This window comes from Prorops nasuta, unplaced genomic scaffold (genome assembly GCF_024137725.1).
Source record: "Prorops nasuta isolate Cenicafe-Biocafe unplaced genomic scaffold, Cenicafe_Pnas_1.2 PNAS00012, whole genome shotgun sequence".
Lineage (NCBI taxonomy): Eukaryota > Metazoa > Arthropoda > Insecta > Hymenoptera > Bethylidae > Prorops > Prorops nasuta.
The window spans coordinates 6299221-6370943 of record NW_027116809.1 but is presented as its reverse complement, the minus strand read 5'-3'; the positions used below and the strand labels follow the sequence as shown (position 1 = coordinate 6370943).

The following is a 71723-nucleotide window of genomic DNA, read 5'->3' as shown; positions in this document are numbered from 1 at the left end:
ATTTGTGAACGCATGATTTTACTAGATTTCGCGCATTCACGACCCAAAACTTTTGTCGCAACGTGGACAAAGTTAGTTGGAGCCCCCCGTGAAGTGTATCTAGGTGCGTTTGCCTAATGAGTATGGCCGTTAAGTGGCAATCCGGAAGAATAATGGGGTGTTTCATTTGTTCAGAAATTTCGGTGTTCCGAAGCCGCCCCCCTATTCTTAGGATTCCTTGTGAATCAATGACCGGATGTAAGGAAAGAAGCTTTGACCGCGACGGTATACGTAACCCATGATTCAAGGCTGAGATTTCGCTCGCGAAGTGCGTTCGTTGAACAACCTTTACCAAGGCTTCAATCGAACTGCGAATTTCCGTTGCAGACAAGAGGGAGTCCTCCCATTGGCCGTTTTTTCTGGTCCGCTGGACAAATCGAAGAACATAGGCCATAACTCGGACCAGTTTAGACCAAGACGAAAACTTATCAAAAAACCAACACTCAGTTGTGTCGAATTGAGCGGTTAACGCTACCTTCCGACTTTCTTCCGCGGTTTCAAAGACCTGAACGGGATTTGCGGTGTGCTCACGGAGAAAAGCAGGCCCATGCCACCAAAGTGAGTCCTCTGATAACTGTTGAGCACTGGATCCTCTTGAGCACAAGTCTGCAGGATTCAACTTAGTGGGTACATGATGCCAGCTGGCTTCCGATAAATGTGTTTGGATATATGAAATGCGATTAGCCACAAACGTTTTCCAATGCACAGGTTGCTTTGCTATCCAGGCTAAAGCGACTTGCGAATCCGAATAGCACCGAATCGCATCACAACTCCCGACCAAGCTTCCCTTGACGTGAACCAATAACTTGACTAGAAGGGCAGCTGCGACCAACTCCAGACGAGGGATTGAAGTGGTCTTGATCGGAGCGACCTTTGTTTTGGACATTACTAAATGTACCGAGAGTTTAGCGTCCTCATCAGTGAGGCGTTCATAAACGACTGCGCCGTACGCAAGTTCTGAGGCGTCACAAAATCCAATTAATTCGCGTTTTCCAGTAGTAAGTGATAGTCCGGTCCACCGTGGAATCCGTAACGTCTGTAAGTCTCGGAGATGCTCATAGCACTTGAGCCATTTTGACTTAATAGGCTCAGGAATTTCTTCATCCCAAGAGAGTTTAAGCAACCAGGTGGATTGCATTAACTGCTTTAGAGTGATGATTATTGGAGAAATCCATCCCAATGGATCGAAGATCTTAGCATTCTCTGAGAAGAGGATGCGTTTGGTTAGTACACCAATGTGTGAAGGAGAAACACGGAAGCGGAAGCTATCATCCCCGTGATCCCAATATATGCCCAAGACTTTACTTGATCCAGCAGGATCCTCAAAGAAAGAATGCAGCTCGGTAGGTTCAAGCGGGGAAGACCCCGGTTGGTTGAATGCCCATTTGCTTAAGGAGAAGCCCCCTTTTGCCAGTAGAGCGATGAGTTGTTCCCTAACCGAACTAAGTTGCTGTAAGTCATGGGCCCCAAAAAGTATATCGTCTACATAAGTAGAATTTAACAACACATCCTGCGCGAGAGGGAAGTTAGCTCCGTCCGTGTAAGCTAATTCGCGCAAAACTCGCGAGGATAGGAAAGGTGCCGGTCCAGTACCGTAGGTCACCGTGTTGAGTTCGAAGGCCTGAAGCTCACCGGAATCAGACTTCCATAAAATGTTCTGATACTTGCGGTCCTCAAAACGCACAAGAATCTGTCTGAACATTTTAACAATGTCAGTGACGCCTACATATCGAAAGGAACGCCAATTCATTAGGATCCGCGTGATGTCCTGTTGGAGCTTGGGTCCAATGAATAACGTATCGTTAAGCGAGATGCCAGTAGAAGTTTTAGATGATGCGTTGAATACAACGCGAATCTTGGTCTTCTGATTCTCGGTCTTGAATACTGCATGATGAGGCAGGAAGACGCGAAAGTCAGAGTTCCTAGGAACAGGAGACATATGTCCCAACATAAGATACTCCTGTAAGAATTGAGAATAACTTTCAGCCTGTTCTGGAGAAGTATCCAATCGCCGAAGTATTCTTGATAAGGTTTTCTCTGCTACCCGAGAAGAAGAACCTAGATTATGCCTTTCGATGTCGGATCGAAAAGGTAAGGCAACGACAAAACGACCCGAAGGGGTGCGTGATACCGTATCCACAAAATGTCGTTCACAGAGGGAGTCCTCTGTGGACATGGGTTTGACCTCAGGAACTTCTTCCAGTTCCCAGAAGTCGCGAAGAGTGTTTTCGAAGTCAAAGCAATGATGAACCGTGTAACTATGGGAGCGACCAGCCTTGGATAAGACTCCGGCTACGATCCACCCGAAAATCGTCTGCTGAGCAAGTACTGAATGATCAGGACAACGAATGTACGGACCTTCTACCACCTCAGCAAGATAATCTGCACCAAGGAGCACATCAATTGGAACCTTGGTAGAAGCGAAAGTATCTGCGAGCTCAATTCCGTTTAGTGCTGGAATAGATGACGGAGAATAAGACGGAGGTAGATATGGAGTAATCTTTGATAAGATTATTGCGGTTACATCCAATGAAGCACCGTGTCGTTTGAGAGAATGAAGGGTAATCTGTGCCTCCGCTCGCACGGTTTGAGCCGAATTCACTCCATGGATGGTAGCGTTGATACGTTGTCGCGGTACTCGTAACTGCTGAGCTAACTTTTCTGAGATAAAGGAAGTTTCTGAGCCCGGGTCAACTAAACCGCGGACTATAACACGAGAACCATCATGAGCATCAATCCTGGCAGAGAACGTGGCCAATAGGACTGATCGTGTATCGGTAACGCTAAGATGCGTTGTCAAATGCGAGCTAGAAGGTTCAGGCTCGGAAGCGGAGTTTGTCGCAGGGGTAGTCCCCCGTGACTTGCTCCCCCCGGTGCCAGATTTGTCAAAATGCAACAACGTATGATGCATTTTACTACATTTCCTGCATCGTGACGAAGAAGAACAATTGGAGCAACTATGCCCTGGCCTCAGGCAGTTGATGCAGAGGTTCTGTGAAAATGCAAACTTTGATCGAGCCTGAGGGGTCAATGCAAGGTAGTCCTTGCACTGATACAAGAGATGGTTACTACCACAGTGAGCACAGCCGGTACTATTCACACTCGCAGCGTGTGACTTCAAGGATTTCCCCGATTCCTTTTTGGAAGTCTTAGGTTTGTTGCCTAATGATTGCAAAGAGTTAATGTGACGCGTTAGAAACTCCGAAAGTTGAAGAAAGGTGGGATAATCCTTGCTGCTTCCCAGATACATCTCCCAGGCCAAGCGGAGGGTGTCATCCAGTTTGTTCTTCAGTGAATGAACAATGATGGGATCCCAATGATCGACGCCGTAACCCATAGTTTTGAGGGCGTTGAGCGCAACCGTGACAGAGTCCCTAACTTCCTTGAGAACTTTAAAATTGTCACCCCGAAGCGTGGGTACTTGCGAGATCTGGTCCAAGAACGTATCCGTGATCATTCGTCTGTCAGTATACCTAGCTACTAGAGTGTCCCATGCTATCTCATAGTTCTCGGAGGTGATCGCTAAAGATTTAATAACCGTAGCCGCTTCACCTTGCAAGCAAGATTTTAGATAGTGGAACTTGTCTCGCCCGGAGACATATGCCTTTTCATGAACAATGGAACTGAATGTTTCATAAAAGTTGTTCCATTCTAAATAATCCCCGGAAAACTTCGGCAAATCGATAATTGGAAGCCTAATGTGGTTTATTTCGCCTGAAGGCGCCGTGGGACCTGATGCTGGCATCACCTGCCCTGGTACTCAGAGACGTGACTCGGGCTCGACTCGAGTCCGACTCGTAAAATTGGAGCCGACTCGACCCAGATTCGGCTCGAACTTGTCTCGAAAAGAGTTTTATGGATATAATTTGAAATTAACTCAATAGAGGGCAGTAGTAGTGAGATATTGGTGGAGCTGCTTTACTAGACATACATATTGCTTTGGGCATAGTCTTATTACTTGTATTGAAATTTGAAAAATAAGATAGACTATTTGTCACATTTCATATGGATTTCGTCAGGAGTCGAAAATTGTTCAAATAATGTGTTAAAGAAATATACATTCTTCCCCTATACGAGATATAAAACATACTATTTCTACTATTTTCCTGCAACTGATGATTATTACAATAAATTTTATGTATGTGAGTATTAAAAAGTGTTACATTATTTAATCTTATTTAAAAACTGATATCAAAAGAAAAATAATTCCGTTTACAGAAGATACACGTGAATAATAAGTTGCATGTAAACAGTGAGATGAGGAACCATCTCACGTAGATCAGAGAAATTAGAGTTTTATTGACTGATTTATTGTAGGTTTATCTAAATTAATCAAAATATTTGAATCAAATTACTCTGTTAACAATCTTTATAAAATTTATTAATTTCCTAATTATAAATATGATTTTGTTATAAATTTTAGGATTTGAAATTTTAAAATGGGTAGAACAATATTTTCAGACCATGAAAAGGAAATACTATGCAGTTTAGTAGAGCAACATAAATCTATATTGGAAAATAAAGCCACTAATGGAATCAATATAAAAAAAAAAGAAGAAGCCTGGAATAAGATCTGTAAAATCTATAATGCTCATGGTCTAGATGAGAAAACTCCCATACAACTAAAGAAATGCTGGAAAAATCTAATTCAAAGGTAAAGAATATAAGTTCGTCCTTTGTTAGGTGAGGACTCTAAAATATATAAATTAACCAAGAAATTGTGTTTGATTTTCACAAAAATTCTTAGAAGTAAAATTAATCTCACAGCACGATATCAAAAAAACTATATTTCTGATCATAATGATATAAAAATGACAAATTATACTACTGGGTACTACTTCAGTTATCCAGGGATGTACTGTATATGACGTAATTTATTTTATTTACTAAGAAACTTTCTTAATAGAACGAGAAGGCATCATAGTGATCAAAAGGCTCATCGACTTTTGACGGGGGGTGGTTCCCCTTTGTTATCTGTGGAAGACCCACTACTAGAAAAAGTAGATGCAATCTGTTCGTACAATGATGTAGAAATAAATACTTTTGACAGCACTTCTGTTTATGAAAGAACACGTGAGCTTTGATTGACTTTTATGAAGTAACGGGTATTACTGTTTAGATTCTGGAATTTTGCAATAAGTTTTTTCCAAAATTTTAGATAAGATTCCATCTGGAAGTAAAATAAAAGGTATTTATTACGTTAATGACAGTGATGAGAGCAACAATGAGTTTTCCAATCATGCAATACCAAAGTATAATAAAAGACACAAAACGATGGATCCTTTATACGATCTAGATAAAAACCCAACCATCAGCATTTACAGTGACAAGTCCAACACTCATGAGTTAATAAAGCAGACTCCTGTCCAATTTCTGCAATCTTTTAAGAGGCTAGTAAAAATGTAAAGTTTCTAATTTCCAGCAAATGATGTACATACCAATAAAAAATTTATTAATTATACAGGACAAAGAAACCTGATGGTGCTGAGAATGTTCATAGTTCCTGTTTATTAGCAACTAAAAGCCCCCTTTCGAAAAATTATGCTAATATTTCTGGGAATGATATGGAGTTGAGAAATTCATTTAAAAAACTTCCTACTGATGACATAAATCGTGAGTTCGGGAATTGTACACATATATATGTAGAGATTTTAGAAAGTTTCAACAAACTGATTTTCATTATTTCAGACCATTTTTCACCTAGTAGTATAATAGGAAAAAATTATTATAATGATGAGAACAGTAATAGCTTCCCTGATTATCCAATATTAAAGTATACTAAGAGGGACACAAAAATGGATAATTTATATGATCTAGATAAAAACCAAAATATTAACTTTAACGGTGATATCTCCTACAATCGTGATTTGAAGGAGGAATCTCCTATTCCATTTCTGAAATCTGTGAATGATTCAGTGGAAAGGTTAAATTATCTATTTTCAAGAAATAACGTACATAACAATAAAACATTTATAATTTGTAGGACAAAAATATTTGATGGTGCTGAGAGTGTTTATTCTTCCTCTTTATTAGCAACCGAAAGGTCCCTTTGGGAAAGTAATGCAAACACATCTGCAAATCAAATTAAGTCTTCACTTAATAAAACTTCCGTTGATCACCTATCACTTCGTGAGTTATACAATTTTAAAGAGTGACGCTTAGTTTTTGGTTTTTTATGCTGACAACTGTTTAATTGATTTTTACAGACAAAATTCATCCTGAAAGGGTAACAAAATTTACTGAATCTACAGATGATTATAAAAATGATAGCAGTATAAGGTAAAGGAAATAAATATATCATAAATCTCTTTAATTTTAATGAAAACAGAAACATTCATTTTAGTAGATCCAGAAATTCAGATTGCTTATTAGTAGAGGAAGAGTGCAGCAATAAAGAAAATAATTACGACTTAGCAATTACAGTCATTAAAGAATATTTACCAAATTTTAAGGTCGAAAAAATAAAAAATAGTGAGCTAATATTAAGAACGTTTAAAGCAGCGGAATATATTGTTTACCAAAGAGAAGTGCATAAAATGAAATTAAAGACAGCTGAAACTGAATCAAAACTTATGATTTTAAAATTGTTAAAACAAGAGGATGAACTTCAAAAGAAATGTGAAAAGTATGATGTTTAATGAAAAAAATACATAACAAAAACGTCATATTCCAAATATTATTAAAAATGAGAATATTATTGATTAAAAGCGATTATTATGTTATTTTAATTGTACTCACAAAATAGACTATATATTTAATAATGTTCTGAATTTATTAATAAGAATATATAATTTTTATTTTTATTTACAGTTTATACTTGTTCTTAAAATTGGATGTTATCTTATATAAAACAATGTTTATTTTTATAAATTCTCTGTAGAAGAATATACATTGAGGTTAATATCTTTGTTTTCTTAAGAGTTATAAAGTCTAATAAAATGAGTTGATATATGGAATCCGTTTATAATTATTAAATTTTATTGAACTATATAAATAAATTGGAGCAATAATTACATTTTTAACATTTACTTACAATTTTAAATAAAATGTTCAGCTATAAATTGACTACGAAAGACAATACCATTTTCTTCTGTTATTTCTCCTTCATCATCATCTTCGTATTCACTTTCACTTAGGAGATTTTCATCTTGTGATAAATCTTCAATAGTTTCATCATCATCAATTTCGTTTTCATTATACTTCACACTTATATTATATAAAACTGCAGTAGCCACAATAACTGCACATGAAGTTGTCAGTTTCGTTCTTAAACCACTTTTTAAACATGGAAATTTTCTTTTCATAACACCAAACAACCTCTCAACAACATTTCGTGTTTTTATGTGTGCCTGATTGTATTTTATTTCAGAATCACTGGTAGGATTTAGTACTGGTGTTAATAAGTACTTTTTAGCTGGGTAGGCACTATCCCCCAATAGTAATCCATTTAATTCATTATTTTGTTCGAAACGTGCACGAACAGAACTTCGGTGAAAAATTAGCGAATCATGTGCTGAACCAGGATGTCTTACAACAATATCCTGTATTTGTAGGTCTGGACCTCCAATTACCTACATGCAAATCAAAACCTAACATTTTTCAAAAACAATAAACTTACAATTATATAAAAATAAACCAAAATTTACTTGAACGTTTAGAGAAAACAATCCTTTGCGATTACGAAAGGTTTCACCATAATTTCCACCAGGATTATTTATTAATATGTGGGTGCAGTCTATGGCTCCAATAACATTAGGGAAGTCAGCTATTTGATGAAACTTCTGTTTAATGTGTGCACATTCTTCAGCTGTTTTTGGTAAAAATATAAAATTTGGGAGTTGTGCAGCAAAACACCTTGAAATCTCTTTAACAATCCTACTGACACTTTGCTGAGAAATACCTCTTAAATCTCCACTGATATTCTGTGAATTTTAGATATAATTTCGTGTTAATTTTTTAATTCTGATTATTAAAAAAATTATATGAAGCACATACTTGAAAACAATTGCTTCCATAAAATCGTAAAGCTATCAATAACTTTTCCAATGCAGAAACTGGAAGGCCTCTTCGATTCACATTTTCCATTAAATTATCAGTAATTATAGGAAGTAAAAAATCTTTTACAAATGTTTTACTGAATCTATACCGAAGCTTAAAACTTCTATCCGACAACTCTTCTAATGGATTATTGGTATCACGTAGATATATTTTTGTTGGTGCAACCCTTAGCTGTTCATCCTCATCAGAAGACGAAAAGCAGCTGCTATTACTTGTTATACCCTCACTTTCCGTTATACAAGCTTCTAACAACTATACGTCAGATCAAATCAGATAAAGAGTTGTATTAGTCAGTTAAAAATGGATCCTCTATTTCAAAGAAAAACGTTATTTTTGTTTAAATGTATGGAAACAAAATGACCACAAGCCATTGCTTCTATTTCAGAGGTATTTCACTATTTGTCTTTGACTGGAAACTTAGCAAATGTTATTTCAAAATTTGAAATAGAGAAACTATACCTCAAGCAAAATTATGCCAAAGTTATAATTTTTTTCCAAATCTTTTATATAGAAATAATGTTCCATAATTCTTTATTTTTAGCTAGGTAAATGAAATCCATCCATCTGCAAAATAAAAAGAGGTACCAGGAAGAATCATATCCTATTTTATTTAAATAATTTAAAAAAGTTATACTTATCTAAAATTCATTAATTTTCTTCTATTTATCCTACTATTTGACATATTTTAACATAACCTACATCTGTCAAAATATTTATGGTAAGAACAGCAAGACAGGTAAGATGGCTAAATTTTGCTACACTTGTCGATAAGTTAGGATACTATAGAGCCAATCGATGCTTGACTCGAGCTCAGCTCGAGAAACTTCCCTCACCCAAACTCGAGTTAACTCTATTCGAGTCGAGTTCGAGTCTAGCTGGAGTCACGTCTATGAGTACGGCCGTTAGACGTTACACGTATACTGCTATTATGTGCTATAGTTTGCGTTCGATACTTTGGGTCGGCGACAATTTTGCGAAAAAATTTTGTCAGTTTTATTCCTAGGGTTGGTAACGGTTAAACTCTAGGGTTTTACAAGTGCCATCTGTAAGAAGAAATCGCAATTACTGACGTGTTTTTTAAATGTGTGTGTTATGTTTACTTTCAATGTCAAAATGACAGGAGTAGAGGTTAAATCTTGAATTTTATAATTAAAGCGTCAAAATTTTTAAATTATAATATACATTTATAATCAACGTTATTCGTGTAAGTATTGTAAAGAAGCATAAATTTATTTTTTTTAAATTACGCTGATTAATGGTTCATTTAACTTTTAATTTAACATTTGCAAATTTCGTTAAGCTGTAACAGTCCTTTCAACTTAATTCATTCTTAATAATAATACGTTATCAATAGGCAAGTAAAATGAATCATCTTTACTATGTATTTTGTTAAATAGGTGGAGTTGTAGCTGATAAAAATGTCAAAGTGTCTCCCAGTTTACTATTTTAATTATTATGAACATGGACATAGCTATATTTCCTATTACGAAGTGGACATAAACAGTTATCAGATAAGTTTGAATTATAACAATTGATTTCTATTATTAATAACTTAAGTAATAAATGCTTTGTGAAATTTTCCTCTTGTTATAGGTAAAACGATACAATGTCGAATGGCTATAACTGAACTACCCAAGTATTCAACCTATATTAAAATATATGCACCCATTGAGAAGGATTATGTAATTCTATTAATTGTCGATTACATTATGGCAAGGCTAAGTTTAATAACAGATTGATCAACGCTACAACATAAATCAAGAAGCTTATAATTTAATATATATTAGATACTATTACCAGGATGCAGATACCATTTGCTGTAGGTAAACTTTCATATCTCATGTAAATTCACTGTATTTTTTTAAACAATTTATAACATAATTTTTTCTCACTTGGTTAATGGAAAAATCCTTGCTACATTTTTAAAAATTGAACTAAGATAATTTTCTATTACAACACAGTAGAATATACAATAATAACATTAATATAATTTTAAAAGTAAGTAAAGTACATAGACTTCAACTAGTGCTCTTCAATAATTTAAGCTATATTGTTTTCTAAAGTCAGTGTCAAATACCTGTCAGGCTATGCACATTTCAAAGTAGCTTAATATTTTAATTGGTCGAAACTGAATATCTATGCACTCTGCTTTAAAGACATTATCCGCTAACATTTAAATGTAATTAATGTATTAATTCATTTCTTTACAGGAGGTGAGCTTTTTGTGAAGAAGCTTATAATTTTGTCGTTTATGTAAATAGAAGAAACAAAATACAAATAGAATCCAGAGAAAGATTATGCCAATCAATGAAATAGGCTGTGCTGAGATGAACTGTTAATTTTTATTTTGAAGAAGCACATTACATATTATTATCAATTCTAAATGTGAAGCATTCATTATTTTTTAAATATTTCCTTTTCAAAGAAATTAATTTACTTATAATATCATTACCAAGCATTTTGACGTAAATTACTTAAATATTGGTAAATTCTTTATAAAGTTAAATGTTTTTGTGATATGTTTTTATTATTTTTGATTAATAAATATTCAATACATAATAATAATTTACATAACTTGTTGTTATTTTTTCAATTATATAAGAATTGCTACTTAAAATAAAGATGAAGTTTGTATTGTGTGATCTTCATTTCTTTTTTCATGATCCTTGTAAAGGGGATAATTAATAAAAAATTGAGAACTTATAAAATTGGTTATTGACGAATGCTGGATTCTGCTTATCCGTATTAGTGTACTATTCAAATTTTATAAAAATATATCAAAGATATTAAAATAAGTATTTTTAATTTTAAACGAATTTAATATAATATAGACATGAAAGAAATTGATGGATACTTTTATTATGTTAAAAAAGTATATAAAGACGTAATGTATGTTAAATATATTTTTCACAATAATATATTGCAAAATTATATTTTTGTAATTAAATTTATAATTTATATATTATGATTTTATAATATGTGTATCTTTTTATTCTCTATATAGGTATCTCGTTTGCAAAGAAAAAAATTGTGGGGGAAGAGGTATAATTAAAAATGAAATATTTTCCTTACGTAAATGTCATAGGCATTCTATCTCCAATCTAAATAAAAACATATTCTTCCAATATTTGAAAGAATTAAGTAAGATTTCCGAATTGGAACCAAAACAAATTTTTTCAGCGGCATTATCCAAGTATGTTTTCATGTTCATATTACTTCTTATCACATATATGTAACTTAAAAATTCAAAGAAAAAATTGTACCTGGTTGAAGGTACCCAAATATAGGAAAGAACATTAATTATGTGTCATGTAGAAGATATATACAGAGATTTAAAAGAAAAAATAATGCAATTAATATTAATATAAAAGGTAAAAGTTTTAACAAAGTAATAGAATATTTTGAGCAAGAAGAGAACAGATTCTTAAGAGTAACAGATGAACGAAAGATTTCAATAGAAATAATAAAAACAATGTATTCAAAAAATATTATAATATATGAACAACAATTTGTCGAATCGTTTTCAGAAATTAATAGTATATTTGTAGATGCTACTTATAATGCTGTTCCAAACATTAGGGAGAAAAATATTCAGTTGCTAACCATTTTAATAAAAATTGAAAATAGCAAATTATCTATGGTAAGCTAGGAAGTTTATTCACTTCTGAATACTTTTTTTTTATATGTGTGATTCTATTTAAATAATTAAAAATTTAGGCAATTCCTTGCTTCTGGATTTTAATGAATAATAGAACAGAAAGCAACTATCAACAAGTTTTCTTATTTATAAAAAATAAGTTTCCTAATTTTACTCCCATCGAAATTACTACAGACTATGAGGTAGCTATTTCGAATTCACTGAAAATAATATTTTCAAACATAAGATGTAATTTTTGCTATTTCCATTATTCCCAAGTAAGCTGGTATTAACATATTTTTATCTAAAGCATAATGTGCTAAATACGACTAATAAAATAATTAACGTTATAAATTTCTTTTAGGCAATTATAAAGAATGCCCAAAAGTTGAAAATAATTAGTAAAGAAAACAATAGATTGAATTGTCCTGAACGCTATATGGTATTAAAGCAGTTAATTTATTTAGCATTGTTACCCCATTATCACATAACACAAGTATATGAAATTATTAAAAAGAAAGCAATAGAAGAGTTCGGAGATTTCTTTCGTATATTTTTTATGTACTACGAAAGACAGTGGCTAAATAAAATAGGAGCAGAACAATTCTCTGTATTTCATCAAACTGACCGCACAAACAATTATATAGAAAGTTATCACCGAACTTTAAATAGAAGTTTAGGAAAACACCCAAATTTCAATTTATTTTTCCGTAAGTTTTCTTTTTTTATACAGGCATTCTAAGTCAACACTAAATTAACAATATGTATATATAGCACGAGCATTAAATATCTAATTCTATACATATATAAAATGTCATAGGATTGATTTAATGCAATAATAGTTTTGATTTTTCTCTTTATTTATCAATTATTATATTCATAATTTAAATGATATTGAAACATTTTTCAGGTAATTTAAAATATTTTTTATATGTTAATATAGGAACATAATTCTTGCAGATACACTTCGAAAGGTTGCAAACGAAGCAAAACATGTAAAAGAAAAAATGCAAACGATGATATACCAAACCAGAGAGAAAAAAAAATTATCAGTAGAACGATCAAAGGAAATCTCAAAATTTTACAAAGAATTACACCTTATTGAAGCAACTAATAATAACAACATAGAAAATGATATCCTTAATTTATTTCATAACTTTAGCGAAATGAAAGCGTTGGAAGAACAAGAAAAAGAAAATATGTGCAAGTATGTGAAAGAAATAAAAGTAATTCAAAGAAACCATTGTATACAAAATAATCTACCAACAATAACTATTAATGTTAATAATAATGATGATATAATAAGTAAATTAATTTCTTTGAAAAGGAAATATTTAAAAAATAATGAATGCTTCACATTTAGAATTGATAATAATATGTAATGTGCTTCTTCAAAATAAAAATTAACAGTTCATCTCAGCACAGCCTATTTCATTGATTGGCATAATCTTTCTCTGGATTCTATTTGTATTTTGTTTCTTCTATTTACATAAACGACAAAATTATAAGCTTCTTCACAAAAAGCTCACCTCCTGTAAAGAAATGAATTAATACATTAATTACATTTAAATGTTAGCGGATAATGTCTTTAAAGCAGAGTGCATAGATATTCAGTTTCGACCAATTAAAATATTAAGCTACTTTGAAATGTGCATAGCCTGACAGGTATTTGACACTGACTTTAGAAAACAATATAGCTTAAATTATTGAAGAGCACTAGTTGAAGTCTATGTACTTTACTTACTTTTAAAATTATATTAATGTTATTATTGTATATTCTACTGTGTTGTAATAGAAAATTATCTTAGTTCAATTTTTAAAAATGTAGCAAGGATTTTTCCATTAACCAAGTGAGAAAAAATTATGTTATAAATTGTTTTAAAAAATACAGTGAATTTACATGAGATATGAAAGTTTACCTACAGCAAATGGTATCTGCATCCTGGTAATAGTATCTAATATATATTAAATTATAAGCTTCTTGATTTATGTTGTAGCGTTGATCAATCTGTTATTAAACTTAGCCTTGCCATAATGTAATCGACAATTAATAGAATTACATAATCCTTCTCAATGGGTGCATATATTTTAATATAGGTTGAATACTTGGGTAGTTCAGTTATAGCCATTCGACATTGTATCGTTTTACCTATAACAAGAGGAAAATTTCACAAAGCATTTATTACTTAAGTTATTAATAATAGAAATCAATTGTTATAATTCAAACTTATCTGATAACTGTTTATGTCCACTTCGTAATAGGAAATATAGCTATGTCCATGTTCATAATAATTAAAATAGTAAACTGGGAGACACTTTGACATTTTTATCAGCTACAACTCCACCTATTTAACAAAATACATAGTAAAGATGATTCATTTTACTTGCCTATTGATAACGTATTATTATTAAGAATGAATTAAGTTGAAAGGACTGTTACAGCTTAACGAAATTTGCAAATGTTAAATTAAAAGTTAAATGAACCATTAATCAGCGTAATTTAAAAAAAATAAATTTATGCTTCTTTACAATACTTACACGAATAACGTTGATTATAAATGTATATTATAATTTAAAAATTTTGACGCTTTAATTATAAAATTCAAGATTTAACCTCTACTCCTGTCATTTTGACATTGAAAGTAAACATAACACACACATTTAAAAAACACGTCAGTAATTGCGATTTCTTCTTACAGATGGCACTTGTAAAACCCTAGAGTTTAACCGTTACCAACCCTAGGAATAAAACTGACAAAATTTTTTCGCAAAATTGTCGCCGACCCGATACTTTCGCCCGACATTTTCCCCAGGAGCAGAATCGATGAAGGCCAGAGCAATGAGGTGGGTGAATGCATTTTTGTGCTTGTGTTAATATGAATGTACATATATACATCCTACTACTTCTACTACTGGATCTGTGACAAGAGTGGCGACTGCTCCGCAGCTCAGCTGCTGCACTCAACAACCATCACAAATTCACAATCCTGTCTCAGTGTGGTTGTATTGTTGGGACATTTTGGTATGCAAGTTTCCATTAAAAGAAGAATTCAGGTTAACTTTGATTCCTGCAATTTGCACGTTTGCACTTCAGCCAAGTGGATATTGAAAAAAGTCGGCTTCTATCTATCCATCTCCAAATCGTTAGTATTAAAAGCCCCCTCCGCTCTTTTTCAAATGAAAAGACTTTTCCACGATTCCCCATTCTCTTCTTGCAATTTCCTCTTTTTATTAACGTATATTGAGAAACCCTAGAAAATTTTAGTGTTATTTTCACAAGAACTTGACATACCATACGGGTAAACTTGTTTCGTCATGTTGTTTTTGATTAATCTTATTATTCGTGTAAAAATAAACTAATTCATTTTGTGATGTGGTTTCTGAGAAGTACTATGTCAGGTTGAAATAAATTTTAATATAATTTAATATTACGTCCTAAATATATTTAATTTCATACTTTTGATTTTTATCTTTCCATTCTAAGTAGTTACGAAATTTGTGGGAGATTGAATTTATGCAATGGGGTTCTTTGTGTTTTCAGCTGGCTCAATATGATCAATTATATTCAAGATAGCAGCAGTGACACTGAAACTGATTACAAAGAGACAGAGGGACGTTCACGTTGTAGGCTTTATGCTAGGATTTACAAAAACAGATTAGGGTAATGTTTATTCGCCAGACTATTCATTACTTCAGGCAGAGTTTTTCTCTATTTTGATGTATACTTTTTATTTGAAATAAAAAAATAAAATATTTTCTTCAAATTTGATTAATAATGTGCCTAAATTTTAATATTAATAAGATTAATATTTTTACTTTAGATAGTAAATTAATGATTTAAAAGTTTTTTAATTTAATGTTTATTGTAGCATGCAATTAGATCCTTGATATGATGAAATTTATTATTCGCATGTTATTTATCTGAATTAATTAGCAAATTTTGCCGATTAATCGATAGCATACATTTTAATATACTAAGTAATTGAGTAAATTTTTAGTTATTTAAATCAACAAACATTATCATTGTAGATAATTCACAAAAAATTCACAATAAACATAGCATTAAATTTATGCCATAATTCAACACAAAGTACACTAATATCATGAAATGTTTTAGTTGATTTGTAATTACTATATCCAAGATTAGTTATCAGCAGGTAAAGCTTAAATAATGCCTGTTGTCGTTAGAAAGAATTAGTAAGGACATGTGGTTGTTTTGCATGTAGTTGTGGTGGCTCATCCAAACCAAAATCTTGTCTGGTACAGAGGGATGGAAGCAATGAGAGACACTGTCATTCCTTCAGTTCAGGCAGACAGAATTCAAATATGAATCGACAAAACAGGTAAATCATATTAGAATCGGAAACAACCTCAGGAGTGTGGTTATATATTTTTCCTAAAAATGTTTATATTATTTAAAATTGCTTATTGCAATTATATTTATGAAAAAGTAATTCAATATTTGGTTGATTCTCCCTTGATATTCAAAAACAAGATCAAAGGCTACAAATTTTATAAGGTAGGTTTCTTCAATCTACACAATCGCTCATATTTACATTAGGCACACTCATCATAAGTTTGTCCTTCTAAAATAATCCTTTTCCGAAAAGTGATATATTAGTATAATTTTGATATAGGCCCAGGCCAGAGTTTGGTGTAGGGAAAAATCAGCATACACCAAATAGGGATGCAACTCCTCAAAGACACGTGCCAGCTTCAGGATCCACCACTGGAATAAATAGCCAACAGGGAAGTGATGAACGCATCACTCTAATTGTTGATAATACCAGGTATGATTTTAAGAACAAAATAAATTAAACCAATTGCCAAAATTTACTTGAAAAGGTAATAATTGATATATTTTCATCAGGTTTATAGTCGATCCAGCTTTATTCACTGCACATCCTAATACAATGCTGGGGAGAATGTTCTGTTCAGGAATGGAATATGCTCAGCCTAATGAACGTGGCGAATACGAAGTGGCAGAGGGTTTGTCAGCAATGGTATTTAGGGCAATTCTAGAATATTACAAGGGTGGAGTGATTAGGTGTCCCCCAACAGTCACAGTTCAGGAGTTACGAGAGGCTTGCGACTACCTTCTCGTTCCATTCGACGCCAATACCGTGAAATGTCAAAATCTGAGTAAGCATTCCCACTTCTTGCACATGTTATGAAGTTTATTTCTTCCTGTAAGGTCATTGGATTAAAATAATATGAAATCAATACCTTCACTTTAAACCATCTTTTTACTAAAATAAAAATAGGACGCGTGAAGAATAAATAAAGATCACTTTGAATTATTAATAGAACTCGTCAATAAATTGCAGGAGGATTATTACATGAATTGTCCAATGAAGGGGCTCGTTGCCAGTTCGAGGTCTTCCTGGAGGATTTAATTTTGCCACTGATGGTGAATAGCGCCAGGAGAGGAGATCGCGAATGTCACATTGTAGTTTTGCTGGAGGACGACGTGGTCGACTGGGATGAAGAGTATCCACCCCAAATGGGAGAAGAGTATTCTCAAAGTAAGTAAAATATATGAAGAACCTTCAAGAAAATCTATTTCCGGCATGAAATATTATTGAGTAAACAATTAATAATTATTCTCAATCAACCTTTGAAGCACTTTTAGCTCGTTAGTCTCACTTTCTTTTCTGAGCAACGCGTGTTGCAGAATTTACATTATAATTAACCAGAGTCATTCATAATTTAATTAAAAAAGAAAAATAATTTTAGCTCTTTGAAATCAATAAGCAATTTAAACAAGATCGAATTCGATATTTTTTGTTTTACCATTAATTACAATAATAAATTCTAAATTATATTATAAAATGTAATTAAGTGAATAACGAGATTTTCTATGTTTGACAGCTGTGAATAGTACGGCAATGTACCGATTCTTCAAGTATATAGAGAACCGAGATGTGGCTAAGCAGGTAATGAAGGAAAGGGGATTGAAGAAGATAAGATTAGGAATAGAGGGCTACCCAACGTATAAGGAAAAGGTGAAGAAGCGTGCTGGAGGTCGCGCCGAGGTCATTTACAACTACGTGCAGAGACCGTTCATTCACATGTCGTGGGAGAAAGAAGAAGCGAAGAGCCGTCACGTCGATTTCCAGTGTGTCAAGTCGAAGTCCGTGACGAACTTGGCTGAAGCTACGGCTGATCCTGTCCTCGATGCTGGAGGAAACCCAATAAACTCTATTGCATTCCTGCAGAACGCTGAGCCAGTTTCACAACCGGAAGCTGTATTACCGGGTGGCCCAGACGCAGATCAGGAAGGTGCAATCGGACTTCTCGCTGAATCAGATCTAGTCGCATTACCCCTTCTAACTGCTGACGACCCATGAGCCATGCCTGACTCTCTGCTGGTCTCGTTCACTCTAGGACCGACGAATTTCTCAATAAAACCGGAAACTTCCTTAGGAATACCGATAAAACACAAGTGTATGTCTCCCAGAGTGACAACAACCATGACGAATCCTAAAACGGAGAATTCTCTTGGTTCTTCACCGGTAACTACTTCCGGAAACGAACACTACTCGATGGAAGTGGCTGAAATAGCGAAGGAAGGGCTTCTGGAATTAACTGAACTGGCACAGCAGCTAGAGGCAGTTTTATCAAAAGATTCGAGAACTTTGCGGGCAGAATCGAAAAGTTCTAAAGATTATGAATGTAAAAACGAGTAGAGCAACTGTAATAATTCAAGTATTTACATGAATGAATTAAAGCTTCGGGGTTGATATTGAAGGTACCTAAACTTATCTGACGATTCCTCCGCGACACTGGAATAGGTCCAAACGTTGAACCGTTCTTTCAGTTCAATTTCTACACATTTACAAACTCTCTATATGTCAGTTTTACAAATCATTGTTGAACTAATATTATTTCCTTAGCACATTGTGATACCTCCCTCTCTTCCATCTCTTTTAATATTTTAAACATCTCACCTTAGTTTTCTATATCTTTTGTCCCCAACCCTCGTTCCCCTTTCCTACTATTTTTTATTTTGACAACTTTTTCAAATGTTCCTTCAACCAAGATTTTCTATGATTATTCCCCTCCAATTTTATACTATTAATAAAAATTACAATACTTTTTTCTTAAAGAGCTGTATTTATTTCTCAACCCCACTCTCCCTCCTCATCGGCACTGTTTATATGCTACATTTAGTCGCAACTAAACTAGATAAAATAATGTCAAGGAAACTAAAACCAAGCAAAAATAAATTATCAACTCGAATAATTTATTAACAACCAAATTTTTTATCGCATCTATAACGATCATCTATTGGTCGAAGTAAATTATATTATGCTATAAGGAGGGAAAGTACTGGAATCTAACTAGGTTGCAAGCGAATCTCTCCCATGAACTATGAAGTGCTACTTTCAGTCTCAGATCTGATAACGCCAGCAAAATATCAATATATACATATGCTATATTGAAAGGATATCACGAATGTGGAGGATGAGAGAGAATGTTAATTTTATTTAATTCTGTGGATTTCTGATGTATACGAATGTGAGGATGAAAAATCTAATGGTCAAGGCAAGGAGAGGGGGGGGGGGGGTGGGATGGTTAGTTAAGGGGGTAGAAAGGAAGGGTAGTAAGTGGAGCATTGACCAAGTGAGGTAGGTTTGTCGTCGGGTGCTATGACTGAAGAAGGGTGAGAGGGTTGGTCGAAGGGGTGGGCGACGGGCGTGTGTGGGTGGTTGGGGATTTTCGAACGTTATCCGCGCGCTGAAGGAACGCAGGCGCTGATGCGATCAATAAATAGCGTCCCTAGCCGAAAGCAGCGGATCAGTAGCGTTTGGGTTCGCGAGCGGCGAGGGTGGGCGTTCACCAGCTCTGCCGACGCATCAAACCATCCACCGGCACTCCAGACAGCTTCCTGCGGGCTGCCAGGTGACGGGCATTCGTCACTATGCAACCTCCGCCGAGAAAAGTAAGATCATCTTCCTCCTCTCGTCATCGTCATCCCCTCACCCCCCCCCCCCTTTCCCTTATGACCTTTCTTCCTCCAACTTTTACCCCTCAAATTTTACGACACGTGTCTTTCCCACACCCCCTCCGCTACCCCCCTCCCGCACCACTCGCTAGTTTCACTTTCGATGATCTTTCGCTTCCTAGATCAATCAACCATCGATGATCTTTTTATTTCTCTTTAAAAATATTTCTACCCCAAGAGCCCTCAGCCTCTACAGCAACGTGCAGTTTTCTTCCATCATGAATCTCTCTTTGGAAAATTTCGTCATTTTAATGACTTCTAGGAAACGTGTTGATTTTGTGCTCTAATTTTATCCATTACTCGCGTGCACTCAGTATTTGTGCACACCAATGATGATTTTTGTGATGTTTTTACAGTTTTCTGTCTTACGCTTCAATGACGCATCGATGATTTTTCTCTTTTTTCATGACGATTTGTACGTTTGTGCAGTGTAAGTTGGTGATTCTTGTACTTTTCCATTTTGGAGTCTCGAGGATTTGGATGAAAATCGTCATAACAGAAGTCATTAGCGAGGCCTTGGATTTTCTTGCTTAATGATGATTTCCCTTGATGTTCGTCGAGTTCTCTCTTCTTAATTTCTTCAAGGAGTCTCGCGTTTTCCATAAAAGACGTTTTTCAGGCCAGTCCATTCCTAAAATAATGTAATCCGAGCCCTCCGAACTTGTCGGAAGCGAAATCATAAAAGTTTTTGTGGAAATCGATTACAGGAGGGTTTTTTCGTGTGATTCTTGAATGATTTGGGAGATTTGCGAGATTTTCGTGGAGAAGGCAGGTCTCTCCTGCTTGGGCTACTATCGATTTCTGATGTCTCGCGCGAAAATCGAGCGAAAGCGCCCCGACAACTTCACTGAATGAGAAAATCAATGCACGCTTGAACGTCCGCCACTGCACGAGAATTTCTCACGCTTAAAAGAGCCCAGTTTTCATCCACGTTTCAACCATTCACAGGTCAAATTGCTTTTCCTGATTTTCATCAATGAAAATCTCACCATGATTTTCCACAACTTGGATGAAAAAGAAGTTTCAGAAACTTTTATAGTTGAAGCAAGATTTTTCTTTCAAACCCTTTATTGCAATTAATTAAATTCTGTAATTTTTCCGAATGAAAGTTTTCGTTGAAAATGACAATAATTTGGATGATTAAAATGTTATCTCTTTTGTTTTGATGAGATAACGCTAGTGTTTCGTTCATTCTTCTATTTTTGTTTGTGTTTGCGTAGATCACGTGTCGCCCGAAACTCCTGCGTGACTTCCGGTTGGTCAATCCGTACAACGATCGCCTCTCCTGACCTAATTCAAGCGCCCTAGCTTTCCCTTCACTTTTCACCACGCGAAATTATAGTTTTTGCCTTCGTTCCTCAAGATTCGTCCAATCGTCTAAAAATCTCTAATTACTCGTTTACCTTTCATCATTAAATAAATTATCGCCCTCGATTTTATATTGATCTGTTTATCTTTTTCACTTTCCCCCATGTTGTTTTTTCGTCAAAAACTTGTCCCTTCATCTTCCCCTAATGATAAAACAACTCTTGGGACTTTCGTATGACGACTTTTTCACGATTGCCACTTTGAAGATTTTCTGGACAATCGAATACATGTTGATAAAAGTTTATGAGAGTGAATTATATAGTGCTCTAAGTTGAAAAATTCCTGCAATTTTATAAGAATTCTAGTAATATCTATTAAACAGTTCTGAGACTTTATGGAAATTAATTAAGCGAACTACGACAGATCTCGATATTACTAAGTTAATGGCGATTGTGGTAAAAATAAATCAATGTTGACACGCCATATATGAAAGTTCTTCAAATTTTGTATCAACTTTTCGAATATTTTTGAAGACGAATGAGTTACGACAACTTGTGCGTATCCTCAGGAGTATTTTTGTTTCGATAGAAATTAAAAATTAACAAAGCTGAATCAGTGTTTAAACCTGTAAGAATCTTTTCGAAGAGTTTTAGATATGACTGAGATACGGTAGATTTTTGTGTATCCTCGATTGTGCTTTCAATGAAAAAAGCTGATAATTGGTGGAAATAGGTCAGTGTCTCAATAATATGAGTAGGTCTTCTCCGAAAATTGAAAATTAAATGGTAGTTACTGGAGGTTAGTCCAGGCTCGTGTTCCTTTTTGTGTACACGAGCCTCCTAACCCTCCTAACCCACTTTGGCCTATCAAATGTTTCTGGCGATAAAGGTGTTGGCCCAGAACTCGGCCCATATTGCTGCTTCAATTCGTTACGATTCAGTTTGCCTCGTATTTTTTTACTAGTCTAATGCGCTCGTTCAGTTATGTAAGATCCTAGACCCTATGCGATTCAACAACCACCCCAAAATCCATCACCACTCCAACGCACTCAGCATCCATCCCGCACGTTATTAAAATCCCCCGATCAAAGACTCCTCCGATTCATCATCGACATCGATTCTTAAAACATAATAAGCCACTTGGCCCAATTCTCTTCTTGATGACAAACTATTTATTCTCGTGTGCATCATAAAATTATTCGAGCTATCATTTTTATTAAAATTTTGCCCTCTATTATATATTTGTTTAATAACATCAAATTTAAGTTTAAATTTCATTCGATTTTCAGAAGCTCTAATTAAAATCAAGTTTATTATAAAACAAAAAAAAATAAGAACATAATATACAGTTTTTATTCACTAACAAACTTTCTACCATCATGTTTAATGAAACTTTAAAGCAATTTTCCATACTTTACTTTAATAATCATAGCTGCTCATTATGTAAATATTATTTTCTCCTAGTTAATTTCAAGTATTTAACTTGTTATTAAATTAAACGAAATATAAAATACCTGAGTGCTCTTATCAAATAGTATGTGAACTCAGCTGCTATATACACCCCCCCCCCCATCCATTAAAAATCTTTAATATAAACACATACATCATTTTTATTAAAAACTCCGTGACTGTTAAGAAAATCAATGATTTTCTTTTTTCAGGGAAATTTTGCAAAATTTCTTAAAAATGTACACGCGGAACAAGCAGCCAAGCTACAAGCTAAAAATCAACATGAATGCGACCTTCTCGAAGACATACGGTGAGTATCCATCTTACGTAAAGTGGATTATCTAAAAGCTCTTGGCAACCTTTGTCAAGAACTTTAAGGTTAAACTTTTCACCATGAATATTTACCTCGATTTACCTGCAATTTTATTATCATTCGATAAAATTTATTCAATGCATCCTTAGATGATTCCATTTTTCAAAAATACTCTATGAGAAATAAAATCTCTTGGATAAGTAAAGATTTAAATAGAAGCAACGTTTATGTATACTCGCAGAGTTTTTTGGCGTATGAATTATTAAACCATTTTATTTTTATAGTAATTTTACAATTAAAAAATCGGCGATCGAGAAATCTTATTCCGAGGCACTACTCAAGATATCGTCCGCCTACTTGAACAAGAAAATTCCAAATATCCCGGATATAAAGATAGAGGGTGCCGGAGAGAAATGGTATAAAACTTTTATATAATAAAAATTTTTTATATTGTACAAACGTAAGATTTATTCCTCCAGGAACATGTGGAATGTGTGGAGGACAGTATTGGAGGAGAATGAAAAATTGGCGAGGGCACGTTTGGCAGCAGTCGAGGTTTTCCAACAACAGATTGCCGACGATGCGAAAGTTTTGAAGATGCACAAAGTGCAAATATCTAAAAAGGTATTCCAACACTTGATTACCAATTTAAAAATATACGAAAGGTCAGCTTCAAATTATTCTTTAGTTCTGGAAATTTTTTCTAATTTTAATTCTCTTTTTTTAATTATTATTATTAAATAAATAATTATTTTCAAGTTACTCCTGATATGACAATAAATTGTCCATCGAGATAATATAAGATTATTTTCAAACTTTTTTCAGGCCATCGACCAATTACTCATAGTACAAAAGGAGCTGCAGACCTGCGTTCAAGATGTCGATAAAACTAAAAAATTGTACTTTGATGAGGAGCACAGTGCCCATGATGTCCGTGATAAAGCGAAGGACATAGAAGAGAAGTTAGCATCAATTTAACATATTACATAAAAACAACAATTATTCTTATTATTCATAATAAATCATATCTGAATTTTGCTTTTAGATTGAAGAAAAAGAAAGGATCTTTCTTCCAGTCAATAACGTCTTTACAGAAAAACAGTGCTAAGGTACAAATTTTTAATTAATTTGACAATATAACAACTGATATAAGATCACTGATTCTTTATAATTAATTTCAATAAAAAAGTTATACTAAAATATAATATTGTATATCCCTAATGAGATTAATGACTAACAGGAAATAATTAATTAATGCAAATTATATTGTTTGCTCTATATTAATCAATTGATAAAATTCTTAGGTGAGCTCAAAACGAGACGCTCTGGAAGAAAAATCAACGGGAGCCCGCAACGATTATTTACTTAGCCTCGCAGCTGCCAATGCCCATCAAAATAGATATTTCGTAGTTGATTTACAACATACTATGCAGGTGAGTATAGCGAGAATAAACTTAAGAGAAAAACTCTAAAATCTCCAAAGAGTATAACTATTTTTACACCTTCGTATTCTCTTTGATGAAAACAGTACTTGGAGCAAGGAGTATACGATAAAGTAGCTGAGTATTTAACGCTCATGGGTCGTACAGAACTTTTAACTTGCCTCGCCACCCAAAACAGTTTTGGAAAAATCCGAGATCAAGCTCAACAGGTAATCCGCTAAGACCAGTGCTCGATGACATTCGACTATACAGATTTTTTGTTAAACAAAAAATTACAGATATTTTTCATAAAATTACTGCTACTTTAAAATTATAATGTAATAAAGTGCATTTTTTCAGCTTACTAGAGAATATAATATACAGTGCTGCTGTCTGTATTATCCAGTACTCAAGCAACATATACAATATGATTTTGAACCCTGTGACCTTGACCCTATGGACAGGTGAATATTTAAACAATAAATAGCAATTTAATAACATTTGTTCAACTAGGTGGTTAAATGACATTAACACTATTTTAGGGTAACTGCGGATCACTCGGCAGCCACGACATTAGGTAAGGAAGCCCGTCGCTGGTCGACAAGAATCGCCAGGGAAGTGAGCAGTATAAGAGAAGGGAACCGGAAGTTGCAGGCCCTGCTGGCCCTCAAGGAGTCTGGTCAAAAGGCGAGCGAATCTTCATCGTGCCTTTTCAATATAATTCTTAAAGCTTCTGTAAAACTTTCACTATTCTATTTCGCAGACCGATCCAAACGACCCTACTGGACCTGACCTTGACACAAAAATCGATGAGTTGAAACACACGATACGACGGGCAGAGGTTCGTTCTCCATTTTTCATTACAGCTATTATTCAATTATTGGTCCACTGAGCGATGATTATGAGACGAGTGTGGTTTTGTCGTTAATAGACCGCAAAACTGAAGGCCGAAGCAAGAATAGAGTGTCTTCGACAAGGAGGAGTCAGTGTTGACGAGTTCCTTCAGGAAGCTGAGAGTCTCAGTGTACAGGATATGCCCAGGTCTGCTAGCTCCCTCTCCGTTAGGACTGATGTTTCTGGAACAGCGGTAATTGTCCATTAAATAATTTCTTGACTATTTTCCTCAATGGAAAATAATGATTGCATTATTGTTTTCTTACCACAGGAACACCCCTCGTCCGATTCCTTCTACGACAGCGATGGTGATGGCGGAAGTGACTTGACTACAGTTGAAAGACCAGAAAGTGCTCGAGCCACTCATCAGGATGATGATTCCACCGAAGAACGTCAGAGGCATGACAGTGCTGAAGTTGATGGTAATTAATAATCTTTCAATGTTTGCATTAATTTTAGAAATTTCACTCTCGTTTAAAGCTACACACCTCAATCTCCCAAATACCATCCATCTTCCTTTCAGATAATAATTTATCATTTAAAAAATTCTTCCAGTCACAAATTACATGATCTTGTTTGCTCACAGCCCTGCTTGAACAAGAGAAACAGCGAATAGAGCAATTGACGGCAGGTTGGGACGACCCAACCGCAGTTGATTGGGAAAACGAAGAAAAGGACGAACGATCCGAATTGAATCAAACGCCAGACACGACGCAACCTGCCCCTCAAATCTACAAATGCACAGCCCTTTATTCTTACACCGTAGGATATCAACTAACTTTCCTAGTCAATTTTATCAGCTCTGTTTATTAACAATTCTACAAAATCCATAATATTAATTTGTCAGTCTTACTAATTAATAATTAAAAGCTGTGTTTAATTCGTATTAAACAAAGATGATAGAATGAGCTATATATATTGTTCAATCAAGGCTTTGGTATTAATTCGACAAGTCGTTACTGTCTCCAGGCACAAAATCCAGACGAATTGTCAATTGTTGAGAGCGAACAGCTGGAGGTGGTCGGTGAAGGTGACGGTGATGGTTGGTTGAGGGCCAGAAATTATCGTGGAGAGGAAGGATTCGTCCCACAGAATTATCTGGATGTCGAGAGGGAACCGGAACAAACTTCGGGTCTCTCCTCTCAGGCACCAGGACTCATCCAACAAATCTCCTTCTCATCGGTAGATTACACCATCGACGACCACGACGCCGTTGATCCTGATGCTAGTTTTCTAGCCGCCCAGGCACAGCAAGCCATTGTACAGAATCATGTAGGACTCGATGGAGGTTTGCTAAAGTCTTTCTCCACTTCTTCAAATTTCAAAGCCTGGTTTACATCTACAATTTGGGTCTTAAGCTGGAAGCTTTGTAAGGTATACGTTAATTTTGATAAACTTCTTAAGATATGTATTATTTGGAACCTTTATATACAAAAGAACAAAGCTGTGTATGTAGACCAGACATGAAACCTGAGGATATATATGATAATTTTTTTTAGTATTAAAAAGTAACACACAGAAGTTTTATTTTTTAAACTCTTGTATCTATTCACTTTGTAGAAGTTGAACAGTTTTGCGTTGCCCTTTATGACTATGATGCAACTTGCGATGAGGAATTGAGTTTCCTGGAAGGCGACGTGGTGAAAATTCTGAAGAAGGAACCTCATGATGTTGACGATGGATGGTGGGAGGGAGAGCTTCGTGGTCAAAAAGGCTTATTCCCATCCTTGGTTGTAGAACCTTGTGGACCAGATGGAGCTACCATGACACCAATGGTAAATCACTTAAGAATTTTTTCGTAGCAAATGCCTTTCTATAATTGTGTAATATTCGATTGCAGGATAACACAACACCCCCTAGCTCGGCTCCTCCAGTTTTCACACCACCGGAAGTACCAGATTTTTTCCTGGAAGAAGAGATGGCGCAAAGGCTCATGAATGGTATTCAACTTTTGTTTCAACACTACTGATTTATTTAATTTTATAATAATGTATCTTTTTTTAATTTCTCTTACCATAGAAATCCAAGATAGAAAAGATGCTGATGGAGAACAGGATGATTTTATGATCAACCTTTCCAAGGATCAGAAATGTCAATATGGCTCACAATTTGACGAAGATGAGGAAGCTCCAGGTATAGTTGGTGAGTAAAGACAAATGGCTGCAAAATTGTGTAAAAATGAAAGATTATCAAATAAGATAGAGTTATGTAAAAATATTAAGATTAAGATTAATGTGAGCATAACTTTAATTGCTCACTGCTTAGTGGAGGTAATAAGCGAGGATGATAAGGTAAACATATACATTATCTCTTATCTGTGATTCTCACGTTATTTGCAAATAATTTAAATTGGATTTTTTCTTAACAGAAAGATGAATCAAAACCAAAGGTGAAAAAAGGAGGATCCGATGGAGAGTACGGTCTTGGAGTAGCACAGATAATAATAACAGCAGCCACACCGATGGAAGATGTAGAACATCCATTTCCAGGAGTGGAGGAAAAGGTCGAGGAACCGGTGAATTCCGAAGAAGATACTGCTGCAAGTGTTGCAGAGAACGACTCGAAGGATATGCCAATCTTGGTGGAGGAAACAGAGGAACCGGAAGTGACAGTTGAAGTTCCAGAGGTACCGGAAGTTACAGAGGAACAAGAAGAGAAAGCCACCGTGGACGATTTGCCAGCAGACTCTGCACCGTTTCCGATCAGCAGTAGTTCCGGAAGTGAAGGCGACTCCACTTCCGGTCCCAGTACAGCTGATAATTCGCAGTCAATTCCGTCACGTGGTACCGTGATTGAGGTTCGTCCAGGACAACCAGAAGAGCCTCGGGAGGCCGAAAAATCCGAGGAGCCGTCGGGAGTTGAGGATCCCGAAGACCTGGAGGATCGCCCGTTGGACATCGAGCCTGGAAAGGTGGTCGTTGGTGGTCGTGCTAGTATCCCTGATGAGCTCCAACCCGACCAACTGGAGATATTGCAGAACTTGAAGGAGTCAAACGCCTAGGAATGACTAGACCTCGGAGATGATTATCCTGCCTTAAACAAACTGGCTCTTCCAAAGAATCATCCGAACAAATTCCAGCATCTGCTAGAATTTTGGCAATCTCCTGAGGTTATTGGGAAAAAAGGCTAACCGTTGATTGGACCTGCTGTTGGTTTTTATTAAATTGATGTGTACACATTTTGCTGGGCTAAAGAGAAGCTTGGGGAGCCCCGACTAAACTGCGGTTGCGACTTTTGCAACCGATTTACAAAGGCGTCAATGTACAGTCGTTGAGGTAATAAAGAATTGTCGATATCTATAATAGAAAAAACAAAGTTTGCAGTCTCTCTTTCTCTTTCGCTATCTCTCTCTCTCTCTCTCTCTCTCTCTCTTTCATTCTTATTTTCACTCTCACTCTCATTGTATAAATTACAAGAAAATACCAAGGCGATATTGCATGTAAAAATGAAAACTCTTTTATTCTACATTTTCATATAAATTCTTGTATAAGAGATTATCAAGAAAAAACAGAGAAAAACTTGTAGGCTCTTTATAGGCTTCTCCTCCATTTCCAAAACTTTTCAAGGTTGCATTCTAAGAGCACCATCCAATCTGATAGTTTCCCCATTCAACATAGGGTTTTCAATGATACTTTGGGCAAGCTGAGCGAATTCGTCGGGAAGTCCTAGTCTTTGTGGGAAAGGCACTTGCTTAGCAAGGAAATTTCGCACCTTGTCTGGAAGACTTTGTAAGAGAGGTGTATCGAAAAGACCTGGTGCAATCGTGACTACTCGAATCCCAGCTGAGGATAAGTCCCGAGCTATTGGCAAGGTCATTCCTACAATGGCCCCTTTGCTTGCCGAATAAGCTGCTTGGCCCATTTGTCCATCATAAGCTGCCACACTGGCAGTGTTGATGATCACTCCTTTTTGCCCATCCTGATTAGGCTCGTTCTTTCCCATCAATCCTACAGCCAGTCTTATCACATTAAAGGATCCAATTGTATTGACTTTAATTACAGTTTCAAAAGATTCCAAAGTATGTGGCAAATCTTTGTTGAAATTGTAAGTCTTAAAGGCCACTGCTACACCTGCTGCATTTACCACAGCATTTAATTTCCCAAACTTTGATTGAGTCAAACTCAAAGCTTTAGAAATATCTTCCTCTGATGTCACCTACAAAGAAAATACATTTTGTATGTACATTATGTACTTAAAAGGCCTCAGATATATATATCTTAATTTTATATAACACGTTATCTAAAAGCTTGTTCTTCAATAATAGTTAAGCTAATGTTTTAAATCTGTGTCCTGGAACTGTTAGTTTATTATTGTAGTAAAAGTTTATTAATGTTACAAACGTTTTACAATAATGATCATAAGCTCAATTGCAATCATCGCAGAAATAGAAATTACATATAGACTTTAATGTATTCATAATTTCATATTTGATTTCAAATAAATTTGCCATCATTCAGGGAGATTCATTCATTATTTAGGATGGCCCATTTTAATTGCATCTTATTCACAATATTTAGTTGATTACTATTTTTCCCTTCCTTTTAATAAAAAAGCTTTTGAATGGTTGCTTACATTCACAGGGGCAAATATAACATTTTCTCCAAGTTGCTCTGCTACATCTTTTCCCTTCGAAGTAGGTAAATCTGCAATGACTACCTTGGCCCCTTGCTGTACAAACCGTTCAACAGTTCCACGACCAAGTCCTGAAGCTCCACCAGTTACAAGGGCAACCACATTCTATAACATTTTTAAAATATACTTATACAAGAAAATATAAAAATATGGTTTGTTTTTAATTATTATATAAATATAGCTCATTTACGGCATTTTAATGATAACCAACTGGAAAAGTAGGATTTTTTTTTATAAAAAAATTAGATAAGGAATATTTAATATAACATTTAACGATTACATGCAGAAATTTCCTATGGGTAACTACTTGTCGGGTAAATAATGTTATTTTGCCGGTATAGAATGGAATGTGATTAGGCAATAATTACCTTCATTACAGCGCTCATTTTTTAAAATAATGTCAAAAATCACGGGAAGAATTAAAAAAACTAACTAATCGAGCAGGGACACCAAACGATACTAAAATTAAATGGCAGTTTATCTTTAATTTTAATGAACTGGATATCTCTTTCCAATTGGACTTTAACCACCAAGGTCATGTAACTGATCAAGTTATCAACAGTCATCACCTCTTGTGTGTATGTAGCTCTGGGCTGCGTTCGTTTATGTACTGCCAGTACTGAAAACCTATATTTTACGTGACATAGTTTTGGCCATTAATCTTGCGTCGTGGCGAGGGGAAGTTAGAATCAGAGGGGCGAGGGGATTTCTAGGGAGTTTGTCCGTAGCTGTCAAATGGCGCGATTAACCCTCAATTTTGTATCATCAACAAAAATAATATTTTCGAAAAACGATTGTGGAAAAGAAGGAAGGATTTTAATAAATAACAGAGAAGACAAAATATATCAGATGAGTATAAATTAATAAGAAAAATGCAAATTATTGTGAATTTTTAAGAAAATAAACTTTGTGATTATTTTATTTCTGTTACAGGCTAAATCCTATTCTTCATGAGTTTAAATCACAGGAAAGAAATACTTAAAGACCAATGAATGAAAAAGGACTGATTTATAAAGCATTTCTGTGTGGCCCAGTCATTTGTATAATTGTGACATAATGTTGTAATAGTGAATGTGTCAGCGATTACTGTGTATACAAAGAAATCTTATTACAAAATAATAATAATGTATGATAATGTTTTTATTCCTATTATTATAAATTAAAGCTAGTTCAATTAAAATTTATTATTTTAATTTTTTCCTTAACCACACACAAATTCTATACGTACATAGTAATTACATATTCTTGTAGAACCTATCTTTAAGCTACTCTAACTAAATTGCAACTATTTAAAATCTGCAGGTGACAACTATATTTACTTCAATGATTTTTATTATTGAATGTGAGACAAATTGCATAGAGGTTCTGCTAATTTCTTATTGATCAGTCACATGCTTCCACATCTCGTATGACATTTATTTGCCTTGATTGTTCCTTCTAGTTGTCAACACATATACCAATAATTCTCTAGATATTTTCAAATATGCTCAGATATGCTTATTATACTGTCTAATTGTTTCTATAATAATTAGGATGATTGGTAAACTATTACTGTATTAAATTTGAAGATTGGACACTGGACTTATTGTACCTAAATATGTTTGGCACCTCATCCACATGATATCTTTCCCTTCCATTTGAGAGGATATTGTCGACCAATACGTTTATATGTACTGCTGAGTTCATCTTGTTTTCATCTTCAAATTATATTTTCCAGCTACATAATTGGATATCCATTCCCAATATGCAATACTTATTTTATTATTTCTATTTGTTCATGAAACTTATCTGTTATAAAACCTTAATTTATCCAGTCGCCATGTGTATATCCTATCATTTTCAGATGATTGATATATCTCTCTATCATTCCTGACAACATTATAATAAGAGTAAGGAAATAAGAGTATTCTATATTCAAAATGTATATTCAAACACATAGCTGGAAAACTACTTGAAGCTAAAAAATAAGATGAACTCAGTATTATACCCATAACTCTTAAGGAACTTTATCTATCTAAGGATTATGAGAGCATATCTCACAGAAGAGAGGCCTAATTTAAATAGCATCATTCAAATGCCCAATTTTCAAATTTAATAAGACAATGGTTTAACAATCATTCCAATATTTATAAAATTAATTACATATCAGCATAATCATCTTATCTGCGTGTATTTAAAAATGATAATAAAATTATTGTTATATGTTATAGACTAGAAGAAAATAGTGCAAAGGAGGCATAAAAATATCATACAAGGTAATATGTCGAAGGCTGTGATGGACTCATAAGAAATTTGCAGAACCTCTACGCATTTTGTCTGACATTGAATAATAAAAATCATTGAAGCAAATAGTTATGACATGTAGATTTAAAATAGTTACAATTTTGTTAGGATAGCTTAAAGATAGATTCTACAAGAATATGTAATTACAATGTACGTATAGAATTTGTGTGTGGTTAAGGAAAAAATTAAAATAATAAATTTTAATTGAACTAGCTTTAATTTATAATAATAGGAATAAAAACATTATCATACATTATTATTATTTTGTAATAAAATTTCTTTGTATACACAGTAATCGCTGACACATTCACTATTACAACATTATGTCACAATTATACAAATGACTGGGCCACACAGAAATGCTTTATAAATCAGTCCTTTTTCATTCATTAGTCTTTAAGTATTTCTTTCCTGTGATTTAAACTCATGAAGAATAGGATTTAGCCTGTAACAGAAATAAAATAACCACAAAGTATATTTCCTTATAAATTCACAATAATTTTCATTTTTTGTTATTAATTTATACTCATCTGATATATTTTGTCTTCTCTGTTATTTATTAAAATCCTTCCTTCTTTTCCACAATCGTTTTCCGAAAATATTATTTTTGTTGATGATACAAAATTAAGGGTTAATCGCGCCATTTGACAGCTACGGACAAACTCCCTAGAAATCCCCTCGCCCCTCTGTTTCTAGCTTCCCCTTGCCCCGACGCAAGATTAATGGCCAAAACTGTACATTGTAGAATTTTAGTACTCGCAGTTAATAAACGAACGCAGCCTCTAATTATCAGTTTAATAAACTTGAGAGCAGAGTTGCCAAGTGTTGTACGTTCTGTTCAATAATTTTGCAACAGGCGAGGGGAAGCAGAAATCAGGGGGGCGAGGGGATATCAGTGCTGTGCTGGGATTCTGTAACTTCCCAGCGATCAGCGTTGCCAAGTGTAGTATAAGGGTGCGTTCCAAGTCCTGCTTACAGCGCTGAAAGCGATTAAGAAATCGTTTCGATTCAACTGAAGCGCGCTTTGAAAGCGCTTTAACAGCGCTTAGATTTCCCTAGATTATATTAACATTTTAATTTCCTTGGCTCTCTTTGATCGCTTCAATAGCTAAAACTGGATTTAAGTATAGTTGCGTCAGAAAAAGACATGTCTTCTGCAATTGAAAAGCAACTCAAGCATTTTGTTTTCTTCAGAATTCTATTAACCTTTTCTCTACTTCTGCTGTCATTCAACGCAGCAATTACTTTAACTTCGATCTCAGGTAGTTAATGCGGAATGCGTTCTGTTATTGCTGATACATTTTTTCACTTTTTTTGATAGCGGTTAATAATAGAACACGGCCATTTACTAAATTGATTATTTATTACGTTTAATTGTTTAAAAATTGTGATATTATTGTACTTATTATATCCTATATTACAAATGGAAATGTATAATATGCATGACGAAGAGGAGGACATATACGATGATGCACCTATTTTAGATTATTTAATTAATAAAGAGAATGTAGATAATGATATCAACAAGAACAATGTTGGTAAGTTACAATAAATAATTTTTGACATATACATATATATAAAAATTTTAAACATGGAACTTTAAAATTATATTTTATAAGATTTGAATTTGGATTTTTAACATTTTTTTCAGATAAAATAAAAGCCTTTATATGGCCAGATAAAGCGGTATTATTATTATTAGAGCTGTATAGAGAGAGAGAAGAAGAATTTGAACATGGTTTCAAGCGAAATAACAAAATTTGGGCCGAAATAGCAGGTCAAATAAGAGAAATAGATAAAAAATATTGCGTAACTGGTTCACAATGTTCATCAAAACTAGCTGGCCTGAAGCGTACATACAAAAATATTGTAGATTCTAACAAGAAAAGTGGTAATGGAAATACATCATGGACATTTTATCCTGTAAGTATTTTTCTTGTATATGTATATAAGTATATTAGGTTATGTCTTTTTCATACTGTACATAAAAGAAAATAATTTTAAGAAGTAATTATAACAATTTCTATCAGGTCATGGATTCCATATTTGGGACAAAGGCAGCCACTAAACCTGTTGCAGTCGCTTCAAGCGAGGGACCTATCAACTTAGTTGAACCTACTAATGATAAAGATGAATTTGGAAGTTTGGCATCATCTTCAAAAAGTAAGTTCTTGCATATAAATTTTAAACAGTTAATTATCTATTACATTTATCTATTTAAGTATATTGACATTATTGGTTCCAGCTATAAAGAAAAAGAAAAAACCTCTATCAAATACATTGGAACATTTGGTTCAAATAATGGAAGAAGAAAAAAAAGAAAAAGAAAGAGAAAAATTACTAAAAGAAAAAAGACATGAAGAAAGAAGACAAGATCGAGAAAAGAAGCATAAAGAGCAACTACAGATGCAAAACTCTTTAATATCTATATTACAGCAATTTTTAAATAAGCAGTAAGCATTTGTGATACTTATACTTATATCTGTGATTATAATTTTGTTTTTTACAATTTATGCCTAGGAATGTAGTTTATTAGTGAGATGTATTATGCAATGGGTGAAAATAAGTTTTGAGTTTATTTAAGTTATAAGTGAAACTTGTTTAAAATTACAAACGTTTTATTTAATAATTAATGTAAAAATGGCGTTAAAATATTACCAAAGATAATTGTTTTATTTTCATTGAGATAAAGAAACATGTGAAATAAATTATAGACTAGTTTAACTATTAAAAATAAAATTTATTATAAATAAACTAGTAATATAATTTGAGCAAGTATAAGGTAATCTAAATTATGTAACTCTCATTGGCAACAAATCCATAATTCTGAATCTTTTCGCAATTCCTAAGTTGCTATTATTATTACTATTGTTATTTTGTATGTACGGTTCAGGTTCATCATCATTACTTTCGTCATTAAAGAACACTTCATCATTTTGTAATACACAAATATTGTGTAAAACACAACAGGCTACTATAAATTCTGGAACCTTTTCAAGCGATGTTAAAGGTAAGCAATCCAAAAGAATTCGGAAACGTATTTTCAATTGTCCTATGGCACGTTCTATTGTCATTCTTGTGGAGGAAAGGCAATAATTAAAATTGACTTGCCGGTTGGACAAATGACCATTATCTCGAAATGGAACTATTAGATGAGGGTGGATTGGATATGCTGCGTCTCCAATAAGATGACAGTCATTAGGGAAGTAATCAGGCATATTAAGAAAATTTTGAACAGGGGAGTTCCTTAGAACTCTAGCGTCATGTACGGATCCCACTTGGCCTGCGTAACAATGCGTGAACATGCCCTTCGAATCACATACCACCTGTAAAATAATAGACGCAAATCCTTTTCTATTTATATAGGAAGCTGTATCCTGTTGCGGCGCTCGTATGCGTATATGGGACCCATCGATGGCGCCAATAACGTTGGGGAAATTGGATATATTGTAAAAGCCATTTACAACATCTATCGCATTTTCTTTAGGCCATTTAATAAATCTAGGAGCTAGGCAATGAAGAGCATATGACACGCGTCGTATGGCTCTAAAAGCTGTTGCTCTACCAACTCCAAATTTTACACTTACTGATCTGTAATGATTAGAAACTATTAATATAATTTTTTTTATAAAATCTTTTTAACTTTTTTATCTTTTATGGTAAAAGAGATAAAGTTAGTTGACTGTAGGATACTTATATCTCAGTTTAAACAGAAAAAGTTATAATTTAATTTTTACATACCTATAGGAATCAGGAGAAGCCATAAACCAGAGAGCAATAAGTAATTGCTTTTTAGCATCAATGGGCTTTTTACCACCTATTGTTGAAGTTTTAGTTAAAGATGGTCCAATAATTGATAATAACATTTCAAAGGTGGATGGATAGATTCTACAATTTTAAAATATATCATTATGAAAGAAAGGTGCAAAGAAAACCAGATATATTAACTATATACATTAAATTAAAAGGTATAATATATATAAATTTTTATATATATTAAAAATTTAAATATCTTCATTAGCTTGATATTTGCAAATATCAATTGAAAACATTCCTAACAAATAAAGAAATTAATATAACTTTTAATGTAAAAATGTTACATAAATGGAAAATGAAAATATGAAGTCCAAACCCTTTCTTACTACCATTTTTACCTAAAATGTTGCTTAAATGTTTCAGCATTATAACGAGGAATAACGCGTTCCACATAGTCCGTTATTTTCTCGACTTTTTGGAGTCCATCGCGAGACTTATGCAATGATAAAAGAGTCAAGAATATTCTTCGGTTTGCATGCGAATTATCCCTTTCATCATCTTCACTACAATCACTACAGGAGGATTCGAGTTCACTTTCACTGGAATTATTTAAAATTATTAAGGAGGATAAAATAGTTGAGGCTACAATTTTTGTAGACTGCAATTGATCAACAGCCTCCATATTTTTTCGATAAAATTTATTTATACAGGGTTTTTCTCTAACAGCGGAACATAGGATATTTCGTGTTATTTGACTATAGTAAATTTTACTGTAGTCAAATTACTGTTTTCCATTTAATTTAAATATTAAACGTAGTAACCAAGATTAATTGAGTAAAATGACATTTATAATGGATAATAAAAGCAATTAAACTAAAATAACCATTAAATTGTAACTATCTACGCTTTTTTATTAATTATAATAATGTATAGTAAGTGCTTCATTGCTATAGTTAAATAACACAATCCTATGTTCCGCTGTTAGAGAAAAACCCTGTATATACAGGGTGTTTTTCTAAGTAGCTCAAACTATATTAAAATATCATTCCGAATCAATTATGCGCTCAAAGCTTTATCAGCGCGCATTAGTCATACGGAACGATTTCGAAGCGGAATGCTTCAGTAAAGCACTTTTAACGCTTTAAGCACGTCTCGGAACGCGGCCTAATTATACTACCGTAGTATAATTTTCCTATAGCGTAGTATCCTTAGGATACTACGCTACAGTTTCTGTTCCCTGCGGGATCCTACGCTATAGTTTCTGTTCACTGCGGGATCCTACGCTATAGTTTCTGTTCACTGCGGGATCCTACGCTACAGTTTCTGTCCTTGCGGGATACTACACTGTTCAAAATTGAATCATGTACAGGTATAGTTTCTGCTTCCCTATACTATCTTGTAGCAAAAATGCTTCTCGCAAAATTGATTCATGTCCATCTCAACTACTCTATACTATCTTATAGCAAAAATTTAATGACAACAGCAGACGAAACGCGACATCGACAAATATGAAGATGACGTTTTGGACGTAGTAAAAGTATTATCCAGAAAGCATATTATTTATGTTGGAAATGTAGGGATGTCGAAAAATGGAATGGAAAATAATGCAAATATGGTGCATATATATAATATTATTTATCAAGTATAAAAGGGAAGAGATCGGATGCAATTTTCAGCCTATAAAGAGGAAAAAGCATCAGATAAGTATCGGGAGCAGCAAGTCAGAAGAAAGATTAATTTAACAAAGCAAAATATTCTTTAATCTTTCTTTTGATTTACTGCTCCCGATGCTTATCTGATGCTTTTTCCTCTTTATAGGCTGAAAATTACATCCGATCTCTTCCTTTTTATACTTGATAAATAATATTATATATATGCACCATATTTGCATTATTTTCCATTCCATTTTTCGACATCCCTACGTTTCCAACATAAATAATATGCTTTCTGGATAATACTTTTACTATACGTCTAAAACGTCATCTTCATATTTGTCGATGTCGCGTTTCGTCTGCTGTTGACGCTGTTGTCTTTAAATTTTTGCTATAAGATAGTATAGAGGAGTTGAGATGGACATGAATCAATTTTGCGAGAAGCATTTTTGCTACAAGATAGTATAGGGAAGCAGAAACTATACCTGTACATGATTCAGTTTTGAACAGTGTACGTTTTGGCCATTAATCTTGAGTCTAGACGAGGGGAAGTTAGAATCAGAGGGTCGAGGGGATTTTTAGGGAGTTTGTCCGTAGCTGTCAAATGGCGCGATTAACCCTCAATTTTATATCATCAACAAAAATAATATTTTCGGAAAACGATTGTGGAAAAGAAGGAAGGATTTTAATAATTAACAGAGAAGACAAAATATATCAGATGAGTATAAATTAATAAAAAAAATGAAAATTATTGTGAATTTTTAAGAAAATATACTTTGTGGTTATTTTATTTTTGTTACAGTTGAAATCCGGTTATGATGACTTTCAATTAAGGAAAAAAGTAATTATAGACTAATAAATGAAAAAGTATTAAAACATGAAGCACTTCTCTGTATGGCCTAGTCATTTCAATAATTGTGACTTAATGTTATAATAGTGAATGTGTAAGCGATTAGTGCATATACAATAAACTCTTATTGCAAATTTAATAATCTTGTATGACAATGTTTTAATTGCTATTATTTTAAATTAAAGCTAGTTTAATTAACATATTTTTATTTCATCCCTTTCTCAAAATTCTAAACACATGATAATTACCTATTCTTGTAGTAGTCATATATTCGTTAAATTACATACAAAATTACAACTGTTTTATATTTGTAAAGCATAGCTGTTTGCTGCAATGATTTTTATTATTCAATGTGAGACAAATCGCATTTTGTTTAGGTAAATGTCTTATTTATCCGCCACATCCTTCCATATCTTATGCGACATTTATTTGGCTCCGTTGCAATATTTTCTTCCAGTCTATATCATATAACATTAATTTTCTAATCATTTATACATACACACAGATCTAATAATACTGCTGATCTGCAATTATTTTTGTAATTGTTGAAATGATTGTTAAACCATTATCTTGTTTAATTTGTAAAATGGACATTTGAATGATGCTATTAAAATTTGGCAACTTTTCTGCGAGATATGTTCTGATAATATTTGTGAAGATAAAGTTCTTTAAAAGGTATATGTATACTGCTGAGTTCATCTTGTTTTCAGCTTTAAATAGTTTTCCAACTACACGCATGGATATCTATTTTGAATATAGAATACATATTTCATTACATCTATTATGATATTGTTAAGATTGATAGAAAGATATCAATTCTTTGAAAATGATATATTATATATCTAGTAACTGGATTAATTAAGGTTTTAGAACAGATAAATTTCACAAACAAATAGGACTAACAAAATATGTATTATATATTGAGGAAGGATATCCAAATGTGAATTATTTGAAGCTAAAAGCAAGATAAATTCAGCAGTATCCTTAAATGTATTGGAGAACAACATCCTCTCAAATTTAAAGAGAAGATATCCTATGGAAGAGATGCCAAACATTATAAGTAAAATAATTCAAGTGTCCATTCTTCAACTTTAATAGAACAATGGTTTACCAATCATCTTGACATTTATAAGATTAATTAATCAATAGAATAGCTATATCTGAATGTATATAAAAATAGCAAAAAATTAATCGTATATTTTGAAAACTAAAAGAAAGAACTAACAAGGCAAATAAATGTTACATAAGATATGGAAGGATGTGGCGGATAAATAAGACATTTACCTAAACAAAATGCGATTTGTCTCACATTGAATAATAAACATCATTGCAACAAACAGCTATGCTTTACAAATATAAAACAGTTGTAATTTTGTATGTAATTTAACGAATATATGACTACTACAAGAATAGGTAATTATCATGTGTTTAGAATTTTGAGAAAGGGATGAAATAAAAATATGTTAATTAAACTAGCTTTAATTTAAAATAATAGCAATTAAAACATTGTCATACAAGATTATTAAATTTGCAATAAGAGTTTGTTGTATATGCACTAATCGCTTACACATTCACTATTATAACATTAAGTCACAATTATTGAAATGACTGGGCCGTACAGAAATGCTTAATGTATTAATACTTTTTCATTTATTGGTCTGTAATTACTTTTTTCCTTAATTGAAAGTCATCATAACCGGATTTCAACTGTAACAAAAATAAAATAACCACAAAGTATATTTTCTTAAAAATTCACAATAATTTTCATTTTTTTTATTAATTTATACTCATCTGATATATTTTGTCTTCTCTGTTATTTATTAAAATCCTTCCTTCTTTTCCACAATCGTTTTCCGAAAATATTATTTTTGTTGATGATATAAAATTGAGGGTTAATCGCGCCATTTAACAGCTACGTACAAACTCCCTAGAAATCCCCTCGCCCCTCTGATTCTAACTACACAACGCCGCGACGCAAGATTAATGGCCAAAACACGTCCGAAAGCACTGAGAGCTTATTATACCTAAAACACTATACTTCGTTTCTTCTCTGTGAATCACACTTACTATACATTTTGCGTGGTATTGTAACGACTCGATTCGGTAGTATCCCATATGGCCGAACAGTATTAGGGCCTCCGCACACAGTTTCCGTAGCTACATTACGTTACGTTAAGGCAACTACAATAATAGTTGCAAAAATTCTTTATAAATATAAAAATATCACCTCAGACCTGTTTATTACAAGCATCCTGCCTCAAAAAACTTAACTTTAGCAATCTTTTGTGTGCGCTAAGCTAAGATTAAGTTTAATCCTGCCTTAACGTAACGTAATGTAGCTACGGAAACTGTGTGCGGAGGCCCTTATGGCCGAAAAGTATTATGGCCGAAAAAGTGCTATAGTTAGATCAGATAATCTGTCGTAAGATTGTTACCGACAGAACAACATTTCTGTAGGTAACTTGACAGTTAGCCGGAGAATAAGTATATGATACAGGCTGTTCAAAAAGTATGAGTGATTCTCTAACGGCGGGACATAGGCTATGTCCCGCCGTTAGAGAATCACTCATACTTTTTGAACAGCCTGTATCATATACTTATTCTCCGGCTAACTGTCAAGTTACCTACAGAAATGTTGTTCTGTCGGTAACAATCTTACGACAGATTGTCTGATCTAACTATAGCACTTTTTCGGCCATAATACCTTTCGGCCATAATACTGTTCGGCCATATGGGATACTACCCTCGATTCGTGGGTCGGAATTTACTGTACAAACGGGTATTGTTCGCAAACTTACCGTTTCGGGCACTATACTTTGGACTAGTTTACCCGGGACCGGTCGCGATTCGATATGCAGGATGAAAGAAATAACAGAGATATTTACCCCTTTTTTGTGTTGAGAAAGACACCCTTGACGGTGATGAGGATGGAAAATAAGAAAAACGCGGACACAAGTTTCACTTTGGAAATAATTGAATAGTATAATTGAGATAAAGATAAAGATTACAATAAAGTAAAGTTAAGAGATAAATGTAGATAAGAATATTGGATACAAGTAGTTGTAACGGAATTGATACAAATCGACTTAAGTAACCGTGTGACTTAGTTTAAGGAATTAATTAGAATGAATGCCAAGTTCGAACTTAACTTCTACGTTAGCTTAACCTAGGACTGGACTCTCTGACCCTCGGAGTGGGGGTGCGCATAGGGTTAGTGCGCATGAGGTTGCCCCCCCCCCTTTTCCACTATCTTAGGAACGTTATTGCTATAATATATGCTCCCAGGAGGAAAAGGATGTTACAGTATATTCAATTCTCGCCAACAAACTATACAGCGTAGTATCTTCCAACATGGCGGACTTGGCAACGCTGCCAGCGATGATTGTCGGTATCGCTAACTACCGATAGTTGTCGATTGCAGTAACGAAAAGAGCGATTCTGTAACTTCCGTCTATATGGATTCAGTAACTAGTTATCGACAACTTTCGGTAATTGAATCGAGTTACCGAGAGATATCGCTAAGAGCGATTCTGTAACACAAAGTTTTCGATAATTGTCGTTAAAAAGGGCGGTCGCTACTGAATTCTATCGTTAACTTAACGACGACCGTGATAGGCGTCGGTAGAAGTTTACCGAGAAAGTAAATATAATAAATGTCACAAATATTTCTTAAATTAATATTCAGAAATCACAAAAAAGTACTTACAATAAATTTTCTTTATAAATTAAGGCTTACAGTAAAAATCGTAGGAAATAAAATGTAATATTTTTCCAATTTTTATATTTAAAAATAACTATATATATATATATATATATGCAGAGGTTTTCTCTAAAATATAGAATAATTGTATTATTTAACTATAGCACACAGGCACTAACTGTACATTGTCTAACTCAAAAAAATGTTAAAACATTAATTTTTAATACTTATTTTAATTAAAATATACTTACGTTTTAATACTTCTTTTAAGGGCCATTCTTACCGTAGAAGGTCCGAGTTAAGTAGGGGTACCAATTTCGAAATATTTTTTGTTTGATAGTTTTAGGCCTGAAATGTTAATAGTCTGAAGTCATACCCATGGTAATAGATAAAAAGAAGTAGAGGAAGTAAATACAGAAAAACTTAGGTACATACTCAGCCACATATATCAATGGTAGACGGTACAAAGAAGAATTAGAAATTCGTACATTCATATAATTTAGGATTTATTTTAAAGCTGAAACAAAGGTTATTATAATATAACAAAAAACGACGAAAAGAGCTGCAACATGGACATTAGCCAAAAGAACAGAAATGAAAATTATTCATTTGAAGAAAAATTAGCATTGGTTGATATCATTCAACAATATTCAAAGATTATTGAAAATAAACAAACTGATGCTGTAGGATTGTATGAAAAAAATAGAACATGGAATATAATGTGTTAAATTTAATAAAGAAATGCAAAAAGATGCCAGTGAAGGATCTTTAAAAACTTTATGGTCTAATATTAAAAAATGTACCAGAAAATATTTTGCAAAACTAAAGGAAGAAACATATAAAACAGGTAATTGTGATAATATTGAAAATTATTGGTTTCCAATTAACAAATCCTGTATTATCTTTTTTTTTAGGAGGTGGATCAAATAATGTTACATCAAATATTCTTTACAATAAGGCATATGAGATTATAAAAACTTCTGTTGATGGACTAGAAAATGTAAATGATAGTGATGGTAAATTTGCTGCGAAGGAAACGATTAATGTGATAGAAGAAATTATTGCATATGAAGAAGAAAACGAGGATCCAAATACTGATGAAGTGTTTAAGGTTTATAATATTAAAATTATGATTTTAAAATGTAATATAAAAATTGATCCTAAGACTTATTTTTTTATTATTTTATAGTATTTAACTGGCAAAGGAGAAATTAATAGGTGGGAGAAATGGAACTCAAAACAGTTATCAAAATCTTTAAGCAAACCTCTACATAATGTTATTAAAGGACCATCAATTTCAACAAGCTCTATTTCAAGGTCCTCGAATGATACAAAATACATGCAGGAAAATTTATTGCAAAGCAAAATTGAGCTTAGCAACTTAATGAAAAAGGATTTAAATGAGAAAAGTAATTTAGAAATACAAGTTTTAGGCGAACAACTGAAAAAAGAAAGGCTAAAAGTTAAATTATTAGAATATAAATTACAAAAAGAATGTGAAAATAACAATAACGTTATACAGGTTATTAATAGTTCTGACTCATCAGACTAGTTAAAAAATTAATATTATTCAGTATATTATAGTTTTTGAAATTACCAAATTTTATTTTTTTATTTAAAATGATATTTTTGATTTATTTTAATATTACTGTCTATTTTTTTGTTAATATAAGCCAAGAAGAATTTATTATTCCTGAATATTTTTTTTTGTACGAAAATAGAAGAATACATTTTTAATTTATTACATTTTATTAAAGAGTTACTCAATGAAATTTTTTGTAGCAAACTTGATACCCAGGTAAAAAATCCATACATTTTGAACATTCCATTATTTCAAACTACTAATTTACATATTTCAGTTGTCACGAATAATAATCCTACAATATTTCTTTATCAAACGATATCTGCAGTGGAATCATTTTACGACGCTCTCAAGAACAACAAAAAGTCTATTTAGGAAAATGGAATCAAGAGAGGTTAATACTTTTCACAATCCTTACAGACAGCTAAAACAAACAATAGTTATTAATCTTATTTTTTTTACTGAAATATTTTTAACACCTACCTTTGAAAATAAGATTCTATCAAATATCTTCTCTCGTCTGCATGTAAATTTTCATTATAATTTCTTACTATATTGTTGTATTGATCAATGGTTATATTTTCTTCTACGTTTGATCTAATGATGTTGTATAAAACGGCACAAGATATAATAACATTCATGGTCCTCTCTGGCGTTCTGAATCGAGAGCCGATAGTTAATACGGGAAAAATTCTTCCCCAAATGCCAAAGCACCTTTCGACCATTGATCTAGTTCTTATCTGAGCCTCATTATAAAGTATTTCAGCTGGTGACTTTGGATTAATCAATGGGGTCAATAAATACGGTAGATTAAGATAACCAGAATCACCCAAAAGCAAACTATTTCCGAATTCGCCAACTTCAAAACGGTGTTTTATACGCGAATTGTTAAAAATTGTTGAATCATGCGAGGATCCTGGCCATCGCGCAACAATATCCATTATCTGCAGTTTGGAATTTACAATAACCTGGACATTTAACGAGAAAAACCCCTTCCTATTTCTGAATAGCTCTGCATATTCTCCACCTACAGCAAAGATAATCCTCTTGGTGAAACAGTTAATAGTCTGTATTATTAAAAATGTATGATCTTTTACCATAGGATTGAATAGTAATATGTATGCAGTCGATTGCGCCCAGAACTCTTATGAATCCTGACTTCTCAAAATTTCCTGCTTGGGTTCGCAAAATATCTTCAGGCTCTAATGGAAATTTAATATATTCTTTACTTAAAGCAGCAATCGCAGAAGACACCCGATGTACAATTTTAGTAGCGGAAGCATTTGAAACCCCAACAAATTCAGATATAATTATAACAAAGGAGCCAGTGGAATAAAACCTTAATGCTATTAGCAACTGAATCATTGGTGATATTGCATGATTCCTGAAAGTGATGAAATACAATTGATGACAATATATTAATGTTTATTTATCTTTTAATATGAAATATCAATTACCAATCAGTTTTAAAAGTCTACGTATGGCTAATTTTCTGCAATAATATTAAAGCGTCTTCCTTACGAAGTCTAAATCGTTTTCTGAAATCATCAGCATTATATATATTGAACCAATTCATCCGCGGTCTTATTATTCTCGTCTTTCTTTTAAACATGCACTGCGTATTTTCATCCAACTCTTCTTCTTCTTCGTCTAAGAAATCCAACATAATTAGATAATTCATTGGAAATAATTTATTCATATTCATGTGTTATTATATGACTAAACTCTGTGAATATACCCGATTTATCTTCAATAGCGGTACATGAGACCTTTTATGTTATTTTACTATAGTACTTTTGACTATCGCAAAATTATTATATTTCGTTTGAATTAATCAAGCCTTATCTACTTCCCTCGCTTTTTCCTAAAATAACTTCAGACTATTAATATTTCAGGTTGAAAACTTTAAAGCAAAAAATTTTCCGAAAGTATAGGAATATTTTAAGAAATTGGTACCTCTACTTAACCTGGACCCTCAACGGTAAGGCTGCTTTCACATGCGGTGTAAGGTGCGTAAACGTAACTTACGCTAAAACGTATTAACCAATCAAATCATTTTCGCGATAATACGCAAGCATACTGCTGGGTGCTGGCGTATTACATTCGCCGTAACATATCTTACACCGCATGTGAAGGCAGCCTAAGAATGGCCCTAAATAAAATATGATAATTTTGCTATAGTAAGAATTGCTATAGTCAAAAATGATATAGTCAAGTAACACAAAAATTCCTATTTCGGTTGGTATTAATACACCAATATTACCAGCTTCCCTAGAACCTTAACGAATTTTATCGTTATCGTACAAATATGAGTTGCACCGACTATTGTCGTAAAGCTAAAGTTACAGAATCGCTCATTCGTTAGCGCAAGCGATAACTGTCGGTAGTTAGCGATACCGACAGCTGTCGTTAAGGGGTTTGACCCACTTGAGGCCAAAAACACTCACAATATAATAGTTGATGTGGTATATATTATTTATTACGAGCATTGTGAGTTTTTGGTGGAATGCGTGCAAGGAAAAGCAAAGGTTTATTAAAGTTATTCGTCGGATAAATTTTATATTAGTACCGCTCAAGGTTGCCAAGTCCGCCATCTTGAATAGTACTACGCTCTATAGTAAGTGAATTTTGATATAAGGAATGCAGACTGCACAAAGTATACTGCCAGCGGAAATACGTCAGTAGCCATCTTAAATGCAGAACGTAATATATCAAAAATTATATATATTATATTCACAGCCTGTCACCGTGAACGGCGTGAACGAAGACAAATGTTTTTTATACGGAAAAATAAAGTGTAATAATGAAATAAGGAGTAGTGACAGCTTTGATCTATCTGACAGCTGATGTACTTATGGTATAAGTGAATAAATAAAATAAAAATGCTTTTCCTAAATTGATTTTTAATTTTGATAAAATGGTCAAATGTAGCCATTAATTAATTAGATTTGGTAATAAATACAACAAATGCGTTTTATTATAACAAATGAGTTGAGGTAAAATAAACTCAATGTTTTTATATTAATCTGTTAATAAATGCATTTTTTTATTTATTATTGAGTCCAATAAATTAATGGTTATTCAAAAAAAAAATTCCTTGTAATGAAAAAAAAATGAAAAAATTTTAAACTTCACCAAGTCTCGAACATGAGCCCACCGCATGACAAACGGCAACCTTACCGCCTGCGCTACAGCGCTCACTTGATGTACCAAGAGCAAAACAGCCTTTTAAAGACTGACTACAATTCTTTCACTAACTCGTCATAAACGATCAAGAATTAGCTGTAATAATAAATACATTTATCTACATAGCATTATTGTACTAAATTTATTGTTTTTAATTTGAAGCATACATTTTGCATGAAGATATGATAATTTAAAACCATTCAGTACTCTATATACAAAACTATTCATATGCTCAACTATCATAAATTAATTAAGTAATATTATAATATTTGTTATATGTAGTCGAATAACTATGATAAACCAGCATACGAATAGTTTTGTATTTAAAGTATTGCAGGAACATCCTTAAAGTATCGTATCTTCATGTAAAATGTATGCTTCAAATTAAAAACATAATAAATTTAGTGCAATAATGCTGTGGAGATAAATGTATTTATTATTGCAGCTAATTCTTGATCGTTTATGACGAGTTAGTGAAAGAATTGTAGTTAGTGTTTAAAAGGCTGTTTTGCTCTTGGTACATCAAGTGAGCGCTGTAGCGCAGGTGGTAAGGTTGTCGTTTGTCATGCGGTGGGCTCGTGTTCGAGTCTTGATGAAGTTTAAAATTTTTTCATTTTTTTTTTCATTACAAGGAATTTTTTTTTTAATAACCATTAATTTATTAGACTCAATAATAAATAAAAAAATGCATTTGTTAACAGATTAATATAAAAACATTGAGTTTATTTTACCTCAACTCATTTGTTATAATAAAACGCATTTTCTGTATTTATTACCAAATCTAATTAATTAATGGCTACATTTGACCATTTTATCAATATTACAAATCAATTTAGGAAAAGCATTTTTATTTGCTTTGAGTTTTTAGGTAAACGCAGCACCACTTCACACGGATAACACGTAAAAATGTCACGGTTAGCGGTAGTCGCTCTTCTTCTAAAGCCAATGTTGCCTGAAGTCCAAATCACACCTATGCTCTCCAGGCATAGTTGTGTTTGTACCGCTTCCCTTTAAATTTTCTATACTCCTGCTGGCTAGCGCTTATCTTCATTTTTGTTGCTAAAAGCTTGATTCTGGCATCACTGCCGTGTGGAACTATTAGTTTGCTAATAAAAGCAGAGGCTTAATTTTAAGAGATTGCAACATATAGTAATTAATATAGATACAATTGTAAAAAGAAAACAAAAATTTTATTTTACATATATTAACTTTAAATAAAATCCCACAAAGTACTGTAAAATATCTAACATGTTATATTATATATCTAATCTGTCAGCTTCTTTATTTTAATATTCATCTCAATTATCACAGTTTGATCCTCAGCGATGACACAGTAACCACATTATGGTGAATCTATTCTTTTTTTTTAATGTTCGATCCACATAGCTTCATCCTCAGCAGTGATACAGTAAACACACGTACATTACTATAATTTAATCTGAAACAAAATCCCACAAAGTACTATAAAACATCTTACATTTCATATTATATATCTATTCTGTCATTTTCTTTATTTATTATTGTATTTACCTAAAATGCTGACTCATTTATTTTAATTTCTGTCTCAATTAACACAGTTTGATCCTCATCAGCGATGACACAGAAACAACATTATGGTGAATCTATTCCTTTTGTTTTAATGTTCAATCCACATAGCTCCATTCTCAGCATTGACATAGTAAACACTTTACAATAATTTAATCTGAAACATAATCCCAAAAAGTACTATATAAAATCTTACATTTGAAATTACAAATGTAATCTGTCAGCTTCTTTATTTGTATCGTATTTACCCAATGTGTTGACTTGTTTATTTTAATATTCATCTCAATTAACACAGTTTGATCCTCAGCGATGACACAGTAACCATAATATGGTGAATATATTCCTTTCATTTTAATGTTCAATCCACATAGCTCCATCCTCAGTAGTGACATAGTAAACACATTACTATAATTTAATCTGAAATAAAATCCCAGAAAGTACTATAAAATATCTTACATTTTATATTATATATCTAATTTGTCAGCTTCTTTATTTATTATTGTATTTACCCAGTTTTTTCACTCGTTTATTTTATTATCCGTCTGAATTAACATAGTTTGAATCTCAACGATAACACAATAACCACATTATGTTTAGTCTATTCCTTTATTTTAATTTTGAAAATCTGCATAGCTCCATCCTCAGCACAGTGACATAGTAAACACATTACTATAATTTAATCTGAAATAAAATCCCACAAAGTACCACAAAATATTTATATCTTACATTTTATATTATAAAATTTATTGTTATACTTATCTAAAATGTTCAGTCCTTTATATACTTTTAAAAATTATTTTTATGTACATTTTACAAATTTCGTCACTTTATTTATTCACTTATACCATCAGTATATCAGCTGTCAGTAAGATTAAAACTGTCACTTTATTTCTTTATATTACTTTATAACTTGCGGTATGTATGTACGATACAATAATACTAACATTTGTCTTGGCTCACGGACCATGCATTATGTATTTTGAAATTATTAATTAGAAATATCTATATTGCGGTCCCTCTACAGTCTCTACCCTCTGACGTATTTCCGCCGACCAGTAGTATCAGGCTGCGTTCGTTTATTAACTGCGAGTACTAAAATTCTACAATGTATGTCACGTAAAATATAGGTTTTCAGTACTGGCAGTACATAAACGAACGCAGCCTCAGCAGCGACTATGGCGTAGTACCCAAAATAGTACTACGCTATAGGATATGTCGCTTTTGGGTACTACGGTAGTACCGAAAGTACTACACTTGGCAACCTTGGACTGAATTGACAGAAGTGACAGATACAGGTTATTATTTTATTTTGGTGACACATGAATATCAGGTTTGTAATAAATTTCTTATTAATTTATATATTATTTATTATATGAAGAAGTGTGATGCTTTGTATTTTATTTATTGTAGATGGGTATTAATTTCAAAGAATCCATATTGTTATTCAGAGCATCTTTGAAAGAAAAGAATATTATATACAATGGATACAGTATGGTCATGCGGAGTGGCTGTCAGTATACTATTTTGTGAGGAAATATTTCAATTATATTGCAGCTACTTTTGCCAAAAATCTTAACCAGTAAGGAAGAATATATCAAATCAGAAGATGTGCAAAGTGTGTATCCTGTAATTTGTATATAAACTAAAATATTAGTAGTTTTCCTGCAATAGCGATGGTATGATAATTTATATTATTTCTTTCATGTAAAGTCTTTTGGAAAATAGGCTAACCAGCTTTGCTCAGAGCAATTCATCACCAAATGTTATCATGAAGTTACCTTGTCAGAAAAGAGTATCATAATGTGACCACCAACATACCAGCATAGTAATGGTAACTTATGGATTGAAATATCACTTAAGTTAAATCATGTATGTCATATAACTTTATGAAACCTTTTTTTTCATTGCTCTGCGCAATAGTGTTTGGAAAACTGCTGTAAATTCTACTTGTAGTTTATAAATTTTTGTTACAGATATGCAATATGGTTATGGAAAGCTAGAAACATATTCAGGAATTTCACTTGCCAACTGTGTGATTAAATGTATTAAGTTTTATATATTTCACAAACCGCTTATTATTTGAACCTATAGCTATACCTGTAAGTAAATCATGAAAAATACCCAGCAAGCAAAATGTTTTCTAAATGATCGCTAAGCTACATCTTGTTACTGAACATGATATCAATAATAGTCTTCAGAAAGACGTCATGATACTCTCATTAAGTTGTCCAATGAGCCGTTTTCAGAGTTTCAAATGACATCCTACAAATGTTATCTTATCGATATGTAAAACACTAAAACTGTAGGATATATATAACATCATATCCAAATGATATCAAACGCCTATTGGATTAGATATTTAATTTAAAATTTGTGATATCTAAATGCTGACATTCGGAAATGACATTTAAGAGGTTAGGTAGAAATAAGAATAGGCGAGCTCTAGATAAGGGGCCACTTTCAATTTCAAAATTTCTTAACATTTTTCTTTCAAGTTTGAAATGCAATTAAAAGTATAAATGCTAAAAAGAGTGATAAATATTCATTTTTGTAAATGATATACAATATAATTAATATAATTAAATTATTATAGAAAAAGTATAAAATATTAATATATATTGCTTTCCATCTGGTACAAATATATTTCAAGCTTGAAAAGAGAATCAAGAGACACGGTAGTGTCTCGACGGCAAGTACAGAAAAAAGTAGATAATAACATGTATATACGGCCGTCGAGGCACTACTCTCTTATACAGCAAGTTTGGCTGTCCTAATTTTCAAACCGATTTTTCTTTGTGAATAATCCACTATCATGATTTAAGCAAAGCTTTTCTTAAAATGGTTTTGAACGAGCTTTCATTTGAGCCCATAAACATTAAAATCGGTTCACGCAATCCAGAGATCTCATACTCTGTTAGCTATATATATGCCGAAGTTGAAATTCTTCTCCTTCCTTTCTGTATGTCTCGGGCTGATCTGTATGTCTCGGGCTGAAGTTGACCGCTTCTGTATGTCTCGGGCTGAAGTTGGCTGCTATATTCAACTGCTATATTCAATACCGGCATAACCCTAATTTCGATCGATTTCGATAGAACTGTCAATAAGGTCAAAATCAAAATTACTCTGTATTAGGATAAAAATAGTGTGATATAATTCAAAGTGTAGATAATTAAACTAAAGGAATAAATACATGAAGGAGTCTGATGGAGAATCAGATAAGTAACACAACATTGTAAAATATATTAAAATTTAATATTTTGTGGTACTTTGTGGGATTTTATTTCAGGTTATAAATAAAATATTTTCCTTGTATGCACCTCTGATTTGAAGTCATACCAGTGCCAAATGCTCTAACAATTCTTGGAAATACCCTGTTATTGAAGAATGTAGATTAACGAAAATTGTAAATGAAACAGAAGGATGAGGTTGTTACGTTCACTCATAACCAACACACATGGTAGTGTTTCAACAACAATTAACATAAACGTTTTTAAGAAAAGTAAGTACATTGTGAAAAAAATTAGTTTAATTAAAGCAAAGTTATATACAAGGTATCCTTTCATAGTTTGCAATTTGATGCCAGACCAGTACCAAATGCTATAACAATTCTTGGAAAAATGCAAGCACCAAAAAGTACTACCATAGTTAAAGAGGAATCAGTTACAGTTCCAGTGGATATTACTACTTTTTATAATAAAATAGATAATGAAGATAGTGCTGCCATGTGTTGCTGGAAAACAGAGCTTTGGTTTAATGCAACTACGGAGTACTGGTTGAGCAATGGAAACAGTAGTTTGAAATGTGATTAACTGTTGATGACTCAATGATATGTCAATTTACTAGCGAAAGAAAAAGATAAGCCAATTGTTCATTATCACATGGTAAAGTATGTGTAACTCATTCAACCGCTTAAAATGTATGTAATTAAAAATTAATTGTTTATTTATTTATTTTTTAATTCAGCTCAAGCATGTATTAAAATATAACAATTACTTTGTTGAGTCTCTCTTTCCAGATGTACTTCAAAGGTTATTGCAGATAAAACAGATAAGGATAATCTTGTTACATTCACTCATAATTAAGACACACGGTAGTGTCTCAATAGCTATAAACATAAACATTTTCATGTAAAGTAAGTACATTGTAAAAAGAATTTGTTTAATTAAAACAAAGTTATATATAGGCATTATTTCATAGTTTGCAGTTTGATGCCAACCAGTGCCAAATGCTATAACAATTCTTGGAAATACCCTGTCATTGGAGAATGCAGATTAACAAAGGTTGTAAATGAAACAGAGAAGGATGAGGTTTGAACATATGCTAAACATCCAGGTATGGAAATCAATAACAAATTTCATGTTTAAATTTTTCTTTTCTTTAAACTCATATGGATTTCAACTGTCCGATAGGTTATATCATATATAGAAACAATTTTCCATGAGACAATAAATCTTTCTTATTACTACGATTAAAGAAAAGCAGATAAATATTTTCTAATCGTTATTTAATATTCAATTATAATATAAAAAAGTATTAAAACCATATATTTACCTACGCTTCCCCAATCAGAATAGAAAGAAATTATTATTATTACCAAAAAAATTATTCAAATTTAATTTTTTATAAGAATAACATTGATTTTTATAATATAATATGTAATATATCTTTTGGTACTTAGTGAGATTTTATTTCAGATTGATTTACAATAACATGTTTATTGTGTCATTGTGCAGGGTTAAGCTGTAATATTTAATACAAGAAGTCAGAAATGATTCCAGTTTACCATAGAAAGAGCCATAATGCAAAGTTAATGTTGAGAGTTAAACCTAAGGAAAAAGGTGGAGAAATTAAAAAATTAATTTGGAAGCCAATTTTTAATAGCGAAAGGCTTGCAGGTGATTTTGGGCATAAACCCTTTGAAATATATAAGTCAATTAAATCATAATTTTAATGATAACGTCATCTAGAAATGAAACAATGAAAAGAAGTCATCATATTAATATTTTCCATGCAATAGAATTTACAGTGAATAACTTTGCGAAACTGAAAGCAGTATATCCACAAAAGAGTGGCTTCCATTGTATAAATTGATGTATTTCCTAGTTTATATTAATGAAAGGAAAATATAAATGGTACTAGTGTGCTGGAGAAAGTGCCATAATTCAAAGTTGATATTGACGGTAACAGCTAAGAAAATGATGGATAAATATGAGCTAATTTATAAGAAAATCCTTAAGAGTGAAGTGCTTGCAGGTGATTTTAGGCATACAACTTTGGAATTAGAAATCACATAGTTGATGAAAATTATAATAAATTTATGTAGATGTGTAAATATGAAAAGAATTCATGATTGCAATATTTTACATGTGATCAGGCATATGGTGAATAAAATTAGGAAACTGAAAGCTGTATATTTAATAAAGAGAGGCATCCATTGTATAAATTGGTGTATTTCCTAGTTTATACTAATGAAGGGAAAATATAAATGGCACTAGTGTGCTGGAGAAAGTGCCATAATTCAAAGTTGATGTTGAGGTTAACAGCTAAAAAAGTGATGGATAAATATGAGTTAATTTATAAGAAAATCCTTGAGAGTGAAGTGCCTGCAGGTGATTTTGGGCATACAACTTTGGAATTAGAAATAACATAGTTGATGAAAATTATAATAAAATCATGTAAATGTGTAAATATGAAAGGAATTCATAATTTCAATATTTCACATGTAATAGAACATACATTGTGTAACTTCAAGAAACTGAAAGCAGTATACCTAAAAAACATAGACTTCCATTGCATTAACTGGTATATATTTTACAGTTTATATTAATGAAAAGAATATATAAATGTCACTAGTTTACCAGGGAAAGAGCCATAATGCAAAGATGATAGTGAGAGTAACACCTAAGAAAAAAGTGGATTTAAAGGTAAATTTAGAAACAAATTTTTGAAAGCGAAAGGCTTTAATGTGATATTGGGTATATGATGTTGAAAATATAACTCAAACAGTCATTGAATCCTATGTTAAATGCCTCTAAAAGTGTAATTATGATAAGAACTCATCATTGTAATATTTTGTATTATATTTAATAGATTAATAAATTAATATCTCGAATTGAAGCTTTACATTATGGAACGATGAGAACATTGGAAAATGTTTTATTAGATTGAATTAGTTAAAAGAATTTTTAGTTTTAATTCCTATATTCTTACAAAACGTTATAAGATCCCACAAAAAACAAGCTTTGCTTGTAAAAAAAGGACGGCAAGTACATAAGTCGTATCTAGTATGATTAATATATAGTAATATAAAATATTTTAATTAAAAAAAAGTAGTGAAATCCAAATGTTAGGCAAGTATAAATTTTTTCCATGGCGAAAATTGAAATTTAGAAAAAAGTAAATAGTAATACAAAAATTACTTGCCGGGCCCGTAATATTCATGTGTAAGTTGCTATCTTGCAATATAAGCATTGCTTCTCGTAAGTTAAAAATGTGGCTATTTAATACGATTGCATACAACGGGCCTGGCAAGTAATTTTTGTATTACTATTTACTTTTTTCTAAATTTCAATTTTCGCCATGGAAAAAATTTATACTTGCCTAACATTTGGATTTCACTACTTTTTTTTAATTAAAATATTTTATATTACTATATATTAATCATACTAGATACGACTTATGTACTTGCCGTCCTTTTTTTACAAGCAAAGCTTGTTTTTTGTGGGATTTAAGTATTCTGAAATCGGAAGCAGTTTATATTCCCATTATTAATGAAACCCTTGTTTTTTATGTATGCATATTATAATTTTAATTTTTATAGTTTCAACAATACATAAATAAATTTTTCACTAATTTCAGTCTTACATGGTTACGCTTCTAGAGAAGTACTAAAATGTTTATTAAAGTTTTGTGTCAATAAAAAAAATATAATTTAATTTAAATAACGTACAACAAGTATATAATTAATCTCTAATTATTAGTCTTATATATGTACTATATAGCCGTGTTACAAATAGAAGTTGTATCTGTAATTTTTAAAATATTCAGTTTTTGACACCTATATATTTTATACTATAATTATGTGTACTCATGAAATTTTAATGTCTTTTTAGACTTTTTCTGTAATTTATATCACTTCAAAATTTTTTCACACCATTTACAGACATATTTTAATTTGAAAGCATTACATTATTTTTAACAATTATAAATATCACCCCAACTTTTCTTCTTAACCGGACATTATGTTAAAGCACCAACATTTTTATCCTATATACTAGGCTTATATATATATATAAGTTTATAAAAAATTTTTTAATGCAAACTCTATATAGTAATTTTGATGCTATATTTTACACATCTTCTTTCTGCTTTTACTTAATTGGAAAATCATAGGTCTGGTTTAAAATTATTTTACGGTTGTTATATAGATTAATAAAAACGAAATCATATAAGCTAATTTTACCTTTCATAATTATTGTTATATTTTCTTGCCTCTTGCAATTCTTCTTTAGTCAAACGATCACCTGCATGTTGTAACCAACTTTTCACAACTTTTTGTAGATCACAGATATTACTATTTCTTGCAGTAAGAATAACCTCTAAAAATATAAAAATTAGATACAATAACCGTAATAGGTGTACATAAAATTCATTTCTGAATTTTATAATTATAACCATATGTCACAGTAAAATAATTAGCAATATAGAGTACAGTACAAATTCAATTAATTAACTACAAGCTTCACTAAATAAAAAATCTATTCGATATAAGAAGTATAAGTAACACTAATCAAATGCTATTTTAAAATTACACATGGTTATATAGTTGTAACTAACAAATTTAAGTACCAATAATTATGTTCATAAATGGCATGCATTGAGCTTCAATTTTATACTTGGTTTTAGTCCATGTCAATTGATAAGCCACTTTATCAGTTATAGACAGTTTCAATGCGTTTCTTATATGTTTTTCAGCTGTTACCCCTCCTACTGATTTTATCATTTTTTGCTGTAAAAAAATGAAGTACACAATAACAAATAAAAATAAACATAAAATAGATAAACGTTTCATGAGAATTAAATAATTTTAAGAATAAAGTTTTAGTTTAAGCACATTAAATTGTATGTAGAAAGAAAGGCATTAAAAGAACCATACACCTATAACTTTCTCCGTAGCTACTCTGAGTGTGGTATTGAAGGAAAAATAGAACATGCATATAATGACTCAATTAATATTTGATATTGTATCAAGTATAATTTATTTACTCAGCACTTTAGAATTTTAATATAGGCTGAAATTTATAAACAAAACTTAAGCTTAGCACGGTCTTAGCTAAGTTCAGTTTTCTCACTTTAACCTTCAATACAGTGCTAAGCTCGATCTTCGTTTTAAGAAATTGTTAAGCTGAGATTCGAGCTTAGTTTTGTTTATAAATTCGAGCCATAGAATGTGTAAAAAAAGCAGTATTTTTCTTTAAAAATGATATTTCTTAGTTTAAGATATAAGCAGGTCATTATATTCATGCACCAGTGCGCTTTCAGTGAAATCTTTTATGTATAATAGTCAATGGACCTTAATCATTAAAAATACAGTACTCACATATTGCAATCGTGCAGTCGAGTCTACATTAAGTTTATTATTAAAATTTTTCAATTCTTCAATGTCAAAAATAGGGAGATTTAACTCCACTACAACTTGTGAAATCTCAGGTTGACTTGATGTCTGATTTGTGAGCATTTCATGCATGATAAGAACATGACGAAGAGTTTTTTGCAGGTCAAGTTTGCATCTTTCTAAATGCAATCAGATCATAATTATATATATAAATGAAGTAAACGTTTCAAATAAATTAAAAAGATCATCAAATAAAACTTACTACAACAATCCTGATGGTGTTCCTCAACATTTTTGTTTCTTTTAATAGATGATGTATGTTGTGCAATCATATTTATTTTTGCTGTTTTAACTTGTTTGTCCACATTAAATATTTTACAGCTTTCTGAATCTTTTTTGAAATTATCAACTATAAAGGTTAATATAATCATTATAACTATACTATTTTAAGAAAATGAAATATGTAGAATTTACCAAAATGCTCAATAATAAATGGATTGTCTAACATGATGTCTGTAATAATAATAGTCAATTGTTAAACTGACTGTTTTCATCTATAGAAATATGCATGTGATTTCTTTAAAATAAAATAAAACTGCAAACCTTCACGTATCTGTGGCTTTTTTATCTTAACTTCCTCAGCAGTAACATTTTTTAATTCTGAAAAAATTTATAAATGATTAACTCACTTTACATTATATTCATCTTTTAATGAAAGAAATATCAGTTTATTTACACAAAAATTACGCAATTTATTTTATTTGACCACAAATTTTTATAAATATTTATTTACCTTCATTACTTATAGGTAATTGTTTAGTAGAAAATATTATTTCTGTCTTCACATCATTAGCAGGTACTGATGAATTCATAAAACTATCTGCAAGTAAGAGTAATGTAATTAACAATAAGTATGTTTTGTACACTATAAAGTTAGTATTAGTTTATAGTTATATTTATTTCATACCAATATCATTTAAATTATTATTTTTAATTATATCATCTCTCCTATTAGAAGAAGATAAAGCTGAAGGTGTCTGATGGTTAATGGGTTTAGTAATCTCATGTTTCTCATTTCCTTCATCTGGATATTTTTTGACAAAAGATATTACTTCTTTTTCTTTATTATAATTAACAGGTACTGAATCTATTAAACCACCTGCAGATGATACAAAATAAATGAACATTCAATATGTGAAATATATAAATATACTTTAAATAAAGTAATGTTAGTAATAATTAATTATGGATTTCATTCATTATTAATACCTTGTAATTTATTATTAATAAATATATCATTCTCCTTGTCAGAAGAAGATAAAGGTGAAGATGCCTGATAGTTAATGGATTTAGTAATCTCATGTTCCTCATTTCCTTCTTCTAGATATTTTTTGACAAAAGATATTACATCTTTTTCTTTATAATTACCAGGTACTAAATCTATTAAACCATCTGCATACGATAGAAAATAAATCAACATTCAATATGTGAAATATATAAATGTACTTTAAATAAAATAATGTTTTAGTAATAATTAATTATGGATTTTATTTAATTATTAATACCTTGTAATTTATTACTAATAGATATATCATTCTCCTTGTCAGAAGAAGATGAAGCTGAAGATTGTTGGTATCTAATGGGTTTTGTAATTCGACGTTTCCCATCTCCTTCATCTGCATATATCCTTTCTGCAATTTCACAAAGTTTTCCTTCGTCATTTGTTGATGCATCCAAGAACTCAATTTCTGCTATTCTTGCCTCTTTAAAATCATCTTAAAAATGATTAAAAATTACAAAAATTACAAAATATGTTTATTTTAAAAACTTGTAAGTAGTGTTTATAAGAATGGTATATGCTAATGCTTTGTAGAGAATTATTTGCCATAGTATATACTTTGTAACGTGGTAGAATACACGTTACAGAAATGCATAATTTTTTTTGTTTCTCCTGTCCCCCTTAGCGCCTCCTGCGATCCCCCCCCGGTATGAACGTGTAGGTGTGTGTGTAGCCTGATGAACCTTCCGTGGAGCGACGATGTAGTTTTCCGATGTTGGAATATTGTAAGTGTCGACCACGGAAGGAGAGTAGATGTTTTTAGGAAATGGTATGATTGGGAATTGGGCGAATGTTTGTAGGATTAGATGTAAATAGGCTTATTCGAATTAAGAATATTTTATTTTACTTAAATTTAGTATTAAGAAGTCTCCTCTGCTCCAACATGAGCTAGAAAACTGTTGTTGTTGCTATCCTTTACTCTCCCATGCCCCATTGCTTATAAGGCCCTCTCACTCTAACCTTCCTGCCGAGCGCGACTGTTTACGCGACGCTCCTACCGTCCCCTCACCGCAAGTCCCCGCTGAGCGCCCCACCCATTCCTTTCCTCTACCGCGCCGCGCCGCTAGCGCGCCGAGCTGCGATCTCCCGTGCCCGCGCCATCCCCGCGCCACGGCTACCGCCTCCCCGACCGCCCGACTCCCCGACCACTACTCGCCGCCCCCGCACCGCAGAGCCCCGCCCGGACCTCACCAAGCTACGAAGCAGACGACACGGATAGCCGAGACGCTACGAAACCCAGGGAACAGTGCGAATGCGGATCCCAGTCAATTTGATAGGTGATAATTGACGGATAGATCGAGAGCATGCGCTGTTGCCCTGAAGAATAATGAAATCCTAGGAATTAGGAAAAGGACCCGGGGCCCAGGACGAACGAAGAACCAAGGACCGGGCCACTTCTGTTCTAGAATTAGGACCGTTCGCCGCGCCGAGCTCTCTCGCAATTACTGTGTAAGAGAAACAGAAGGGTCGTCGCCGTATTTTGAAAGGAGCTTCGTCTTTTAAATACGGGCCCCTTCTTCGGATTATTGAGTGGTCCCGACGTGGGATTTGTGGAGTTAGGAGATCGTGGTCGGAGTGGTCGCTGCCGTGTCCCCCAAAGTCTTTCCCCGTATACCCCTGCTCACCCCTTTTCCCCCTTTTTTTTTCATCCGCCCCCGTATAATTCCCTCCCCGCATACCCCGAGTGAGAACCCGAAAAAACACTGTATACGCGTATGATAAGTGTGCGTGAGCATCGCGGGAGGCCCCCTCCTTGAGAGTTCGTGGAATAAAGTGGTTTCCACAGACAGTAATTGAGTTTTTTTTGGATTATTTGTGACCCCGGTTACAAATTGGCGCCCAACGTGGGGCCCCGCCGCGAGTGGAGTGTTCAATTGCCCGCGAGTGTACGGGTTTTTTCGGTTTCTCGCTCTTTAGTGGTTTTCCTTTCCCTCTCTCCTCTCCCCCCCCCCCCCCCCCCAGGGCGACCGTTGCTTCGACCTCGAGCTCCCGCGCTCCGTCGTGCCGCGGGTGACCGGACGAGTGCTCTATTCTGGGATTTGTTTGTTTTGAGAAGTGACTTAGTGAATTTGAAAACTTGGAATTTGAAAATTGTCGACGTGCCCCTGCCCTGCCGTACCGACCCGCCGCTGCCGCCATCTCTCGCCTCTGCCGCTCACCGCCACCACCGCCAGACCCGACGCCCCCCCCCCGGACTTGGACAGCTGGGAGTACCTGGTCGGCGAAATAAGGTAGGTGATGAGCTTCAGTATTCCCTCTCCTTCCGATTCCCTCTTAAATAATTATCGCGACGTGGTCCGTGTCCTCCCTTTACAGGTCGTGCTTTTAATTTTACGTTCTTACGGGCTCGAGCTAACCGGTTCCCCCCCTGTTCTTCGCGATCGACTTTTCAGGTTTCGTCGGCGGTATTTTTTCGGTGACATGTCCATCCCCTGGGAGATGGACATGGACGTAAGGGCCGCGGGGAATCAAACCGAGTCCTTCGATAGTGAAATTAGCGGGGATTCTTATTATTGGGATTCGATGCTCGCGCCGGACCGCCTTAGTTTACCCCCTTCGACTTTGACGTTTTCAGCTGACTATGACCTACCCCCGAGTGACCAGATACTGGACCCTGCTGCTACCCCTGTTACCCCTGCTAACCCTGCTACCCCCGTCACCCCCGAACCGAACCAACCCCCACCCCCCCCCCCGCTTCTACGGTACCCCCCGAGTCGACCCAACCCCGCGAACCCCAATTAATAGATTTGTCCTTGGAAGAAATTCCGCCCACCCCTCACCGCTCTACCCGCCAACCCCGTCGGCCCGTGGTTAGTTTCTCCTCTCCGGTCGCGACGACCATTGCCGAAAATTCTTCGGGTTTTCAGGATTCGGCAGGGACTGCGCCGCCACCTCGGTCGAACCCCTTCCACCCCCTTTCGTTTACAGGTACTTCCGCGCCCCGATATGAAAATGTACCCTTAGCCTCCGCCGATGACCACCCTCCTCCCCTACCGCCCAAGCCGCCCCGTTTACAGGTTTCTCGCAACCAGGATCGTGTGCCAGCCCCCCGCAGACTGCCCACAACCCTGTCAACGCATCCACCCTCTACATCCTACCGCTCTACCCCTCAACCCCCCCCTCCTTCCACCCCCCTCCCCCGCGATCCTCAGTTTCTTTGAAATTCAGCCTCGATTTTGCATAGTACTTACACTATGGCCCCGTCCCGTCCGACCACCCCTCACCCCCCTCACCACTCTAGATTGCCCGGACCGAAACAGCATGAAGCGGCGCCGCCAATGGCACGCCAAGCTTCATACCCAGTAGGTTTCAACGCAGAGTCTAGAGCCCCTCGTCTCCCCCCACCTCTTTCTACCCCTGCCCGACCCAACCAACCCCTATCAAACACTACCCTTCGAAACCTGGACCCTTTCCAATCGGAAGTCTCCCTATTTTCCGAAACCCTCACCCCGGAGATGCGTGCGTGGGACAGTCTAACCAAGTATATGCCCATTTTTACGGGACAGTTCGACGAGGATTCACGGGAATTCTTAGCCGAGCTGAACGAATTGATTAGAGGAAGAAGATTGACGGAAGATGCCGTCCTTCGTGCCCTTCCCGCTGCCCTTGCCGGTACCGCCCTGAGCTGGTACCGACTCGAAAGCCCCTCATGGACTCGATACCGCTATTTTCTCGACGCGTTTTCCAGGACCTTTGCCATTTCTCACCCCGCCCACGCTATTCGACGAGAAGCAGAAGCCAGGACGCAAGGCCCTCAGGAACGACCCCTGGAATTCGTGATAAAGATACGGAAGATTTTGGAAAGAACGGACCCCCCGATGGATTTGGAACACCAATTAGACATGACCTACCACAACCTGCTGCCCGTTTACCGCCAGAAGATCGCCCGGGAAGGACTAAGGAGTTTTCAAGACCTGCTGATCGAGTGTCATCGAGTGGATACACGACGACTGGCAGACCGCTCCAAACATCCTGCCCCTCCCCACCCGTCCGTCTCCCTTTTCCCTTCCGAAGTATATAACTATGTCACCAACCCCCGCAATCCCGCTGCTCCAGTCCAAGCCGAACTAACCATAGTTCAAGGACATGAACCCAAAATCACTTTTCCTCCCAGCCCTCCCCCTACCCGTCACCCCTCCCTGCCGATTGCCCCTACTGCTAAACCCTCCAAAACCAAACCTGAAAGAACCGTAAAGTCCCTGAGTAAAATAACCCCTCCCCCGCTCCCGACCGCCCCGCTAGACCCAAATCTACCCCTCCCTGGAAGTCCCGCCACCGGAGACCCGGACATGGAGAAAGCCCGCCCCCCTCAAGACACATGTTGGAACTGCCACCAGCCGGGACATCGGTTCCTGATGTGCCCACACCCTCGTGGGAAATTTTGTTATAGCTGTGGACAGATGGGCACGTACACGAAGATCTGCCCCAACTGCAAAACGCGCAAGCTTCAGGGAAACGAACAGAAGGGAAATCGCTAGGACTCGGCGATTTAACCATCCCCTCCAAGAGTCCCCGAAACGCTGTCGATTCCCTCCCCGAACTCTCCCCCGCGACCCCCTTAGAACAGGATCCCCGATATTTTTTAACGCTCCGGATTGGCCAACACACTTTCCCGGCTCTCTTGGACAGTGGAGCGGCCCGTTCTTACTTTGGACGTCGACTAGGCGAAATTTTGAAGAACCATCTACGACCAATCACCGCCTACATCCAAGTGGCTAACGGAGCCGTGGAACCGGCCCAGGGAGAAGCCCGAGTCCGCTTCCAGCTGGACGACCAGGACGAGGTTCTCGTAATTCGAGTGTGCAAGGCCTTGGGATATGACTGCATCCTGGGAGTGGATTTCCTAGAAGCTTTGCAAATCACCATGGACTTCGCCGAGCTGACTTGGAGAACCCCGAATTCCCCTCTCCGACCCCTCCGTCCCTCTGGTCCCACCGAACCCCTAGTGAACCTCACCCTCGCCAGCCTAGCCCTGATAGACCCTACCCCGTCCGAAAAAGAGACCTTGCAATCCCTGTGCCGAACCTTCATGCCCACCCCCGACCAAGCCCTCCCCCCTACTCCCCTTACATCCCACCGAATTGACGTCCAAGGCCATCCTCCCATCAAACAACGTCCCCGTCGTCTCTCCCCCGCTATGCTCAAAGTCGCTCACTCGGAAATCCAGGACATGCTGGCCGCTGGAATAATAGAACCGTCCAGTAGCGCATGGAGTAGCTGTCCCGTGATTATTAAGAAGAACAATGGAAAATTCCGCTTCTGCATCGATTACCGAGACGTAAACCGAGTGACGAAAAAGGACGCTTACCCCCTCCCCAATATAGATGCCATTTTAGATGGACTACGCACCGCCCGGTATATCACCAAATTCGACCTGAGCCAGGCCTACTTTCAAGTCCCCGTTGACCCCGATTCCCGCGAAATTACCGCTTTTACCGTCCCCGGAGCTGGCCTATTCCAATTCACCCGCATGCCCTTCGGTCTCACCAACGCCCCCGCCACTTTTCAACGCCTGATGGACCGATTAATACGCCCGGAATGGTCTACCCACGTTTTTGCGTATTTAGACGACATCATCGTCGTAAATGAGAATTTTGAAGACCACGCAAAATACGTGGAAGCCGTGTTGAAGGCATTGAAGGCCGCGAATCTCACAGTAAACCCAGAGAAGAGCGAATTGTGCTGCCAGCAGGTACGCTACCTGGGATATATAATCGACAAAGACGGCTTGAGAGTGGACCCGGAAAAGTCTGCCCCGATTCTTAAGTACCCTGCCCCGAGAACGGTCAAAGAATTACAACGCTTCCTAGGAATGGTGGGCTGGTACGCCCGATTTATCGACAAATTCTCCGAATTCAAGGTCCCCCTGACCCAATTATTGAAGAAGGATGCCCCTTGGCAGTGGGAGAATGACCAACAGACTGCCTTTGAGTCCCTGAAGTCCGCCCTGTCCTCCACCCCCGTTCTCCTTCGCCCCGACTTTTCCCAACCCTTCATCCTCCAGACCGATGCCAGCAACTCTGCGATCGGTGCGGTTCTAACCCAAGTAAGCCAGGGAGCGGAGCTTCCGGTGGTGTTCGCGAGCCGAGTGCTAACCCCCGCAGAAAGGAACTATTCGACCACGGAAAAAGAGTGTTTGGCGGTCTTGTGGGCCGTAAAAAAGTTCCGTCCATACATCGAGGGTACGGCTTTCCGCGTAATAACTGATCACAGTAGTCTGCGGTGGTTGCAGAGGCTGCGCGATCCCACCGGAAGGCTCGCCCGCTGGGCGCTGGCTTTGCAATCCTTTGACATGACCATTGAACACCGCAAAGGCTCAGCTAACGTCGTCCCCGATGCCCTGTCCCGTATGTACCCCTCCCTGACCACTGCCCTTGCCACTATCGGATCCTCCCAAAACAATTGGTACCTCACCCGATTGACAAACGTCCGCGAAGCCCCTTGGAAATACCCCGATTGGCGAGTCCATGAAGATAAACTATATTATCATCGGCCTAACCCCCTAATCGAACCCGCCTTAGAAGACACGAATGCGTGGAAATTAGTTTTGCCCCCCGAAAGCCGCCCCCGAGCCCTCAGCGATGCACACGATCCTCCCCAGTCAGGCCACTTAGGAATAGAGAAGACCTATGCCCGCCTTGCGCAAAGTTTTTACTGGCCCGGAATATACCACTCAGTCGTGAAGTATATTCGGACCTGCCGCCCTTGCCAAACCCACAAACATTCCACCCAAGGCCCTCCGGGATTGATGCGGGAACGAGTAGTGGAGGAACCATGGACGTTGGTAGCTGCCGATATAATGGGGCCCCTTCCGCAGAGTAAGAATCAAAACAAATATCTGTTGGTCTTTCAAGACAATTTCACAAAGTACGTCGAATTGAAAGCTCTGCGGAAGGCGGACGGGAAATCCATTGCCTCGGCCCTCTCCTCTCTTATCGTTCATCGCTGGGGTTGTCCGACATTTTTCCTTACCGATAACGGCACGGAATTCGTGAACAAGGACATCAAGGCCCTAACGGAAGCGTACGGAATAACCCAGATAACCACCCCCCCCTACCATGCCCAATCCAACCCCGTCGAGCGCGTTAACCGTACCCTTAAAACCATGCTCGCGATGTACGTCGACGGAGATCACAGGGAATGGGACAAAAAATTAGAAGCCCTCCAGTTCGCGTTAAACACGTCCACCCAGAGCTCCACCCAATTCTCCCCCGCGTTCCTCAATTTCGGCCGCCACCCCCTCCCGATTAAGACCCTAATGAAAGAGCCCTCCCCGACCACGTACGAGCCCCGAGACACGGTAACCTGGGCCGACAGAGTGCGTAATTTAGGACACTTGCGGGACTTGGTCAAGAAAAACCTCGGTGAGGCCACTCTACGCCAAGCTGCCCGATACAACGAAGGACGACGGGACGTCACATTCCAGGTGGGCGACCAAGTATTGCGGAAGTACTATGTACTCTCGTCCGGCACCCAGGGTTTCACCTCCAAACTCGCCCCTAAATTTATCGGTCCCTATACCGTGGAGACAGTCCTATCCCCCGCCGTGTACCAACTTAAGGGTGAAGATGGTACTCTAGTACCGCGAGTCCATGTCAAGGATTTGAAGCCTTACCACGCAGCTTCCCCCGACTCACCCCCCCCCCCCGACCGAATCGCCCACCTCCGTCTCTCCCCCAGTACCAACCACCGGACCGAAGATTCAGCGCAGGAAAAGAACGAGACCGGCAGGACTGCGCTCCAGTAGGGAGCCCTCGCCGGTGCCCGAGCCGCCTCAACGTCCTCCCCCCATACCGCCGCGAAGTCCCCCGCCTATACCGCCCCGATCTTCTCCCCCGCTACCTCCTATTCCTCCCCGATCACCGATTCATTTACGACCCCGAGTCCCTTCCCAGCCATCCTTAAGAAACCCCCGACTCCGACTCACCCAGGCTGGTCCGAAACGTCGATGATCATCCAACTGGCAGCAGCAATTATTCTCTTCTAGTATTGTCGCTCGTACCACTAGAACTACCGTAACTTCCCCGCTGCCCCTAGTTGCCCCGATCGCCCCGTAACGTCCTCGCCCTCCCTGCCACGTCTACCCCGTCTGCCCCAAACCCAGGCCCTCCCCGCCGACCCCGCCAATCGGCCCAGATTACGCCACCGGCGTTAGAACCATGATCTTTAGTAAATTCCAGATGAGGATGAGGACAATAAGGCACTTATAGCGGGAGGTATCGTGTACGATCGGCCTCGAAGGCCGCCCGGGAAAAGAAGCATCGAGCCGCGGCTTAGTAATCTCCTCCGGAGGCTAGAATTCTCGTACCGTCCGTCGCAATAAATTCCGGAAATTAGCGCCTGTCCCATCCATATATAGACTCTAGTTCGCGAATGTCCACCCCCCCCCTTTTTTCCCCTATTCGAGCTGTTGCGGCTTTGGACAAGCCAATTAATTAATAGGAGTGATATCCCGGTTGGGGCAACGCCCCCCGGTTCCATGCATGCCTCCCACTCCTCCATCCAGAAGCTCATCGCCGGCCACGCTGTCCAGGTAAGATCCAAACATTTAATTCTTTCTTCATTTTCTTGTTGTGAGTGGGCGTGCGGTGGTTGGAGTTGCGCGACCAGCGTCTGGGTTGCAGCAATCGGTTTTGTCTCTTTCGCGAACTAGCACTCGTCGGTTCCCGCGCCGCGCATGGATTCGCCCTCCCGTCCCCTAGGTCGTGGCCCCGGTATTCATTTTATTCTTTAGTATCACAGGATACTATCTTTAAGTATTGGATCGGTGGACGACCCCCCTGAGTCTCCCTTCTGTCACATAGGACACTTAAAAAATTTATGTAATTGGCTACTCAGTCTCGGCAGCCTGGACCTAGCGCAGCGGCGCTACAGTCCAAGAACAAGTAAAGGTGTAAGACGCCATAAAAATAAGATTGTATAGAATCAGAGGCTACGGCCTCCAGAAAACCACCTTGTATATAGTAGTTCTAAGTATATTGCCCCCTGTACATTGTCCCCCCCCGTTCGCACCCTATAGTAGGGGTTTTTATAGAAAATTAAGAAAATTGTCTAAGGGGATCCCTCTCGTCGATGCCTCACTAGAATAAGAATAGTTAAGTATAGCTTAGATAAGTGTCAAGCCGATTGCCCCCCCCCGAGGTCCGAGCTAAGTGGGGAGGAGTTGTAACGTGGTAGAATACACGTTACAGAAATGCATAAGTTTTTTTGTTTCTCCTGTCCCCCTTAGCGCCTCCTGCGATCCCCCCCCGGTATGAACGTGTAGGTGTGTGTGTAGCCTGATGAACCTTCCGTGGAGCAACGATGTAGTTTTCCGATGTTGGAATATTGTAAGTGTCGACCACGGAAGGAGAGTAGATGTTTTTAGGAAATGGTATGATTGGGAATTGGGCGAATGTTTGTAGGATTAGATGTAAATAGGCTTATTCGAATTAAGAATATTTTATTTTACTTAAATTTAGTATTAAGAAGTCTCCTCTGCTCCAACATGAGCTAGAAAACTGTTGTTGTTGCTATCCTTTACTCTCCCATGCCCCATTGCTTATAAGGCCCTCTCACTCTAACCTTCCTGCCGAGCGCGACTGTTTACGCGACGCTCCTACCGTCCCCTCACCGCAAGTCCCCGCTGAGCGCCCCACCCATTCCTTTCCTCTACCGCGCCGCGCCGCTAGCGCGCCGAGCTGCGATCTCCCGTGCCCGCGCCATCCCCGCGCCACGGCTACCGCCTCCCCGACCGCCCGACTCCCCGACCACTACTCGCCGCCCCCGCACCGCAGAGCCCCGCCCGGACCTCACCAAGCTACGAAGCAGACGACACGGATAGCCGAGACGCTACGAAACCCAGGGAACAGTGCGAATGCGGATCCCAGTCAATTTGATAGGTGATAATTGACGGATAGATCGAGAGCATGCGCTGTTGCCCTGAAGAATAATGAAATCCTAGGAATTAGGAAAAGGACCCGGGGCCCAGGACGAACGAAGAACCAAGGACCGGGCCACTTCTGTTCTAGAATTAGGACCGTTCGCCGCGCCGAGCTCTCTCGCAATTACTGTGTAAGAGAAACAGAAGGGTCGTCGCCGTATTTTGAAAGGAGCTTCGTCTTTTAAATACGGGCCCCTTCTTCGGATTATTGAGTGGTCCCGACGTGGGATTTGTGGAGTTAGGAGATCGTGGTCGGAGTGGTCGCTGCCGTGTCCCCCAAAGTCTTTCCCCGTATACCCCTGCTCACCCCTTTTCCCCCTTTTTTTTTCATCCGCCCCCGTATAATTCCCTCCCCGCATACCCCGAGTGAGAACCCGAAAAAACACTGTATACGCGTATGATAAGTGTGCGTGAGCATCGCGGGAGGCCCCCTCCTTGAGAGTTCGTGGAATAAAGTGGTTTCCACAGCAGTAATTGAGTTTTTTTTGGATTATTTGTGACCCCGGTTACAACTTGTACTCTTTTTAAACACACTGCTACAGAAAATACCCAATAATAAATGTACCGGAATACATATTATTGACAAAGAATTGGCACTTACTACTTTGTATGCATATAAATATATTATATTGAAATCTATCCTTACCAAATGACCCGTGCAATGATTTAAAATGTACTGTAGCCCAATTTGAATTTGGTTTAGCTTGTTTTTTTATTAATATAGAGGGATTTACTTTTGACGGTGGCCACCAAAACATCCCATTTTCTATTTGCAACCACGAAACAGGAATTACAGAGCTCCATTTATCCCAGTGAACAATATAGAACATACCTATATAGAAATATAATATAAACATTGCTTCAAATAAGACAAAAATAGAAAATTATAAATTTTATACATACTTTACACTTGCTTGCTTCTAAATATTCCCAAAAAAATGTTTGCAATATTGAAAATGGATATTGCAAGATGCTCAAATTAGTTTTTTAATAAAAGAATGACAGATCTGCAGGACGAAACATCAGACTGAGATTTGAGAGACCTTTTCCGATGTCCAGGTATAATTAAAGGTTATGTTATGTGTTCTTATTTAAACACCATAAAATTTAAGAAAATCGCTATTAGATTTACTTAAAATTTTACTTTTTTTTGGAATACAATTCAGATTTATTATTTACACCGTTATATGAGGGTCATAGCGGTCACAGATACAGTTTAAAGCCGTGGCTGAAGGACGGTACTAGATATAAGGTATTGTCTGGATTGGCCTGGACTGGACCCTGGATTAGGCCTTAAAGCGCGGTTTTTTTAAACTAAAACTATGTATGGTCACAGCTAAATATTTTTGTAAACTATAACTTCAAATTACCAAGAATTTTAAAATCATGAGACTACTGATGCATACATCTAATATACATATTTCTATTATTATAAAATATTATATATTACTATTATTAAATTTATTAATATCTGGTTCAAATTACGTTGTATGTATGAGAGGGAAGAAACAAAATGACTCTCTATATGGTATACAAACAGCTTTTCCTAAAACATCATTGCAATGGAAAGTTTTCATACTTGACCATTCATTTCCTGTGCAAATATTGAACTTCAATGAACTGATTGGATAGTGTGGAAGTTCTGTAGGATTTAATAATATTTTTCCTCTAAAAAATATAGAGCCTTTATAATTATTAATATTTTCTATTGATATAATATTATTATCTTTTAAATAGCAAAATTTATCATTATTCCTTTTAACTGAAAGTCTGAAATTTTTATATTTTACTACATCATAGCATGGCACTCCTGTTTTCTCAGTCTCTTTTGAGTTATAACAACTTACTTCTGGATGCTGTACTGATTTCACCAATTCAATGATATTACTTTTAGCTCGTTCAACTGTTCTACAACATAACTGCTCTAAAGGTTTATTTCCCTTTTTAATCAATTTTTTAACGTTATGCAAGAAATTTTCAAAAGGAAAAGAACTGAATGTATCACAATTTCCAAATTGTTTAACATCCTCACTCAAATGTATCAGATTATGCACATTATGGATAATAAAATCTCCGTAAAGTAATGAACTTTTTTGCACAAAATGAGTTAGTAGTTCATGGGCATACTCATTATTACGAATGCAATATGTTTCATTGCAAAGAATTCTAATTGCACAATGCAAGGTAATAAAATGTTTAAGATATTTTTCTTTTAAATGATTTTGTAATATAACAGGTCCTACATACAGGAGAAAGAAGCGAAACTCTGTCGCTTTCCACCTGTCAATTTCTTCTAATGTACGTGTCTTTCTTGCGAATTCCGATGGCACCATTTTTGCCATACCTTCTAAATTCGTACATAATTCTTTAATAGCATTTGCGGACAATTTTACAGATTTGTTATTTCCTTTGATGAAAATTTGTAATAATTTCTTTGTAACACCAAGACAAATTAAATGCATATAATCTAATGGAAATTGACTCACCATTCCTATATTTACTTTTTGAAGTATAGAAGTGCCAGTGTGGTGTTCTTCGTTTTCTTTAGTAATAAAATTTTCATCAGTTCTTATCTTAGCTGTGAGATTTGGAAAAACCATTTTGTTAGACATATACATTCCTTCTTCCATACACTTTGAGCAGCTGAAATATCCGTTGAAATTTTTAATACATTTTACAAAACTTTTTGCTGGTGCATCACAGATTATAGCCCTTAAAATAACTGTATAATGCTCATTTTGGTACTGGAAGCCTTGTGTATTCAAAACTTTAAACTCTTTTATGAATTCGCTTAGAAAATTATTTACACACTTAGGCTTTTTGTATCCATGATAAGCTCCAATAAGGAATGGCTCTGCGAAAGCAGGAAATATTTGACCTAGTATGAGATAAAACTGACTTTTTGAGCTTTTTGAAATTGGTAAGCCATCAATATTTACATTTATTTGGATTTCATTAGTTAATGGCCTATTTACATCAGCAGCTTTCAGTTGATTAATAATACTGTTCTGTAGTCCATAATGGAAATATTGACCTGGTGGAACACTTCGTAAAATTATGGATTTTGGAGTTTCTAAAAGAGTTCTACAATCAAGTGGTAAAGCTAATATATCATTTATATTGCTTACTTTACGCAATATATGTAATAAGCTACTTGCTGCCTGGTGAGATATATTGTATTTTAAAACCCATTGTCTCAACTCATCGTTAAATTTAATTTCATCTTTTTTGCCATTTAGAGACAAACCTAAATTAATTAATTCTTCTGTCTCCATTTCAATTGCATTATTTTCATCATCACGTTCACTTTTACTACTTTTATCACTTTCATTTTCACTATAATATTTATCTCTTTCTACTGTACATTTTAGGTTATAATAACTTTCCATATTTTCAGTGCTGTCATTATTTGTAATTTGTAAATCATTTGACTCATCATAAGTATCATTTAAGATTCTTAATATTCTTTTATTTTTTTGACTTCTTGATAATTGTTTAAATGGTTTTCTTCGCAACATTTTTCGAGTATCCTTAGG

The 71723-nt window shown here is 35.2% G+C and overlaps 6 protein-coding genes and 3 long non-coding RNA genes across 11 annotated transcripts; 6 read left to right on the top strand and 3 right to left on the bottom strand.

Annotated features, from left to right (window-relative positions):
• Positions 1–4850: 4850 nt before the first annotated feature.
• LOC136777871 (uncharacterized) lies at positions 4851–6677 on the top strand. Its single transcript, XM_066734450.1, has 8 exons — positions 4851–4894; positions 4946–5112; positions 5198–5429; positions 5504–5652; positions 5728–5962; positions 6023–6168; positions 6246–6318; positions 6383–6677. Exons 1-8 carry the CDS (start codon positions 4851–4853, stop codon positions 6675–6677), a joined length of 1341 nt encoding a protein of 446 aa, XP_066590547.1.
• A 399-nt stretch (positions 6678–7076) lies between these two features.
• On the bottom strand, positions 7077–8622 carry LOC136777870 (putative nuclease HARBI1). The gene is made up of 4 exons (XM_066734449.1): positions 8557–8622; positions 8035–8349; positions 7686–7961; positions 7077–7610 (listed from the first exon to the last, which is right to left on the bottom strand). The coding sequence occupies exons 1-4, from the start codon at positions 8620–8622 to the stop codon at positions 7077–7079; spliced, it is 1191 nt and encodes a 396-aa protein (XP_066590546.1).
• A 564-nt stretch (positions 8623–9186) lies between these two features.
• Positions 9187–10443, top strand: LOC136777862 (uncharacterized). The gene is made up of 3 exons (XR_010823332.1): positions 9187–9301; positions 9495–9916; positions 10308–10443. It is a non-coding gene; the product is annotated as an uncharacterized lncRNA (long non-coding RNA).
• Positions 10444–13042: 2599 nt separating this feature from the next.
• Positions 13043–14505, bottom strand: LOC136777858 (uncharacterized). Its single transcript, XR_010823329.1, has 3 exons — positions 14273–14505; positions 13658–14079; positions 13043–13266 (listed from the first exon to the last, which is right to left on the bottom strand). It is a non-coding gene; the product is annotated as an uncharacterized lncRNA (long non-coding RNA).
• A 72-nt stretch (positions 14506–14577) lies between these two features.
• Positions 14578–18815, top strand: mri (mrityu). Of its 2 annotated transcripts, none has more exons than XM_066734397.1 (6): positions 14578–14877; positions 15276–15395; positions 16372–16524; positions 16605–16876; positions 17062–17259; positions 17606–18815. In XM_066734397.1, exons 1-6 carry the CDS (start codon positions 14615–14617, stop codon positions 18082–18084), a joined length of 1485 nt encoding a protein of 494 aa, XP_066590494.1. In that variant the 5' UTR covers positions 14578–14614; the 3' UTR covers positions 18085–18815. The 2 variants fall into 2 exon arrangements, with proteins under 2 accessions (XP_066590494.1, XP_066590495.1); XM_066734398.1 differs by lacking the exons at positions 14578–14877; positions 15276–15395 and adding exons at positions 15867–15891; positions 15961–16077.
• Positions 18816–19548: 733 nt separating this feature from the next.
• nwk (nervous wreck) lies at positions 19549–28448 on the top strand. Its single transcript, XM_066734396.1, has 20 exons — positions 19549–19679; positions 22711–22808; positions 23096–23227; positions 23291–23435; positions 23637–23773; positions 23857–23920; positions 24116–24244; positions 24340–24462; positions 24593–24696; positions 24775–24919; positions 24996–25073; positions 25164–25319; positions 25398–25548; positions 25713–25888; positions 26096–26414; positions 26687–26901; positions 26967–27066; positions 27146–27268; positions 27392–27417; positions 27495–28448. Exons 1-20 carry the CDS (start codon positions 19659–19661, stop codon positions 28125–28127), a joined length of 3075 nt encoding a protein of 1024 aa, XP_066590493.1. The 5' UTR covers positions 19549–19658; the 3' UTR covers positions 28128–28448.
• A 111-nt stretch (positions 28449–28559) lies between these two features.
• Positions 28560–30336, bottom strand: scu (scully). Its single transcript, XM_066734399.1, has 3 exons — positions 30127–30336; positions 29699–29863; positions 28560–29281 (listed from the first exon to the last, which is right to left on the bottom strand). The coding sequence occupies exons 1-3, from the start codon at positions 30142–30144 to the stop codon at positions 28688–28690; spliced, it is 777 nt and encodes a 258-aa protein (XP_066590496.1). The 5' UTR covers positions 30145–30336; the 3' UTR covers positions 28560–28687.
• A 12404-nt stretch (positions 30337–42740) lies between these two features.
• LOC136777869 (uncharacterized) lies at positions 42741–43982 on the top strand. Its single transcript, XM_066734448.1, has 3 exons — positions 42741–42846; positions 42914–43110; positions 43189–43982. Exons 1-3 carry the CDS (start codon positions 42741–42743, stop codon positions 43549–43551), a joined length of 666 nt encoding a protein of 221 aa, XP_066590545.1. The 3' UTR covers positions 43552–43982.
• A 7953-nt stretch (positions 43983–51935) lies between these two features.
• LOC136777855 (uncharacterized) lies at positions 51936–53351 on the top strand. Of its 2 annotated transcripts, none has more exons than XR_010823328.1 (3): positions 51936–52444; positions 52510–52644; positions 53046–53351. It is a non-coding gene; the product is annotated as an uncharacterized lncRNA (long non-coding RNA). The 2 variants fall into 2 exon arrangements; XR_010823327.1 differs by having other exon boundaries at positions 53007–53351.
• The last annotated feature ends 18372 nt before the right edge of the window (positions 53352–71723 follow it).

Coding starts and splice junctions, on each gene's coding strand:
- LOC136777870 (XM_066734449.1), bottom strand. CDS start 8,622: ATGGAACATTATTTCTATATAAAAGATTTGGAAAAAAATTATAACTTT. Junction 7,962..8,034: donor ATGGAAGCAATTGTTTTCAA/GTATGTGCTTCA, acceptor TAAAATTCACAG/AATATCAGTGGAGATTTAAG. Junction 7,611..7,685: donor TGTTTTCTCTAAACGTTCAA/GTAAATTTTGGT, acceptor ATTTGCATGTAG/GTAATTGGAGGTCCAGACCT.
- LOC136777869 (XM_066734448.1), top strand. CDS start 42,741: ATGCAAAAAGATGCCAGTGAAGGATCTTTAAAAACTTTATGGTCTAAT. Junction 42,847..42,913: donor GGAAGAAACATATAAAACAG/GTAATTGTGATA, acceptor CTTTTTTTTTAG/GAGGTGGATCAAATAATGTT. Junction 43,111..43,188: donor ATACTGATGAAGTGTTTAAG/GTTTATAATATT, acceptor ATTATTTTATAG/TATTTAACTGGCAAAGGAGA.
- nwk (XM_066734396.1), top strand. CDS start 19,659: ATGCAACCTCCGCCGAGAAAA. Junction 23,921..24,115: donor TACAGAAAAACAGTGCTAAG/GTACAAATTTTT, acceptor TAAAATTCTTAG/GTGAGCTCAAAACGAGACGC. Junction 26,902..26,966: donor GAGCTACCATGACACCAATG/GTAAATCACTTA, acceptor ATTCGATTGCAG/GATAACACAACACCCCCTAG.
- scu (XM_066734399.1), bottom strand. Junction 29,282..29,698: donor TTATATTTGCCCCTGTGAAT/GTAAGCAACCAT, acceptor TTTTCTTTGTAG/GTGACATCAGAGGAAGATAT.
- mri (XM_066734397.1), top strand. CDS start 14,615: ATGTACATATATACATCCTACTACTTCTACTACTGGATCTGTGACAAG. Junction 16,877..17,061: donor CGTGAAATGTCAAAATCTGA/GTAAGCATTCCC, acceptor AATAAATTGCAG/GAGGATTATTACATGAATTG. Junction 17,260..17,605: donor GGGAGAAGAGTATTCTCAAA/GTAAGTAAAATA, acceptor TATGTTTGACAG/CTGTGAATAGTACGGCAATG.
- LOC136777871 (XM_066734450.1), top strand. CDS start 4,851: ATGACAAATTATACTACTGGGTACTACTTCAGTTATCCAGGGAT. Junction 5,653..5,727: donor TCCTACTGATGACATAAATC/GTGAGTTCGGGA, acceptor TCATTATTTCAG/ACCATTTTTCACCTAGTAGT. Junction 6,319..6,382: donor AAAAATGATAGCAGTATAAG/GTAAAGGAAATA, acceptor CATTCATTTTAG/TAGATCCAGAAATTCAGATT.